This window comes from Hydractinia symbiolongicarpus, chromosome 10, assembly GCF_029227915.1.
Source record: "Hydractinia symbiolongicarpus strain clone_291-10 chromosome 10, HSymV2.1, whole genome shotgun sequence".
NCBI lineage: Eukaryota > Metazoa > Cnidaria > Hydrozoa > Anthoathecata > Hydractiniidae > Hydractinia > Hydractinia symbiolongicarpus.
The window spans coordinates 1,639,654-1,711,742 of record NC_079884.1 but is presented as its reverse complement, the minus strand read 5'-3'; the positions used below and the strand labels follow the sequence as shown (position 1 = coordinate 1,711,742).

The 72,089-nt window shown below is 35.0% G+C and overlaps 7 protein-coding genes across 7 annotated transcripts; 4 read left to right on the top strand and 3 right to left on the bottom strand.

The window, feature by feature from the left end:
• Positions 1-6,084: 6,084 nt before the first annotated feature.
• LOC130612792 (basic proline-rich protein-like) lies at positions 6,085-7,046 on the top strand. Its single transcript, XM_057434147.1, has 3 exons — positions 6,085-6,608; positions 6,802-6,838; positions 6,948-7,046. Exons 1-3 carry the CDS (start codon positions 6,085-6,087, stop codon positions 7,044-7,046), a joined length of 660 nt encoding a protein of 219 aa, XP_057290130.1.
• A 29,229-nt stretch (positions 7,047-36,275) lies between these two features.
• LOC130612596 (uncharacterized) lies at positions 36,276-37,930 on the bottom strand. The gene is made up of 2 exons (XM_057433935.1): positions 37,912-37,930; positions 36,276-37,583 (listed from the first exon to the last, which is right to left on the bottom strand). Exon 2 carries the CDS (start codon positions 37,564-37,566, stop codon positions 36,688-36,690), a length of 879 nt encoding a protein of 292 aa, XP_057289918.1. The 5' UTR covers positions 37,567-37,583; positions 37,912-37,930; the 3' UTR covers positions 36,276-36,687.
• Positions 37,931-43,860: 5,930 nt separating this feature from the next.
• LOC130612791 (uncharacterized) lies at positions 43,861-45,356 on the top strand. Its single transcript, XM_057434146.1, has 4 exons — positions 43,861-44,650; positions 44,717-44,824; positions 44,906-45,084; positions 45,173-45,356. Exons 1-4 carry the CDS (start codon positions 44,300-44,302, stop codon positions 45,354-45,356), a joined length of 822 nt encoding a protein of 273 aa, XP_057290129.1. The 5' UTR covers positions 43,861-44,299.
• Positions 45,357-45,692: 336 nt separating this feature from the next.
• On the top strand, positions 45,693-46,290 carry LOC130612353 (uncharacterized). Its single transcript, XM_057433659.1, has 2 exons — positions 45,693-45,750; positions 45,830-46,290. The coding sequence occupies exons 1-2, from the start codon at positions 45,718-45,720 to the stop codon at positions 46,226-46,228; spliced, it is 432 nt and encodes a 143-aa protein (XP_057289642.1). The 5' UTR covers positions 45,693-45,717; the 3' UTR covers positions 46,229-46,290.
• On the bottom strand, positions 46,261-47,355 carry LOC130612352 (P2X purinoceptor 7-like). Its single transcript, XM_057433658.1, has 3 exons — positions 46,764-47,355; positions 46,551-46,677; positions 46,261-46,474 (listed from the first exon to the last, which is right to left on the bottom strand). Exons 1-3 carry the CDS (start codon positions 47,050-47,052, stop codon positions 46,261-46,263), a joined length of 630 nt encoding a protein of 209 aa, XP_057289641.1. The 5' UTR covers positions 47,053-47,355.
• A 4,760-nt stretch (positions 47,356-52,115) lies between these two features.
• Positions 52,116-54,021, top strand: LOC130612790 (uncharacterized). Its single transcript, XM_057434145.1, has 3 exons — positions 52,116-53,804; positions 53,895-53,902; positions 54,006-54,021. Exons 1-3 carry the CDS (start codon positions 52,116-52,118, stop codon positions 54,019-54,021), a joined length of 1,713 nt encoding a protein of 570 aa, XP_057290128.1.
• A 5,478-nt stretch (positions 54,022-59,499) lies between these two features.
• On the bottom strand, positions 59,500-67,274 carry LOC130662618 (ubiquitin carboxyl-terminal hydrolase 8-like). The gene is made up of 2 exons (XM_057461513.1): positions 67,228-67,274; positions 59,500-61,329 (listed from the first exon to the last, which is right to left on the bottom strand). Exon 2 carries the CDS (start codon positions 60,787-60,789, stop codon positions 60,118-60,120), a length of 672 nt encoding a protein of 223 aa, XP_057317496.1. The 5' UTR covers positions 60,790-61,329; positions 67,228-67,274; the 3' UTR covers positions 59,500-60,117.
• Positions 67,275-72,089: the final 4,815 nt, after the last annotated feature.

Sequence of the window (72,089 nt, the reverse complement as noted above, 5' to 3'; positions counted from 1 at the left end):
TAACTCGACTAATAGTTTATTTTTTTGAGCACCTTAGTTTAGCATTTTTTAACGGCATTACGAACGAAGATCAATTTCAATCTCTTAGCAAATCGGTACGCGCTTCTCAATATTGCGAAATATTTATTAGGGATTTTTGTCGCTTTGACGAGTGATCGCGCAGAATACGTGTTGCTTTGTGATTGAAGTGGGCTTTCGCATTTACAGACGAAAAGACATTGCGTCATGATTCACCAAAAATGAAAGATATTGATGTTAAAGTAGTGTTGTTGACGTCGTGCTGTTACGTCAAAAAATTTAACATTTGAGTCATATCTTTTTCGACGACATCAAAGAAAATGGAGATATCCACTTTGCTTGTTGCAGACAGACAGACACACTCTAATAAATATTTACATCTGATTAAGATTACGTGTCAAAAAAAGGCTAGCAACAGCAAGCACAAATGACTTTAAATAAGTTCTTTATGCATTGTATTTTCCCTAAAGGTTTTTACAAAAGCTTATACAAAAAAGGCTTAGTTTTGCAATTTAGAAAAATTGTTTATTCAGTTGCATACCATTCTTTCCCCTATAAATATACACAATCAAAATATAAAAATTAACCGGATCCGTACTGCCCTATGCCAACAATTTTCAAATCTAAATATCACAAAACAATGAGCAAGGAGAAAATGCGGAATCACCAAAATCATTATTTTAGAAACATTGTATACGGTCCGTCGTCATAAAAGTTTACAGAAATGTAAAATAGACCTGTTTTTGAGGAGCACATCCAAATCAACAAAAATCATTTCATTTAGCGTGTTGTATATTACCACTACCCATAAATCTTCAAAAGTTTACACAAAATTTCAATGGATACCTTTTCTAAACTTGCAGTATATATGATCACGTTGTAAATCATGCCACTTGTTGAAATACATTTACTGTACAGTTAAATATACTTAAGCTGGAAAAATTGGCTAGCTATGGATTCTTAGTATAACAAATAAGAGAATAATATCACAGTAAGTTCAACAAACCAATGTTCCGTTTGGCCAGCAAATTTGTTTGTTAGCCAGCTATCAGCTTTATGTAGCGTTTTGAATTTTGGTACAAATACATTCGTTACGCAGCAGGAAAGACAATTATGCAAAAAAAAATGCAAAATATGCTAGCCAGCTTTTTTATAAAAAGCGCGGTAAAATACAACAGTTAAGAATTTGAGGCTTTTAAGTGACTTCTTTCTGCGAAATCCGAGTCAGCCTGACAACTTTAAGTGTGCTACATAAGAAAGTAACACGGAGTAGCTGTAAAGATATAAAAACCAAACGTCTTAAAATATCAAAGTTCTTACTATTTGTGAATTTAAATCTCCTTTAAACTCTTATTTTCTACTTCTAACTTCACTTTACCGCTTCTAGCTCCATCTTCACTTCTACAGTAAATGATCGTAGCTTCCAAATTCATTTTTCTACTTTTAACTCTTTACTTAAATTTTCTTTTTTCGATTTCAAAAAAAACTTTTACGTTTTGCACTTTTTTTAAGATCGTTCTTTTGTTGTGTTTTTTGTATCGGGGGTAACCATTTTCCGAAAGTTAGCCGTTAAGTTTATTTTAGCAAATCAAATTAAGTCGTTTACATCACGTGACGTACACAATATAAATCCGCTGACACAATAGACATACTTGTTTCGACGACTTCAAAGAAAATTTTACAAAGGTAAATTAAAGGAAAATGAACTGATCCACTTTGTCTGTTACAGACACACGCACAGTCGTTGTGTTATGATAGAGATGTTTTGTTGTCTTATAATACATACTTTTTTGTAGAATAACGAACAACAAGTTCAACAAGATCAACAAGATCGACAAGATCGACATCATCAACAACAACAGCAACAACAACAACCACAACAATACAAGCGCGAAGGCACTTACTGGGACATAATGTGTGATGTGTTTTTCAAACACATAGCGCGACACATTTTCTATTGGAGATATCTTAAATAACTCGTTCCTCGTTTTATTCCAGGTTTCGTCTTTAAAAAGTAAAGAGTTGCATGTTATACCTTATTAAATCCTCGATAATAATACTAAATTTTCGATTATAACACTAATTGACTTTCGACGACTACTACGGAAGGCGGAATTATTGAAATCGCCTAGAGGGAGATAGACAGAGACAGCGCAGTAAGGCTGACATACGGGGCTGTGACATATAGGCAAAAGCGGTTGTAAGGAACCTGGCCATTTTTATTACTTTTTTTTGATTTTTTCGTTATTACCTGACTAGCCAATATAGATACAGGTTTTAAATAATCTGATCTTCACGACCTTCTAGTAATCTCCTTTCCTTGACCAAATCATAGTCCCTTTGGACTATGACAAAAAGCACTTTGAATTATGGCTGAATTGAATCGTCCTTTTGCTGTGCCTGTCGGAAATGTCTTTTGGGGTTAGCTTGCTGGTGTTTATATTATAGTATACTTGATATGGTGTTAGCTGTTAAAAATGGTTACTTTGAATGAAAATTATCAGGCAAGAATTATTGTATTTTGATTAGCTAGCTGGCGTTTTTTCGCTGATCTGCACATGTCTTTGTCTAGTTACCAAGCTATAGAATAGTTAGAGTTACCAGCAAAGTTAGGTTAGTTGGGTTAATAGTTGGCCAACTGGACGTAGGTAGCTACCCCCTTTTTATTTTGTTTTACAAGTGTTTTAATTATCCATTTGGGCACTTTGTCAAACCTGCTTGCCAAATTTCTAAATCACCTGTCCCTGGCTACACTTAACCTCATCATATAGTAGCTACTAGACATATTTCATCATGACATGGTGCTGTTTATATTTCCAGACCTCAAACACAAATTGGCTGGTTAAAAATTCAGGTGGTAAACCATAGTACACTAGTCCGTTTTAAACTTTATTTCTAAGATTTGTGATTGGCCACTTTTATACTATGTTGTAATGTTATAATGGCTAAGGTTAGTCTTTCTAATTCACGTAGACACTCTGCAATTGGCCGCGGCTAATGCCGAGGTGTTAACAAAAATTCTTGATTCACGTCGATATGTATTCGCCATTTATTATTTATTGCAGTTGGATGTGACTTAAATCTACGAAAGTTTTATTTTTAATTTCTAATAAATTTGTCTTTGAATTTATCTGGTATTCGTGTATAGAGTAGCATATTATCACAGACATGATATAAATTGCCGACGTGAAACACAAGTTTGCCATTTTTTCGGCGGCAGAAATAGAATTGAATTAGAAAGATTGACGTTTGACTTTATATATTTAGGGTTTGTTTTGGTACACGTTTTTTTATAAGAACCCAGTTTAAAAGAACGTTTAGGCTGAGATTTTGCCAAAAATTAAGAGCATATTACGTACTCAACCTGAATACCTTCATAAACTATAAGAACAAAATAATGAGTCTACAATTGCTAAATATATTACAATTAAGGAAAACTTGACGCCGAAAAAGCGTAAAAATAAGAACATAAGCATCTGCTGAAATTTAGACGTTCTTATAAAAAACGTGACCCTATTAAAATAAAAGCAGGTTTATACTTGGAAAAAATATATTTAAAGGAATATAAGTAAAAAATCAAATATTTTCTGAAGTAATCATAATTTTTGTATTAGTCTTTCTTGCTTGTGAAATATGTTGTAAACACTATATACTTTTCTGTCTTGATGGTTTTAAATTGGATGGAGGGATGAATGAGGGATAAATATGCTGTGTATGGACAAACTTACCAGGCAAAAATACACTTATTGCCCTTTAGAGTTTCAATAATATTGATTCATGTGAACAGGGGGCTTCTCCAACCACCGTCCCTGGCAAAGACTCTTGAAAATATGTCCATTGTCAACTTTCACAGATATAAAAAAAGTATTAGAACAAAAGAGTGTGGAATAAAAAAGGGTGGAAATTATGTGTGAATCGCATTAATTATTTCGCACAAACATCCCAAAATGGCAATTTGTATTAATAAGTTTCACGCTACGCAAAAGATTGACACTAACGCAAATTGAATTATACATGCTTAAATACTGTAGAATATCCTCTTAAAACCAAATTTTACTATTCCTATCAATGTACTCAAAATGATAACATAATTATGTCTGGTACATAATTACTTTATCTTATAATTATCTTGTTAAATAAAGAATTATATACGTTCTACATCCACATAAAGTATTGTTTTGTCTCTTTTTCATGAATGCTCTCTTTAAATCATTAAAGAGACAACGATTGAATATCCTGGTGTTAACTCAGTTTGTGCTACTGTATTATTGTTACTCATTTTTTGAATGTTTTTTTCTTTTTAAGATCAGCCTTTATCAAAACATTCACTGTCGGCATTTTCAACAAATTGAGCGAAAAAGTACGAATAACGCCTACATACTGAAACATTCAATAATCTTTTTCAGAAGTTCAATTTTAAATAAAAAGATTTGTATATATCATAGAATTTCCAAATTATGTAGATCAATCGACTTAAAGCTTTTTTCTTTTAAGAAAACAAATTTAAAATGTTTTTATTTTTTACTTTAGACATTCTTGTTATACGAACATTGAAATGGAAGAAAGGTTTGTAATGTTTTTACCGTTTTCAAAATGCAGCCTATAAATGTTGTTGAGACGTTCTTAATTTATCATAAATGACGAATAAGCGGGCAGAGAGCTTATTTAATTCCGGCCATTAAAGGGGGCGCTTAATTACACAGGGGTGCTTATTTAGCAGGAGGCGAGGTTTCTGTAATTCAGGGTATTACCGTAATTCGGTGATAATTGCTACATAGGTGTAGTACTTGGATTTACATTGTGGTTACATTTTTATTAAAAAATAATTGTAGTCGAGCATAAAGCCTTATAATAATCTTATTATGTTCTTAAATTTGGGCACTTATGTTCTTATATACTTTGTCTTTGGTAGCCTAAAAAACAATTTTTGTAGAATAACGAACAACCAGAAGATCAACAAGATCTACAACAAGCACAACAACTACAACAACAACAACAACAACAACCACAGCAGCAGCAGCAAGAACAAGTGTGGAGGAATGGGCAACGATACCTTGTGTATCACAACGTCTGAAGGGTAAGTAATATTAAATTATTTTCTTCTTACTTTTATACCATTAACTAAGTTATTATCAGCATTTTTATCAAAGTAGAATCCGAGAGGAACCGTCAAGAGAGTGGCGTAAGTATTTTTCTTGCTATATTTTTTTATATGTTAGCCACTCCTCCGCCGATGCATGCTTTATATAAAGTATCCAACTTTCTCACCTCAGAAATCGTAAGCAAGCAATCGCTTATCAATATTCAAAAGCAGTAAAATAGGATAGTACAAGCTTTTTCAGGAACAACTTTTCTTGAAACAATTGTACAAAATTAAGCTGTTCTTGAGTTTGTAGTGATTTTTGTGAATGGATTAAAGACAGTTGGTTTAGTGTGACATTTCTTAGTAGGTTCGTTACACCTCAAAAATCATTTCGTAACCAATTAATGTGTTATTAACTTTCGTTAGAAAATACTCTGAAAAGATTGTGAGAGCTTTTCACACCACTTACATGGTTGTGTATCACAGGGATTCTGAACAGCTTTACACAAAATTTCTGGAAAGTATTACAATGAGCAGCATTTAGTTCATATAAAACAATATGCACTCAATAACGAAAGAAAGAATATTATGTATTATAATCATTATTTCTTCTTTGTAGACCGAATGATGGTCAACAAGTATACGTAAGAGAGCGACGGAGGAGGAGGGTAAACCAAAATCCACCAGCTGCACCAGCAGACCACCATCACTACCCCCACAACCAGCTGCACTGGAGCCACCACAACCACCGGAGCAACCACCACAACCACCGGAGCAAGCACCACCACCTCTACCACCACCACTAGCCGAACCCTTAAAGCTGCACCACCGCAACTGTCACCACCAGCAGCTCCTACTGCGCCCGCAGCAGCTGAGCAGTCCATGTTCACAAAAGTTATGGTTATCTATCTTCTAAACATCTTCACATAAAATTACCAAAAAGTAGTAAAATCAGCAACATTTAGTTCAAATGAAAAACTGAAATGTTTCCTTTATACAAGGCACCATTGCAAAGTAACTTTCACTCATTCTATTATTTCGTAAACGCACCGCACTCCATAAGAAAAGGAAGATATCATTTATATATCTTATTTCTACTTTGTAGACAAAATGATGGCCAGTCAGTCCATGTGAGAGAGCGTCGGAGGAGGAGAGTAAATCCGCCACCACTACCACCGCAGCCACCACCCGCAGCAGCACCACCACAAGACGCTGTACCAGATGCACCACCACCCCCACCACCACCAGGCGCTCTACCAGCTGCACCAGCACCACAACCGCAAACTGTACCAGCAGCACCAGCACCACAACCAGAAGCTGTACCAGCAGCAGCGCAAGCACCAGCACCATCACCACCAGAAGTTGTACCAGCCCCACCAGCACCACAATTGGAAGCCGCACCAACTGCACCAGTACTACAAGATGCACCGGAAGCAATACCGGCCGCAGCTCCAGCTGCACCAGCGCTACCACAACCCGCAGCAGCTGAGCAGTTTCATGTTACTCAGTATGTATAACGTTTTTTCCCTGCGAATTTACTAAAATTATTAATACCTTTTTGCGCGTTTATTTGATGCAGCTCGTCTTGATAACTTGACTATGAAAACATACTCGTTCGGTTTTTAATAGATAATTCAGGCCTCAAATTACTCTTACAGAGCTCCTGTTTTATGATTGACAATTTTCCTCTCTTTATCTAGGGTGGATACACTGAAAGACTTTCAGGCTTGGATTGAAGTAAGTTTAATTTATATATTTTGTCAATGCCTTAGACATCCTCTTTAGTCTAAACTTTTGGCAATAAAATTTGTACAGTATTTAATAGTACTTATCTTTTATTATTTAGCGCACCCCGTTATGGTTCAAAAGGTACCTGGATGCACGGGAGGATCGGATTCACGCATTGAGACTCGTGTTGAGACTAAGAATGTTTTGTGAGGATTAGTACAAATTAGAAAAATCGCTATCTTCATTCACTTTTCAACTTCAAATAGAACTTTTAAACCCAATATTTGCATACTTTGAAACTACTTCGCATGACGTAATAAAATTCACTTAAGCGAGGGTTAGTACTATGATTAAAAGCGTATGATGACGTAATAGCTGCAAATAACAGGTCCTATGCATGCAAGTTAGAAGTTACTTACATGACAATTACATGTTCTAGAAAGTAAAAACACTTCTTGGAAGACTAGGGAAAAAAAGAAATATCCACAAGGGGGTATTAGAGACAATAAAGTATTTATTTAAACAACTTTTGAAATCAATAAAACATCTTGTATATTTAAGGCAGGACATTTCTTTTGCCGAATAAAAAATTGCTTTAAACTGATATTGCTTTATGCTGAAAGCCTTTTCGGCACGATTCGAAATTTAAGTCTAAATGAATCCTTTTTAACTTAAGCAATAGAGCAGGACTTTTAACACAGGGATCAGACCAGGGCACGCTAACGTTCTGTTTTTAACTTATCTTTTCCCTCCTCGTTCTCCTCCTCTTCAACCTCTTTGTCTTCCTCTTCACCTTCCTTATCATCTCCTTTATCCTCATGTTTACCTCCTTTGCATGTCTCACTTCCTCAAACGCCTCTATCCACTTCTTCATCTTTCCTGTCTTCCTCTGCCTCTTCTTCATCACCACTTGTTTCGTTAACTCATCGTGCTGTATCATTGTTGTCTCCACCGTCTGTGTTGTTGTCGTCCTTGTCTTTGTCTACGTTGGGTCAGTCATCTTACTGATCCTTACGGCCACCCACAATTCCTCCACAACATTCCACCCACAACTTCCTAAGCTTCATATTCGTCAATTTTTATTTCAAACCATTTTACACCGTGGTGGTGATTCAGTAGCGACATCAATATCGATACTGCCACCACCACCACACATCCTTCAAGTTCTTTATCGTCTCTTGTTATTCCTCGCCGTTCCATGCACACACACACATTGTACCCCGCCCACACCAATACTACCGTCCCATTATTATTGCTACAAATCCATTTCCTCCTCCATGTCGGGATCCCCGTAATAATGTGTTGTCGGCTGGTCAAGCATTAAGGGACCTGCGTTAATCGTCAATGAATTTTGGAGGCGGTAAATCATTTATAAATTAGGATAGTAAGAAATGGTGGTTTATATTTTTTTCTTGTTTTACTTTGAGTGCTATTGGACGTTTTATATTGTAGTGCATTTGTTCAAGAGATGTAGCCCAAACGTTGCATTACATCAGTCGGTGTCATCGTTGCACCACAATATGGCACAAGTTGATGGGTTAAGTAAAAAATTACAATAAAAATATTTAAAACCAATTTGTAGGAATATAGAACGTGTGGAAGAGGCATTAAATAGCGGATTCAAAATTTAAAGGACCAAAAATCGACATAGTTCCCAGCAATGATCGCTATGTTGTAGAATATGGAAAGATATTGGGCAAGCTGGGTTTTGTTTGTAAAGTTTGAGCACTTATTACACCGTGAGGAGATTTGCTTTTACTCTTCCTCAATGGACAATTTATTCAATTCCATTCAATTAGATGAATCTGGCACATCCTCTGAGGGTAAAAATACGTAGGCATATGTTCCAAGAATGTGATTTTACTGTGAAGGGTTGTAGCATAACTTCTAACCAGGAGGTTTCTCAATATCCATGTAAAATATAAAGAAAAAGAAAAGTAATATTTGTTTTTTAGGATATTCTTGAAATGCGTCTCACCAATTTAAACATTTCATTGTCAATTTAATGTCATAGAGAAATTAAAGTACCTAGTAGTGAATTGGATTCGATCCGCTGTACACAAAATTTTTTTTTATACCAACTATTTTCGTAAAATCGCAAGATTTTTTGTTAACAGACCTATTTGACTGTATATTCATTAAACAAAGGTATTTATCACCGCCTATGTGCATTGGATGTCTCTAATCTCCTGTTTCATCCTTTAAACGTCAAGTATATGCAACCAAAAAATATTGTCATTTTTTAAAAAAAACAACTGGCTTTTTGTAAAGCCTCTCTCTTCAGGAATAGACATTACCAGAATATCTAGAGACTGTGTCTGTCTGTAACAGGCAAAGTGGATTAAATTCTTTGCAATTCTTTTAAAAGTGTGTAATACATCCCCTATAAAAATGTTCTGTATTTTATAGGGGATTTGTTTACGATTATAATTGGCTAAAAAGAATCATGTGATAAAACAAAATGATTTTATTAGTTAAGAATTTCATTGACTGCTAAATTTACCTTAACGAATGCTTGGTTATAAATTATTTTAGATACGGGCAACGTTGTTATTATTGTTGTCTAATGGTCTTGAGTGGATTCCTCCAGGGTTTATTCATTTAAAAGATTTTTTAGCCTTCTTAATGACTTTATCAACAATCCATTTGTAAAAAGAAGCAGAATAAATTTTTAAAAAGAACTAGTACAATATTAAATATGCGTAGTTACCATTAAACAACAAATCTGAAGTGGACAAACTAGAAACGCGGAATCAAAAAACCGGAAACGAAGTAATGAGTGAAGAAGAACGAAAAGGATGAGAAATAATTTTACACATAAAGGTAAGCTATGTATATATTTGATGGCCCTTCAGCTAAAGGTCGCTGCATACGTACAATTTAGTTTAGAGGTTGTGGAAACATGTGGAGGGATGGACAAGACTGAATTTTCATAATTTACATCTCAACTTAAATTCTTTAAAATTATCTCGTATTACAGAAACATTGATGTTTAAACTTTCCCTTTATGTCGTATTAACCAATTTACTTAATTTAAAATCTCCACATATCTCCTGCTCTATGTAGCACACTTTGCACAGCCTAATGCTATTTTATCATTATTTTCGTGAAACTTTTTACCTAAGCCTTCTCAAAAGTAGGTTCTTGGCTAAAATTTGTTCGCTGGCAAACAAAGTATCAAATTAAACTAAAGTTTTTACTTGGAGAAAAAGTACAATAAAAAGAATTGCAAAAGTATCGACAGAAAGCCGCAGAATGTTCTAATTAGCAGAGAGGAGCGATTTAAATTTGTCATAAACTGCAACGAAAAATAACGCCTATTCTAGACTCTCGACTTGTTTAGCATTAAATATATTGAGCGTTTTCTTCCATTTGTATGGCATCACTCTAATACTCGGACTATTTCGTTTAACATCATGATTTCAATTGAAAATAAATTACACATTTTTCATCACCTGTCTTCAATTACTACCTTTCCCTTTACACCGTTACCGCAGAAACATTTATATTTTACAAAAGTGCAAATAAAATGCAACTTATTATTTTCCTTCATACCGTATTACCCAATTTACATCAGCCTTCTGAAATATATGTTCTCTGCTAAAATTTGTTTGCTGCCAAACAAAGTATCTATATGTTATTACAGTGCAGCATTACGATTAATTTTTTTGACACTTTATTGCCTTGTATTTACTCCCTCACAACCAAAACAGGTCACGAAACATAGTGCGGCAGCAAAAACTTTTTACTTCATCCTATTTAACAGAAACGTGCCATTTGCTTAGATTACCTTTTAAATCCGCCCAGAAATCCGGGTTTTTCGATTTTCGGGTAAAATCCGAAAAAATCGGGATCACGTGAATATCATGAATGTGTCTAATAGATAAATATTTAAAGTCAGTAAGTATCGTAAGGTATCGTGAGAACAACGTTTAAACCTTTGTATTTTCTTAACCGTTTGTCAAACGCAATCCTACTTTGATCAGCGTTTATGTAAAACATCTTGATGCACTGACAGGTTTTTGCTGACGTCATCAAAATGCAAGTTACGTTCTTTTCCATATTTTTTCTTCCTATGTAGATTTTTCCACGAAACTGACGGACAGTTTGACTTATAATTTTTTTGTAATAATATTTTATTAAGTAAAATACTATCGGGAGAAAGTACAACAGTATACTGAAAAAACGATCATAACCGATAACGCAGTGGGCTATCGTTTGATGTTCGTCTGTTTGGCTGTATATCAGGTGGCAGTATCCCTATTTTTACAGTGGTAAAATTTTTACATATTCAACTAACAAAATAGTAAAATGGATTGTAAATTTGTAACTCGTTTTCCCGCTTTTTACTTTATGTTTGTGAATTGCAGTCCGCGCATCAAGCAACTTCGCTACATTATTTACCGCAAAAACATACACGAACTAGCTCTTATCAGATTGCGGTTGTTCCTGTTCATGGATGCTATTCTCAAGCACATCAATAAAAATATTTCCTAAATGTTATAAACTAAGTAATGTCACGTGGAAAAATTCTCTTATATAATAACTCATTTAAGCATGGTAGAACAACACGAAGTACTCTAATCTAATAAAGAATTATAGTAATATTAAGTTTCGTTTGAGATAAAAAACGAAATGCCTTAAGTTATACATCGCTTCAAAATAATCTCTGCTTTCAAAATAATATCTTTTTTGAAAAATATGCACATTCCTTTTTTTACCTAGACAGACACAGATTTTTATTTTGTGTAGAACCACTTCGTTTGTTGTTCATGTTTATTACAAAACGTGGCGTGTAGCAACCATTTGTTAACAGTAAATTGTTGTGAATAACTGAGAATTGATCATCTAACACCAAAACACTAGACAAATATCGTAATGCCAGATAGGATGTAAGCGAGGCAATAGTGACTTGAGGAAATCTGAATTATTTCGCGATATTATCATTCGGCAAACAGAACTTAAAATCACCTCTGATAAACGTGTGTGTAGCAAACAACACAGAACACCCACATCAAATCATTTTATTGTCAAACAACAAAGGCTCTGCTATGGGTAGCTGTAAACATGATATATTGATTTCACGGGAATTTGAAAACTCTGTCGTCATGTAACGCTTGCACGAATTTCCGGGTTGGACGGCAATCTATTTGCTTGTGCCATAAGTCTTGATATCTTTATAAAATAGTAATTGTAAATTTTATACTTGCAAATACACGAACTCACACTATGATCATGTCAGAGATATTTCATTTCTTTTATATTTTTATCTAAATACAATACAAAATAAATAAATAAAGTTTGCAGATTAAGAATTGCATTATACAAAGACAAAAAAAACACAAGTTTTACAAACAGTAACTTTTTCTCACCTAAAAAATTCTTTAAAAAAGTAAAGCATCCATGAATGGAAAACGAATCTGTCCAATGTCGTGGAAATTTGTGTGTTGAAACAAAAACAAGACGTGCAAACTGCAATTCAAAAACTTTTTTCGTACATGTTGTATACTATTTTCTTTTGTGTAACTTCTCAGAAAATTACAACTTTTTGCCCGGGTGAAACGACGAAAGTATACCAAACAATTATTTGGATAACAAGACAATTAAAACAAGAGAATTAAAACGTGAAAAACAGGCCTGGATCGAATTTTTCTGTACTATTACTTTTCTAGTCACTAAAGAATCTAATTTGTAATCCATCCATTGTTTGAATATTTGTGCCCAAAATTTGGATGCTCCGAAATTTGTTTATCCGTTGCCTATATAGAGCCTGAATCAATGATGCAGAAAATGCATAAAATCGCGTGTTTTTGAAAAATAGTAAGGATATACAAGGCTTTAAAAATTTTGCTGACGTTAGCAGAACCTGTCAAGGTACTTGTATAGCCGTCGCCACTGTTGTATAGAGCGTGAAACGCAGATTCAAAATGTATAGGATCACTTTTGAATAACGGTTACAGATATATTGGGATTTTAAAGGTATTTTGCTGATGTCATCAATCCGTCTGTTTCGAAAGGAATGAATTGGTCTCACTTTGGTCCGAGGTGATCCTTAGTTACCAACGCAGGAGATGACGTTATTTATTAGCCTCAAACTGAGGTGCACAGTGAATTTGCGCATTCTTTAGGAGCAAAAACATCTCTTTTGGAAAGCCGAATTTTAGCCTGACAAGTTTTTGTTATAGTTTCTCAGTTGTACTTAGGTAGAAGGAGTGACACCAAAACGATTGTAAAAAAAAATTGTGCTCATCGAAATTTTTCGAACGAAGGTGAAATAGTATAAAACCCGATTAGTTCAGTGCCAACCCCTGCTGCTTTTTAAATATTTTTATGTATGCTTATGATTACAGGTGATTTACCAGTTTTCTGCCTTTTTACGGACAAGTTCTCGTTTTACAAGAAAATAAAAATATGACATATATTTTGTGTAAATTAACCAATAAAAATGCGAGAACTCAATCATATGATAAGTGAATAAAGTTGTACTGGTAGATTGCGAATGCATGCGCACGATTATTTTACCTGTCCTTCTTTGTTATTATTTCTGCGTAAGTGAAACTGGGCGCTCCGTTCAAACGTCAGTGAGTATGAAGTCAAGCACTTTGTGATAAAACATTATGTTCTCTCACAAATCAGTAGCTAGTAGCTTTCAAAGTGATCGGACGTGCTTAGAGAAAGAACATTTGGCGCAGAAAAAAGGGCGTTAACAGGCAAGAAGCCAATTGTTAAGATTTGCATCTAATATCTGCAAATATCCATATATTTTCATACTACCCTTCCCGCACATTACATCCACTACATCTCAGCGCATCTTATCTTCTGGTCGCCACACGGAAAAAAAAACTACGAAGATATGGAAGATTCACAAAGTCAACCTGTCGCTCTGGATTTTTTACTCTATGAAATTTAAGTCTAAAAACATCTATCCTGACCTCAAAAGCTGACTCAAAAGTTATAACGGACATAGAACGCGATGTAACCGAACTGCAACAATATGTACGAAGGAACAATATTGAAATTGCAGGTATTCCTAATACAATATCTGGAAAAAGTTATAGAAATTGGTGAAGTACTAGATATTAAATTAGAAGTTTTGACATTGAAGCCTGCCACCGGCTTCCTTCCAATAAATCTAGAAGAAATCATACGGAGCTTCTAAAAACCATCGCACGATTCTGTAATCGTAAAATCGCTGAACAATTTTATCGAAAAAAGAAAAATCTAAAAAATAAGAATCGTTTAATGACATTGGTCTGGGTCAACGTAGAATTTATGTTAACAATAACTTGTGTCCGTATTACAGAATGTTGTGAGGTAAATGAAAGCCCCTTTACAATGAACAGAAAATAACGAGTTTTTGGGCGCATAACGGTATAAAAAACATCAAAGAGACCGAAAATGCGAAGTCTTTCAAAATAACACATCTTGATGATATTGATCATCTGTTTGAAGGTAAAGAACCCGATCTTGAGTAACATTTATTTTCTTTAGTTTATCTTTACAGTTTTCTGTGCCAGCTCAATTTATTTAACTTCAAAATGATAGCTAATGCTACATGCGTTAATTTTGCGAACCATCGTGTGCAGGTTATTTTCTCTGTATATTTATTTTGTTTTTGTGTTTGTCATCTAATCTATTTTTTCTTACTGTTTTGGCTTCAATTTCAAAACAATTTCCTTTGCACCTGATTAGTTGTTTGATTTTCTTTGTTTTTCTAAATCAATTTTGAGAGCTTTTGTGTTTGTTTGTTTTTTGTGTTATAGCTAGCTAGCTGCTAGCTATAGCTAGGTTTTCAAATATGATAAATTATCCTTGTGGGATTTGCCATGGATCGGTCAATTCTAATCACCGGGCCGTTTTGTGAAATAAATAATGATCGGTGCTCTTTTTTTTGTTGAGATATCTACACCATTATCACATAGTTGTTTAACATCTTCTGTCGAAAGGAAAAAGTCCTCTCGCAACTTAACAGTCTTGTCACCTAACACTCCAATGACATCTTTGGAGGAGGAGTTAACTGTAAGTACTATAGCTCTTGTAATTTCATTTCTCATAATTTCAATTCGATGTGTTTTTCCATATTTCATCTATAAACATAACTTCTCTTTTAAAACATTTTAATGAACTTAATAGACTCTTTTGTGAGCTTGGGCATAATTTCAGTGTAATAGAGAACACATTAACTGGTTTTAAATCCACTACTCCTATTATAAACTGTAACCTTGAAGGATTCACATTTAATCATACCCTTACCGAAAGCAGTAAATGTGGTGCTCTTATATTTCTCAAATAAGCATAATTATATTGCACAGCCAGACCTAGATCTCCTCGGATATAAATCCTCCGAGTTGAAATCAGTTTTTGTTGAGATAGTCCAACCCAAGATTAAAAATTTTATAGTTGGATGTATGTACAGACATCCTTATATGGATTTACAAGGTTTTAATAACAAATTTTCTGATTTCTATTATTAACATAACCTCTTCAGAAAATAAAAAAATCTTCCTTTTAGGTGATTTTAATGCCAATCTTAAATCATATGATTCTGATACAAATAAATCAAATTTTTTAGATGCAATTTTTTCATTCTCCCTTTTTCCTTCTGTTACTTTATCCACTAGAGTCACCGAGAACACTAGCACTTTAATTGATAATATATTCCATGATTCTAATGAATATCTATATCTGGTAACCTCATTTCATCAATTTCAGACCACTTCCCTCATTTTTTAACTCTTAACAAAAACAATTTTGCTTCAGGTCCACCAAATGATAAACCACCTGCTCCTGATTGGAAAAAATTTGACCATAACAAATTTATTTTGAAAACTTCTTATGTTGATTGGGATAACTTACTATGCCTTGATGACAATAACCCATCTAAATCTTTTGATATTTTCTATTATTTTATAGATTCTACTTTAAAAGACTGTGTTCCTTTTAAAAAACCTTTCAACACATATAAAAAAAATTTTAATCATAAAAAATGGATGACGAATGGTATCCCATCAGCTTGGGGTGTATTTATTGATTTGCAAAAAGCTTTTGATACAGTTGATCATGAAATCTTACTGAAAAAATTATTATCTCTTCTTAGAAATTTATCAATCATGGTGTAACACAGGGGTCTGTACTTGGTCCACTTTTATTTTTAGTGTACATAAATGATCTTCATTTTGCTATTAATTATTCTTTAGTTCACCTTTTTGCTGACGACACCAACATGCTGCACATCAGTAAATCGCGTAAACAATTCGCCAAGCATTTAAATATAGATCTTAAACTCCTATGTCATTTGCTTTTAATGCCAATAAGATTTCTCTCAACAAAACAAAGACCAAATATGTTATTTTCAAAAGTCCTTTTAAGCCACTTCATTTCAACTTTAAATTAAATGTTAATGGTACTAAAATCTATCCCAGTGATCAAGTCAAATATCTTGGAATCATTCTAGACTCTGACCTAAGCTGGAAATCAAAAATTAATAATACCATTATTAGTCTTATAAAAACCTAATGGAGCTCTAGCCAAAATCTGTCACCTTGTCCCTCAAAATATACTCCTGCTGATTTACTATGCCATCTTTTATTCACGTAATTTATACTGTTCACAAGTTTTGGGGCAAAAAAGTTATCGAACACATCGTATTGACTCATTTCTTTTGGAACTTCCTACCCACCAATCAGTTCACTCTACTCCAATCTCAGACTTCTCAAGTTTCCCGACATGACCTCTATGCAAAATATTATTTTTCTGTACAACTTAGCTCATAATAGCCTTCCTGACACTATCAAAAATACTTTGTCCATTAACTTTTCTCATGATCAACACACTCGTGCTGATCAACAAGGGCTTTTAAAATTACCTTTTGTTTTTTCAACATCATTTGGGAAAAAGTCTATCAGATTTCACTCTTTAAAATCGTGGAATGAGGTACAAAAATGTAGATCAAACCTATTCTATTTGAGCATTTCTTAAAGAGCTACTAAATTTTATTACATTTTATAACTGTATCAGCCTCCGTATTTTTTGCATCATGCCTTGTGTCTTCCTACCTTTGTGTTTTGTATTAGTCCCAGTCCTGTCTTTGTACTTTGTCTTATTTGTGATGTCCTGTTTCTTTGGTCACTATTTTCATTTAAGCTATTTTGCTTTGTGGTGATCTCCTTTCAATAGGCAATTTACAACAATACTTATAAAATAATTTTTCTATAAAATCATGTACTTTTTGTCTATTGATGAATAAATTATTACTATTACTATAAAGCCAAGTCACTTTGTGATAAAAAATTGTTCATGTCCTCCTACAAGTTGCTAGGGGGGGGATCTGCTGTAATCATCAATTGGAGATGGAAACATATCCTTGATGTTGAAAGCAAGTTTATGATCTTTTTTATACAGACCAAGCGAATGTTGTTATTCCTTGCCGTTCCATGCACACACACACATTGTACCCCGCCCACACCAACACTACCGTCCCATTATTATTGCTACAAATCCATTTCCTCCTCCATGTCGGGATCCCCGTAATAATGTGTTGTCGGCTGGCCAAGCATTAAGGGACCTGCGTTAATGGTCAATGAATTTTGGAGGCGGTAAATCATTTATAAATTAGGATAGTAAGAAATGGTGGTTTATATTTTTTTCTTGTTTTACTTTGAGTGCTATTGGACGTTTTATATTGTAGTGCATTTGTTCAAGAGATGTAGCCCAAACGTTGCATTACATCAGTCGGTGTCATCGTTGCACCACAATATGGCACAAGTTGATGGGTTAAGTAAAAAATTACAATAAAAATATTTAAAACCAATTTGTAGGTATATAGAACGTGTGGAAGAGGGATTAAATAGCGGATTCAAAATTTAAAGGACCAAAGATCGACATAGTTCCCACCAATGATCGCTATGTTGTACAATATGGAAAGATATTGGGCAAGCTGGGTTTTGTTTGTAAAGTTTGAGCACTTATTACACCGTGAGGAGATTTGCTTTTACTCTTCCTCAATGAACAATTTATTCAATTCCATTCAATTAGATGAATCTGGCACATCCTCTGCGGGTAAAAATACGTAGGCATATGTTCCAAGAATGTGATTTTACTGTGAAGGGTTGTAGCATAACTTCTAACCGGGAGGTTTCTCAATATCCGTGTAAAATATAAAGAAAAAGAAAAGTAATATTTGTTTTTTAGGATATTCTTGAAATGCGTCTCACCAATTTAAACATTTCATTGTCAATTTAATTTCATAGAGAAATTAAAGTACCTAGTAGTGAATTGGATTCGATCCGCTGTACACAAAATTTTTTTTTATACCAACTATTTTCGTAAAATCGCAAGATTTTTTGTTAACAGACCTATTTGACTGTATATTCATTAAACAAAGGTATTTATCACCGCCTATGTGCATTGGATGTCTCTAATCTCCTGTTTCATCCTTTAAACGTCAAGTATATGCAACCAAAAAATATTGTCATTTTTTAAAAAAAACAACTGGCTTTTTCTAAAGCCTCTCTCTTCAGGAATAGACATTACCAGAATATCGAGACTGTGTCTGTCTGTAACAGGCAAAGTGGATTGAATTCTTTGCAATTCTTTTAAAAGTGTGTAATACATCCCCTATAAAAATGTTCTGTATTTTATAGGCGATTTGTTTACGATTATAATTGGCTAAAAAGAATCATGTGATAAAACAAAATGATTTTATTAGTTAAGAATTTCATTGACTGCTAAATTTACCGTAACGAATGCTTGGTTATAAATACGGGCAACGTTGTTATTATTCTTGTCTAATGGTCTTGAGTGGATTCCTAAGATTTTTCAGCCTTCTTAATGACTTTATCAACAATCCATTTGTAAAAAGAAGCAAAATAAATTTTTTTTTAAAAAAAATTTTTTTAAAAAGAACTAGTATAATATTAAATATGCGTAGTTACCACTAAACAACAAATCTGAAGTAGACAAACTAGAAACGCGGAATCAAAAAACCGGAAACGAAGTAATGAGTGAAGAAGAACGAAAAGGATGAGAAATAATTTTACACATAAAGGTAAGCTATGTATATATTTGATGGCCCTTCAGCTAAAGGTCGCTGCATACGTACAATTTAGTTTAGAGGTTGTGGAAACATGTGGAGGGATGGACAAGACCGAATTTTCATAATTTACATCTCAACTTAAATTCTTTAAAATTATCTCGTATTACAGAAACATTGATGTTTAAACTTTCCCTTTATGTCGTATTAACCAATTTACAACTTAATTTAAAATCTCCACATATCTCCTGCTCTATGTAGCACACTTTGCACAGCCTAATGCTATTTTATCATTATTTTCGTGAAACTTCTTACCTAAGCCTTCTCAAAAGTAGGTTCTTGGCTAAAATTTGTTCGCTGGCAAACAAAGTATCAAATTAAACTAAAGTTTTTACTTGGAGAAAAAGTACAATAAAAAGAATTGCAAAAGTATCGACAGAAAGCCGCAGAATGTTCTAATTAGCAGAGAGGAGCGATTTAAATTTGTCATAAACTGCAACGAAAAATAACGCCTATTCTTGACTTGTTTAGCATTAAATATATTGAGCGTTTTCTTCCATTTTTATGGCATCACTCTAATACTCGGACTATTTCGTTTAATATCATGATTTCAATTGAAAATGAATTACACATTTTTCATCACCTGTCTTCCCTTTACACCGTTACCGCAGAAACATTTATATTTTACAAAAGTGCAAATAAAATGCAACTCATTATTTTCCTTCATACCGTATTACCCAATTTACATCAGCCTTCTGAAATATATGTTCTCTGCTAAAATTTGTTTGCTGCCAAACAAAGTATCTATATGTTATTACAGTGCAGCATTACGATTAATTTTTTTGACACTTTATTGCCCTGTATTTACTCCCTCACAACCAAAACAGGTTACCTTTTAAATCCGCCCAGAAATCCGGGTTTTTCGATTTTCGGGTAAAATCCGAAAAAATCGGGATATCGGACTATTCACGTGAATATCATGAATGTGTCTAATAGATAAATATTTAAAGTCAGTAGGTATCGTAAGGTATCGTGAGAACAACGTTTAAACCTTTGTATTTTCTTAACCGTTTGTCAAACGCAATCCTATTTTGATCAGCGTTTATGTAAAACATCTTGATGCACTGACAGGTTTTTGCTGACGTCATCAAAATGCAAATTACGTTCTTTTCCATATTTTTTCTTCCTATGTAGATTTTTCCACGAAACTGACGGACAGTTTGACTTATAATTTTTTTGTAATAATATTTTATTAAGTAAAATACTATCGGGAGAAAGTACAACAGTATACTGAAAAAACGATCATAACCGATAACGCAGTGGGCTATCGTTTGATGTTCGTCATCTATGCCATTCTATACCTTGAAGAAGCAACAACATGTAAACGGAGATAAGATTTGTATTGCTACTGATGTATGGCTGTATATCAGATGGCAGGATCCCTATTTTTACAGTGGTAAAATTTTTACATATTCAACTAACAAAATAGTAAAATGGATTTTAAATGTGTAACTCGTTTTCCCGCTTTTTACTTTATGTTTGTGAATTGCAGTCCGCGCATCAAGCAACTTTGCTACATTATTTACCGCAAAAACATACACGAACTAGCTCTTATCAGATTGCGGTTATTCCAGTTCATGGATGCTATTCTCAAGCACATCAATAAAAATATTCCCAAATGTTATAAACTAAGTAATGTCACGTGGACAAATTCTCTTAGAGCTTATTAGATATAATAACTCATTTAAGCATGGTAGAACAACACGAAGTACTCTAATCTAATAAAGAATTGTAGTAATACTAAGTTTCGTTTGAGATAAAAAACGAAATGCCTTAAGTTATACATCGCTTCAAAATTATCTCTGCTTTCAAAATAATATCTTTTTTGAAAAATATGCACATTCCTTTTTTCACCTAGACAGACACAGATTTTTATTTTGTGTAGAACCACTTCGTTTGTTGTTCATGTTTATTACAAAACGTGGCGTGTAGCAACCATTTGTTAACAGTAAATTGTTGTGAATAACTGAGAATTGATCATCTAACACCAAAACACTAGACAAATATTGTAATGCCAAATAGGATATAAGCGAGGCAATAGTGACTTGAGGAAATCTGAATTATTTCGCGAAATCATCATTCGGCAAACAGAACTTGAAATCGCCTCTGATAAACGTGCGTGTAGCAAACAACACAGAACACCCACATCAAATCATTTTATTGTTAAACAACAAAGGCTCTGGTATTGGTAGCTGTAAACATGATTTCACGTGAATTTGAAAACTCTGTCGTCATGTAACGCTTGTACGAATTTTCGGATTGGACGGCAATCTATTTGCTTGTACCATAAGTCTTTATATCTTTATAAAATAGTAATCGTAAATTTTATACTTGCAAATACACGAACTGACACTATGATCATGTCACAGATATTTCATTTCTTTTATATTTTTATCTAAATACAATACAAAATAAATAAATAAAGTTTGCAGATTAAGAATTGCACAATGTTATACAAAGACAAAAAAAACACAAATTTTACAAACAGTAATTTTTCTCACCTTAAAAATTCTTTAAAAAAGTAAGGCATCCATGAATGGAAAACGAATCTGTCCAATGTTGTGGAAATTTGTGTGTTGAAACAAAAACAAGACGTGCGAACTGCAACTCAAAAACTTTTTTCGTACATGTTGTATACTATTTTCTTTTGTGTAACTTCTCAGAAAATTACAACTTCTTGCCCGGGTGAACCGAAGAAAGTATACCAAACAATTATTTGCATAACAAGACAATTAAAACAAGAGAAGTAAAACGTGAAAAACAGGCCTGGATCGAATTTTTCTGTACTATTACTTTTCTAGTCACTAAAGAATCTAATTTGTAATCCATCCATTGTTTGAATATTTGTGCCCAAAATTTGGATGCTCCGAAATTTGTTTATCCGTTGCCTATATAGAGCCTGAATCAATGATGCAGAAAATGCATAGAATCGCCATTGTTGTATAGAGCGTGAAACGCAGATTCAAAATGTATAGGATCACTTTTGAATAACGGTTACAGATATATTGGGATTTTAAAGGTATTTTGCTGATGTCATCAATCCGTCTGTTTCGAAAGGAATGAATTGGTCTTACTTTGGTCCGAGGTGGTCCTTAGTTACCAACGCAGGAGATGACGTTATTTATTAGCCTCAAACTGAGGTGCACAGTGAATTTGCGCATTCTTTAGGAGCAAAAACATCTCTTTTGGAGAGCCGAATTTTAGCCTGACAAGTTATAGTTTCTCAGTTGTACTTAGGTAGAAAGAGTGACACCAAAACGATTGTAAAAAAAAATTGTGCTCATCGAAATTTTTCGAACGAAGGTGAAATAGTATAAAACCCGATTAGTTCAGTGCCAACCCCTGCTGCTTTTTAAATATTTTTATGTATGCTTATGATTACAGGTGATTTACCAGTTTTCTGCTTTTTTACGGACAACTTCGCGTTTTACAAGAAAATAAAAATATGACATATATTTCGTGTAAATTAACCAATAAAAACGCGAGAACTCAATCATATGATAAGTGAATAAAGTTGTACGTAGCTGAAGTTTTAAAACCAGTACAAAAATCTTTGTGAAAAAAAAGTTTATAAGAATAGAAATTCCAAATCAAGAAAAAAGTCTGTATCGAAATTCCTATCTGACGCCATAAAATCTGGTAGACTGCGAATGCATGCGCACGATTATTTTACCTGTCCTTCTTTGTTATTATTTCTGCGTAAGTGAAACTGGGCGCTCCGTTCAAACGTCAGTGAGTATGAAGTCAAGCACTTTGTGATAAAACATTATGTTCTCTTACATATCAGTAGCTAGTAGCTTTCAAAGTGATCGGACGTGCTTAGAAAAAGAACATTTGGCGCGGAAAAAAAGGACGTTGACAGGCAAGAAGCCAATTGTTAAGATTTGCATCTAATATCTGCAAATATCCATTTATTTTCATACTACCCTTCCTGCACATTACATCCACTACATCTCAGCGATCTTATCTTATGGTCGCCACACGGAAAAAAAACTACGAAGATATGGAAGATTTACAAAGTTCGCCTGTCGCTCTGGATTTTTTACTCTATGAAATTTAAAGTCTAAAAACATCCATCCTGACCTCAAAAGCTGACTCAAAAGTTATAACGGACATAAAACGCGATGTAACCGAACTGCAACAATATGTACGAAGGAACAATATTGAAATTGCAGGTATTCCTAATACGATATCTGGAAAGTTATATAAATTGGTGAAGTACTAGATATTAAAATCAGAAGTTTTGACATTGAAGCCTGACACCGGCTTCCTTCCAATAAATCTAGAAGAAATCATACGGAGCCTCTAAGAACCATCGTACGATTCTGTAATCGTAAAATCGCTGAACAATTTTATCGAAAAAAGAGAAATCTAAAAAATAAGAATCGTTTAATGACATTGGTCTGGGTCAACGTAGAATTTATGGTAACAATAACTTGTGTCCGTATCACTGAATATTGTGAAGTAAATGAAAGCCCCTTTACAATGAACAGAAAATAACTAGTTTTGGGGAGCATAACGGTATAATAAACATCAAAAAAGACCGAAAATGCGAAGTCTTTAAAAATAACACATCTTTATGATATTGATCATCTGTTTGAAGGTGTTTTGTGTTTGTTTGTTTTTTGTGTTATAGCTAGTTAGCTGCTAGCTATAGTCTATAGTAGGTTTTAAAATATGATAAATTATCCTTGTGGAAATTACCATGGATCGGTCAACTCTAATCACCGAGCCGTTTTGTGTGATATATGTGATCGGTGCTCTTTCTTTTGTTGATATATCTACACCATTATCACATAGTTGTTTAACATCTTCTGTCAAAAAGAAAAAGTCCTCTCGCAACTTAACAGTCTTGTCACCAAAAACTCCAATGACATCATACGAGGAGGAGTTAGCTGTAAATACTATAGCTCTTGTAATTTCATTTCTCATAATTTCAATTCGATGTGTTTTTCCATATTTCATCTATAAACATAACTTCTCTTTTAAAACATTTTAATGAACTTAATAGACTCTTTTGTGAGCTTGGGCATAATTTCAGTGTAATAGAGAACACATTAACTGGTTTTAAATCCACTACTCCTATTATAAACTGTAACCTTGAAGGATTCACATTTAATCATACCCTTACCGAAAGCAGTAAATGTGGTGCTCTTTTATATTTCTCAAATAAGCATAATTATTTTGCACGGCCAGACCTAGATCTCCTCGGATATAAATCCTCCGAGTTGAAATCAGTTTTTGTTGAGATAGTCCAACCCAAGATTAAAAATTTTATAGTTGGATGTATGTACAGACATCCTTATATGGATTTACAAGGTTTTAATAACAAATTTTCTGATTTCTATTATTAACATAACCTCTTCAGAAAATAAAAAAATCTTCCTTTTAGGTGATTTTAATGCCAATCTTAAATCATATGATTCTGATACAAATAAATCAAATTTTTTAGATGCAATTTTTTCATTCTCCTTTTTCCTTCTGTTACTTTATCCACTAGAGTCACCGAGAACACTAGCACTTTAATTGATAATATATTCCATGATTCTAATGAATATCTATATCTGGTAACCTCATTTCATCAATTTCAGATCACTTCCCTCATTTTTTAACTCTTAACAAAAACAATTTTGCTTCAGGTCCACCAAATGATAAACCACCTGCTCCTGATTGGAAAAAATTTGACCATAACAAATTTATTTTGAAAACTTCTTATGTTGATTGGGATAACTTACTATGCCTTGATGACAATAACCTTGGTCCACTTTTATTTTTAGTGTATATAAATGATCTTCATTTTGCTATTAATTATTCTTTAGTTCACCTTTTTGCTGACGACACCAACATGCTGCACATCAGTAAATCGCCTAAACAATTCGCCAAGCATTTAAATATAGATCTTAAACTCCTATGTCATTTGCTTTTAATGCCAATAAGATTTCTCTCAACAAAACAAAGACCAAATATGTTATTTTCAAAAGTCCTTTTAAGCCACTTCATTTCAACTTTAAATTAAATGTTAATGGTACTAAAATCTATCCCAGTGATCAAGTCAAATATCTTGGAATCATTCTAGACTCTGACCTAAGCTGGAAATCAAAAATTAATAATACCATTATTAGTCTTATAAAAACCTAATGGAGCTCTAGCCAAAATCTGTCACCTTGTCCCTCAAAATATACTCCTGCTGATTTACTATGCCATCTTTTATTCACGTAATTTATACTGTTCACAAGTTTTGGGGCAAAAAAGTTATTGAACACATCGTATTGACTCATTTCTTTTGGAACTTCCTACCCACCAATCAGTTCACTCTACTCCAATCTCAGACTTCTCAAGTTTCCCGACATGACCTCTATGCAAAATATTATTTTTCTGTACAACTTAGCTCATAATAGCCTTCCTGACACTATCAAAAATACTTTGTCCATTAACTTTTCTCATGATCAACACACTCGTGCTGATCAACAAGGGCTTTTAAAATTACCTTTTGTTTTTTCAACATCATTTGGGAAAAAGTCTATCAGATTTCACTCTTTAAAATCGTGGAATGAGGTACAAAAATGTAGATCAAACCTATTCTATTTGAGCATTTCTTAAAGAGCTACTAAATTTTATTACATTTTATAACTGTATCAGCCTCCGTATTTTTTGCATCATGCCTTGTGTCTTCCTACCTTTGTGTTTTGTATTAGTCCCAGTCCTGTCTTTGTACTTTGTCTTATTTGTGATGTCCTGTTTCTTTGGTCACTATTTTCATTTAAGCTATTTTGCTTTGTGGTGATCTCCTTTCAATAGGCAATTTACAACAATACTTATAAAATAATTTTTCTATAAAATCATGTACTTTTTGTCTATTGATGAATAAATTATTACTATTACTATAAAGCCAAGTCACTTTGTGATAAAAAATTGTTCATGTCCTCCTACAAGTTGCTAGGGGGGGGGGATCTGCTGTAATCATCAATTGGAGATGGAAACATATCCTTGATGTTGAAAGCAAGTTTATGATCTTTTTTATACAGACCAAGCGAATGTGAATTTTATATTTTAGCAATTCGAGTTTCAGAATGGGCCGACTCAACACATTCACATGTTGATTTGAGTAAAAAATTTTAAATCGTTATCACGCCTGATCACATGGATTGAATGTAAAGTTGTGTATCATTCTGCGTTTTACGACACCTTACAAAAAACACATTGGAGATGAAGACACTACATTACTTTGTTTGTGTTTCCTTTTTTCACCTAACTGCAAGATTCATAGTGCATTTGGTGACAAAACGGGTTTTATAAAGAAGACACATTGAATATTGTTAAACGAAGACTGGCTGTTGTAAAATAAGTACTGCTCCGTTTGAGTTCTGGCATTTTTTTTATCTCCTTAACGTATTTTCTTTTCCAAGAACAAAATAGTTTTAATAAATAAAGCCAAAAGTGGAAGACACATAGAAACTCGTTGAACAAATTACTTCAAGAACGGAATTCAGCGACAAATTGCTTGAAAATGTAATTAAAGATGTCTTCGTTTTTGTTTTAGCTTTTGTAACTAGCTGCAACATTTCCTATAGCACCTAGCGAGAACAAGATGTGAGTCAGGTAAATACTTGATTTGTAGAAATTTAAAACCCACGCAGAGATTAAAATGGTAAATTGGTTCATTCAACATTGTTTGTCGTAACACGAAAGCAAGAATGTGTTGTTCTTGTTAACAAATGTTTCAATAGTGAATTAGGATGTGAAATTTTTAACACAAATTTTGATATTACAGCTCATTCTATAAATACAAGAAAAAATTTTTCTACCATCAAATTACCTTCAGTAAAGATGGAAGTCGCTAGGCGTACCTTGCAGGTGGTGCTTTGTACAATAGTTTACCTTTATATGTACGTCATATTACCAATACCTTAGATTTTAAAAAGTCTGTTTTAACATTTTAATTTTATTGACCACTGTGTTTTTCTTTTTTTCACGAAGTGGAAATTGCAATTTATCTTCTTATTTTTTTTATTTACCTTCTCACTCCCCTTTAATTTCATCGTCACTTATACATTCTCAGTTTGCTTTTAACTAATTTTACTAATTTTTTTTACCATATATTTTTCACAATTTTTATACCAACAGGACGAACGTTAATAGGAATTTTACTGTACATAGTGTTTGTGTATATATGACTGAAGTTCCCATTCTGTATAAATATTGATGAAATAAGAAAAGAAAAAACAGAAAGAAAAAAATCTGTCACAGCGGAAAGTTTAAGAAAAATTTGTTTTATTTTCCAAGTCGAGGTCAAGTATTGATAATGCTCAAATATTTCTTATGTAAAACGTCTGAATATTTAGGCCTCGGCGTGTACGGGTTCATTGCACACGATACGTATTATATTAAAAAGTAAAAAAAATTCATACAGCAAACCAGTATTCTCGATTCCAACCTGTACTGGGCTCCCACGATTGATCCTTTCACCTCTCCATAAAATACTTGTCAGTCTATAAATAAATTAAAAACAAATGCAGCGTTCTTTGAATCAGGTAAATAAAAGAATGTTAATAATTAGTAAAAAAAACGCAACTTACCATCAGCTACTACAAACTTTTACCCAGCCAACGTTAATAATTTTTCTTATTTTTTACTTCAGAAACTTTTCTGTTTAGGTCAACGTGGCTTATCGATATGGCGTAGAAATTAATCGTTCTGGTTAATTAATTTCTTTTCTTAAAATCTCGTGGGATCTCAGTAAACGTGGTATGAAATTCCCACATGCATAAGATACAATGTCATTATTAATTCCTTACTGGGTAGTTATAATAAATGCGAAAAGTCATTAAACTAAAAATGTACGCTTGGGTTTTAACATAAAAAATATGAATTTTATAATTGGAGAAATACTTATCTTTAGTTCACCTGGACTGTTATGGAGTGTACGTTAGTTCACAGTACCCTGCGAAAATATTAAAGCGATTTCACACAAAGGTAAAAATAAAGTAAACACGCACATTATGTAAAAGGAAAGAGACAAGTTTTAATTGTAAATTTATTTGTCGTGGTTAAACAAAACCAAAAAATAAAAAATGCATTAAAGTGCAAAAGAATATTAATTCCCAAAACACAAATCGGGGTAAAACAAGACAAAAAAAATTAAAATTAATTCCCAAATACAGTATTTAATCTATTATTTCCGCTTTTCTGTTATTCCGCCGCATATTTCAACCTCTCAGTTATTCTACCGTTAATGCCTACAAATTTAAAGTATTAGTTAAGAAACCATAAATCACGTTCGTAGATCTGAAAGCATTTCGCGCTTAAATATTTGGAAGGGAGGGGGGATTTGCTTGAGGTAAAATAGTATTTTAGTGTTAGTGTTATTTATTTTAGTTTTAGAAATCGTAAACATTGGATCTAAAGAATATCCGGAAAAAACATAACCAGTGAAGACTAGGTTGCTGCAAAAATTTCTACACGAGTTTAAGAAAGTGGGTGTATTAGACAATACCCAAAGGTATCAGATATGAATTATAAGGTCGTGTGTTCAGTCAATTGTTGACTAAAAGTCTCTCTACTGGCTGAATCATTCAGTTTTCTAAAAAATTTATGCAAATCATTCTTTTTTGATATAAACATTACTTAAACGAGCTTTAAGTTTTTTTTTATAGAAAAGAAGGCATTGTATTTCCAAAAATATACTAGCGTACCTTGGTTACTGTTTTAACGTAATTTGGTGAAGCGATAAATTTTAGCAGAGGCTAGATGTGCTTTTTTAAAAATATTTTTTAGCTTAAAGTTCTTATTTGTGTTCCTCGGAAAATAGGGATAGATGACAAAATTTAGAAGTTTAAAAAAATAAAAGATGGTAGAGTTAAGCTATTCCTAGTCAATATAAGTGTCCAAAACGCACTCGAATGTCATAGAAACCAAGCCCTGCGTGTCAGTAGTACAAATAAGTTGAAAACAGTCCATTGTTAACACTGAGCTTAGCACTTAGTACAGGTAAAATGTGTCGCACATGCCTATAAGCTTAACCCTATTCGGTCCGGGGTTTTTTGAACATACTATGACCCCCCTCAATAACTTTTTATAGGGTTGTTCAAATTGAATCAAACTTGGCACACTTATAGTACGTCATAAAAGGAACAAAATGGCGCCAAAAAAAATTTGCTTGCGTCAGCACATTTTCTGTGACGTCATCAAAAGCTTAAAAATTGTTAAAAATGCCACTATCTGCTTAAAATATAATTACTTTTGTTCTAGAGCAAGTTTTTACATTCTGTTTAAAGTTTCTGAAAGCTAAATAAAAGTTATTTAACATATCTTCCAGTTTTTACATGGATCGGATGAAAAATTGCCAAAAATTGCCCGAAAATCCGTTTTTTTCCGATTTTCGGGTAAAATCCGACAAAATCAGGAAATCGGATTAGTCACGTGTTCAAATTATTCAAAATGATTCTTCTTGATGAAACAAAGTTGTGTTGCAAGTTTCAAGTTCTAAGGATAATCCTAACAGGAGTTATTATATTTTCCCCATTATAAGGATTTCATAGAGATTTTTAGGGGTAGTTTCGAGTAATGGCCAATATCAAAGCCTCTGAAAGGTATGGGACCTAAAAAATTAGCATGCAGGTGTCTAATAGATAAATGTTGAAACTCAGTAAGTATCATAGCCATATAACAAAGCAATCAGGAGTTATTAAAAAAAAACCGTCAGGGGGGGCGGAATCCGCTCCCCCCCCCGGACCGAATAGGGTTAATAGCCTTTTCCAAAATACTTCAGTTTAAATAAAAACACAGGAAACAGACCGTCGTTTAACAACACGGGATAGGCACATAGCACAGGTACTCTGTGTCTCATTAATAAACTTTTGACTTTTGCTAATTTTGTATTACAGTAATTTTTTTCATACTAAATGCAATTACGTAGTTAGCTAACTACTTATTGCATTTAGTATGAAAAAGATTACTTAAAAATTCTGTTGCAGCCAACTGCATTTGGTTACTTTTACATTTTAGCTAGAAGTAGCTAACCCCAGTTCACAACCAAGTAAAAATCAAATTGGCAAAGTTAACACAAAAATCAGAAATGTTAGCTAACATCTACGTTGGTAGCCAGAATCTTAAAATTGGTTTTGTTTAACATTAATATATGGCTAGAGAACGTGACAGTAGGAAGCAAATAAAACTAATACAAATCTTTAGGTGGCTGAATAGGTAGCTTAGCTAGTAGCTAGCTAGCTAACTAAAAAATATAGGTAAATAAGAAAATAATTTACAAAGAGGTGGCAAGCCACCGCAATGATGAACTCAATCCGTTAGGTCTTTGGAAACAAGCTAGAGGTTGTAAAAAACCCGAAAGTAAAAGAAACTGCAATCTTGTTAGAATACAAATAGAAGTATCAGGAAAAAAAAATAAAGCAAACAGTTAAGAAACTTTTCTTTCTCCAGCAATGAGTTGGTTCAATCTGCATGCCAAATTTCGGACCGATAACGTAAAAATCGTTGCTAAGAAATATAAAGAGCTTTAATTTCTGATTGGTCATTTATATAAATCTCCGCTCCTGATTGGACCTTTATTTTAGCGGCAATTGTCCTGTGTGGGTGGGGGCCCGACGGGTTTCTCGTCCCTGCGTATTGTGTATTTCGTGCGTGGTTAACACAAGTCGCTTTTGACGCACGAACAGACACACGGAATACGGCTATTATTATAGAGAAGTCGTTAACCCGTGGAAAAATCCACGGCGTCGCATTTGGTATTGATGTGCATTTTATAAATTTCGTGTTTCCTTTACGGGACACGGCTTTCGCGGACACACAGACAGACGACGGCTATTATTAAAGATTGTAGCACCTGCCTACTAATTTCATATTCTTTCGTTATTTCTCAAACATATACACGGAAATTATTACAGTCAAAGTGCAATTATGGATAACTTCGAGGAAGAAGCTGCTCTTTTCATTAAAATCATTACAAGTTCGTGAGCTTGTATTAAAACGCAAATGTGTCCTAAAAGAATGGAATTTTTTGCCTCTCTGAGCACCGACACGGGAGTAATCGTGTGTTCGAATCTCACCTTGGTAACTATTTTCACTTTTTTTTCCATCTCGCCTGCGAGGATAGGTTTCCAACTAGTAACTAACTATGTCCCAAATGGTGATTGCAACGTCACAGATTTAAACTTGATACCTAAACTCTCTGAGTATTTGGAAGTTATCTAAATGACGTTTCAGGCCAACATTGGTATTTGTTTTCGACAAATTTGGCACAGTTAACAAAAAAAGTCTGCTGAACGAGGTTACATAGTGGGTTTCAAGAGCATTCATCCAGACAGGGGATAAAATGAGATAAAATTTGCTATGCCATACCTCTATCTATGCTATAACTAACAGAAATTTTCACCCTCTTCTAGAAACTTGTGAAATTGGAGGCCCGAAATTGGTCAAGCAAACAACAATCATGAGAACGCCTATTTCCCCTGAAGAAAAATAAGCTATTACTCTTCGTTGCTTGGCCACTGGCGAGTCGCATGAAATACTAATGTATCAATTTCGGATCCATAAAACAATTATTTCACAGTTCATATTTATTCCACGTAAATAATTTTGAAAAGAGTTTGGATTTCGATTGCTCGTCATTTTTTAAAAAAAACGCTGTGTTTACTACGGCTTTACTTAACATTAACTGAAGTTTCTTCTACAGGTTTTCATTTCATGTGGGTAAGGCGTAGTTTCGACAGAAAAACTGTCGATGACGTCATCTCTTATAATAATACAGAGACTGTGTCTGTTTGTAACAGGCAAAGTGGATATCGTCATTTTCCTTTGATGTCGCCGAAAAACTTATCTCTATTATGTTAAATTTTTTGGCGTTACGGCGCGACGTCAATAACACTACTTTAACGTCAATATCCTATATTAAATTAATGAAGCCATTACAGTGCACCTAAACCTTTAAGGTCAAATAACTTGGAAACGAGGTGGTGACGTCAATGATTTTTCACCGCGTGGGTGACTAAGGACCACCTAGGACCAATTTGGGTAAGTTTCCCAAACCTGGGTCCCCGAATCCGTTTTGGAATGGACGGGTTAATGACGTCATCAAAAAGCCTTTAAACCCCACGTTCATTCAGAATGTGAAATTTTTGTATTTTTTTAAAGATGGTAGACGTCGTCGCATGCCTGACAAACATTGTTTTACAAATTGGATGCGCTACTGATTTTGAATAAAAGCTGACTTTCATGACTACAAAGCGTTTGTTTTAATTGTATAATGTCTGATAACATGTTGGCGAAGAAAAAAAAATGTTGGTGGCTATGGCAAAAAGCAAGAAAACGAAGGAAGAACATTTCATTGTCAAAAACGTATTTTTTTCCGACAGGGGAAAAAGGAGCATATAAAAATGCCTAAAACTAACATTCTAAAGTTTTCCAAGCCTATTCTTAGTTATTTTTATTAATTTCAAACATTGTATTACCAGAAAAAATCAACTTTCTTATGCTTCCATTTTTTGCTTTGAAAAATTTGCCTTTAAAGTCAAGATATTTTGGTGACCTGTAGCTAGCTATAAATGGCACCTGAATGATGATGTTATGAGTAGTATAATGAATTGTAAGTAGAATTTTGTTATTTCTGACTAACAAAGCTTACTGATTTGAATGTTTTTTCTTAGTGAACTGTATTTTTTTTTTATCTTTTCAACGCTGGGCCTCTGCTGTAGTAACGTATTATTATTATGACTAAAGTACTGTGTATACCTCGACAACTTTGTGCATATACATGGTAGCCTTAAAGTAAAATACCTTAGGGTAGTCAATAAGAAGTGTATAGTGTTGTTTAAAAAATATAGTGTGAATAGAACTATTTTATTGCGTTTAAAATTGCTTATCACCTATTATGACGTGTTATTCTATTCTTACCTAAATTTCGGATTTTCGGATTTACAATTCCTAGAAATTGCTAAAACCTCTCTCCCCTTTCTTTTAGTGTCGAAAAGATGCTAATACACGAGTTCACAGTTTCACAGTCTTTCTTTTATTACCATATCTTATTGAGAGTTAAAAAAAAAACTAATTATTTCTTCAGAAAATGAGAAATATTCATAATGCCTATGGTTAAAGCCTTTTTTATGGTGGTAATTATTAATAAGTTTGAATGAATAATTTTTATTATTATTATTGTATTCATACTGTCTGATGGAAAAATAATAAATAAATAAATAAATAAATAAATAAATAAATAAATAAATAAATAAATAAATAAATAAATAAATAAATAAATAAATAAATAAATAAATAAATAAATAAATAAATAAATAAATAAATAAACAAACAAATAAATAAATAATTATTAAATTCACTCTGTTTACTTCCTTTTTTTAGTACAGAACATCATCATCATTCTCGGCTTAACGTCCGTTTTCCATGCTAGCATGGGTTTGACGGGGTATATTAATAACCCTCTTCCAATCTGATCTAGGCTGTGTTAGATCTAAACTGAACTTCCTCTGTATCAAGTCTGTCCTGAAGTGAACGACTTAAACTGTGAAGGGATGTATTGTGGAAAAAATGATTTTTGGAACCTCTTGACCTCTTTTGTGGCAAAAAATTATTGCATTTCATTAATAAGTATTATTATAATAATTATATTATCATAAGTATATTTTATACAAAAGCTAATGATTTTCACAGAAAATATTCGCAGAAAAATTAATTTGTTTTTTGCCAAAACCCCTTGAACAAGAACTTAAAAAAGAAATGTACACATGAAAAATACTTATTGTCAGAGAGTTTTGTGTAAAAATATGTTAGAATCGAACAGTGAATTTTACAAAAAAAGTATATATGTATACACCTTTTTTTATACATAAAATTATTTTTTGACTTCTAAATGTTCTTAGCAAGGTGACTGAATTATGCTGAAATTTCCTTAATTTTTATTTCTCTATTTTATGTATTTTGTTTAAAACATTTTTATTTTTATTGTTATTTTTAGGATAAGGCCTTGTTAGGATGTTTATTTGACTGGAAAACTATTTCTTATAAAAAAGAATGTGTATATACTCTTTACAGGGAGAAAGTTTCACGGGGAAAAAGTTCCGCGAAGAAAAAAATAGCGAAATAATGAGGATTTACATTCGCGAATAATTGATTAAATATATATCGCTTAAAATAACTTAATTTTACTTTTATATTTGCTCCTATACAATTTTTATGCACCCCTTTTTTTTTTACCTGCACAAGCTTAAAATTCCAATCATTATGAAATCTATTTCATAATTTATCCTGTTAAGGTAATGTAAATATTAAAAATCCACTGTCATATTTCTTTAGTTTCCATGTGGCATCAACAACCTGTTAAAGTGTTTATGGATTACTCCTTGTATGGTTTCAATCGTTTGGGATACTTTTTGTTGCAAACACAACTATGCACATTATATGGTTCTTATTGGAAGACTTATTAAAAGTATTATATATGTTAATGTACAGTTTTTGTTTTTATGTTTGCTAAATGACATACACAAGTTATATTGTAACTTAGATTATTTTGTCTTTGTTTGAGACTTTTCTACATGAGTTCTAAGGTACATGTTCATAGGGGAAATATTTCCTCGGAAACCGGGTAAATGTTTAAGCACGATATCAAGTCAAGATCTCGGGTTGTTAAAAAACTCTTAACAAAATTCAGTTGCGTTCACATGAGAAAAAACATTTACCCGCCTACCAAAATCTCGGGGTGCGTATGATCGAGATCTCGGTAAGTGGGTAATGCATTTTCCCAAAAAACAGAAGTTTCCTCGGCAGGCGAGATAAATTTATGTCGATTGGGCATAATTTTTAAAAATAAACAACAAATTCTTATCTTAATAAACAATAGAAACTTATCACATGGTATTTTCTCACCTGAGGAAAAATTTTGTCCCCCATGCCATATGAACAGAAAGTAAAAATTACATCATGCTGAAATATTTCTCTGCTATCCGGGGAAATATTTGATATAAGTAGCCCCTACATATGACCTTTTGCACTTAACAGCAAAAGCGTGGCATTAATTATTGTTCAAAGCATTCAAGGCTTTATTTGGTTTATTTTTTTACAGTTTAATTAACAGCCAGCTAGCTAAATATAAAACTGACACTGCCACTTAAGTTCTTGGGGCGCTCTTAAAACATGCTATTATTTCATCCAAATTTAAGACTTGTATTCTTTGACCAAAACTTAACCCATATGCTATTAAATTGAAGACAATGCAATTGTGTGGCCACCTATATGAATCTGCTATATCTTAGGGTTTTTCTGCATTTTTTCCCTGTCCTAGCATTTATGGCTAGCTACCCAATGGCCTTATAGACTGTATCTAGGTGGTCTTGATCTAACACACTTTCATACTTAGGTTTGTGCAAATCACAGTGAAATCAAAAGAACTGTTAAATGTAATAATGAGATTAATTTAACCTTTTTTGATTATCTAAGACTTATAGAACTTTTTGGAAGTTGATCTGTTGGCCATGTTTGTTGATATTAAAGGAGGCTAGCAAGCCAAACATCCTTGCCGTGGAAAATGCTTAAAAACTTTTAGTAAAAAAATGTAAGCAAAATAAGGTTTTTTGCAGCTGAAAGACAAATCCTGTAGCTTTTTAAAATATATATACTTTACTGGGTAAAAAACTTTAGTTCTTTCTTAAATTTTGGTAGAATATTGGAATTCTGCAAATTTGTCGGATAAAAAAGCCCTTTCGTTTACGTTGCCACAACAAAAGCAAACCCGTCGTTTTTAGTGTTTATACGGAGCCTTGGCCACACTTATTATAATGAAATACAAAGTAAACAATATTTTAGCACCATGGCTTGTAATTTAGCATGTTAAGTCAGGTATGTCAAGATTATGACGTCATCATCATCACGGAATTTTTGCGTTTTAAGATTTCAAAAGTTAGCGCATGCGCAGACTAAATTTCCCGTGTACAGGGGGAACTAAATGACTGTGACCTAATATCTCTGCAACCGTTTGTCAAAAGTACACGATCAGCAAAATTTTTAAAACCTTTATATATCCTTAGGCGTTTGTCGAAAACATAAGATCCTGTACATTATTTTGATCAGCGTTTTAACCTTTACACATTACAGGCATAGAATAAACTAAACCTCGCCAATTTTTTTATATCTGCAATGCTGATGTCAGCAAAAAATCCACAACAACCTCTTTTTTCATTGTCCTTATGCCTAAGTGGATTTTTCCACGGGCTTTATCGACTAGTATTTCAATAGAAGTATGCTAATGCTGTACACAACTCATTGTTTGAATATTATTTTTCCGTTGAATATAATCAAATTGATTTGATTATATTCAGTTTGTTTTTTATTCGAAGAATAACGATAAAATATTCCGGAATTTTTATTCTTGGACAAGATACACGGGGAAATAATGGAAGAATAATAATATACTCAAGTTATTCTTCTAATTTTTCTTCTGTGTATATTGGCCTTTACACTTTTTTGCTAAAAAAATGGCTGCTTTTTTGCAGCTGTACTTCGGGGCGAACGCGTTTGTAATTTCGTTTTTGTTTTTCTATAGTTTACGCATGCCCTTTATGCTCTAGTTGTTGTTGTCATTTATTGTTATCATATACAGTCCTCTAGTAGAAAAACGTATTTCTCATGGTTTGTTTCTTGTTGTTCAAAAACTTAATAGGAGAAAAACAGATTTTAAAAAGTCTCTACTTTTGAATGTTTTGTTAATAAAATCATCTGAGAATTAATCAACCATTAATGTCTCTCCTTTTTATTCTTCGCTAAGCAAAACTTCGACATCGACTGTTTCACTGTTACTAGTGTTTACGCCAACTTTCTCTGCTGACGCTGGTAAAGCCAGTTCTTCGTATTCATCATTTTCATCCTCATGTTCTGGCTCCACTTGAAAATAGTGATGTTCTTTTTCCGTATCTTTCTCGGCATTACTATTTAAACCATCATTGATCTCCGGTATTTTTTCATGCATTTTCCTTTTGTCCTTTATGTCATTGCTGTTTTTATTTTTAAGACGTCGACTTTCTGATAACACTGGCGAAGAGCGTTTTAAAACAGGGGGTATAATAGTAACATATTCGTGGGTAGTGTTCGTTAAAACAACATTGTCCTTATTTTGATTTCTCCCCCGTTGCATTGAGGTGCGTTGTTGTTTTATACGTATACTACTATTTAGTTTACACGTTGAAACATTAGGCCTATTTTCTACTGCTTGTGAGCAAGGATTTTTTGCCTCTGGAGTGATGCTTACATTTTTTCCAGGCGTGGTTTTAACAATTTTAATATCTTTCTCAGCAAATTTATCATCACGATAACTACAAAAGTTGGTCTTACAACCTATAATTTCATACGGACCGTCTTGAACTAACGCAGGTGAAAAAAATCGAAAATCGACTTTACTATAACTATCTGTATTCACAAAATTCCTTTCATACTGATCTATAGAGGAATTTTCTTTAACTTCGTAAACGCCTTCAATTAATGCACCAATCTCGTCATAATTCGACCAGTTCCCAGACTCTCTTGGTGTAGCGAATGTCTTTAAAATCTGCTTCTTCCTTCTTTTTACGGGGAGGGTGTATAAAGCGTTGACGTCAGCAGTTGGGTGGAATACGTTATGATCTAACAGTGTCATAGCTGGAAATAATGAATCTAAATTAAAAATGGCAGCCATGTTTTTTACTTTAAATAAAACAAAACGTACCTTTTGAATAAGCATGTAACATAATTTCTGGAATAAAAAAAAACTTTGCTCCTAGATTTTTTTTGATATTTGCTTAAATAAAAAACGTGCACATATTTAGCATACGAGTTCAGGCAAACTGAATTCAGATTATTTTTAAAAAATGTGTTTTGGTGGTACTCAAGGCTATACCGTTTTGTAGTAATGAAAAAATAAAAAACAGAAGAATTGCTCTTCAACACTTCTTATTAATTATTTTCAGCGCAAACAGAAAACAGAAAATTTTTTTATTCTTACCTTGCTTCTTTCTTGTCGTTCTACTATAAGAGAAGAAAAAAAACTGAGACAATTTATATAGCTTTAAAATGGTAGTCACGGCAACGTAAAAAAAACTTAATGTTCACAGGCGTTTACTTATATACGCGCATAATCAAATTACGTCCATCTTATTACTTAATTCGTTGCCATAGCAACTTTTGATCTAAAAGTTAATGTGCCCATTTGAATCGTTTCAGAGTCGTTTTAACGTGATTTCCTGAACGTGTTGTCATGCCTTCTTTTTGAATTACAAAACTATCGAATTTATCTGTCCACTTTAATGGCTTATAAATGAGATACCGTGTGGCGTGATGTTAATAACGTAATGGGCAGAAAATGCAAACAGCAGGCCGCTGCGAATAAGATTATACGGTTAACAAAGCAATTTACGCTTTTGTATTCCGACAAAAACTATTAATTAAATTAATAAGCAGATGCAATCCTATGTGGTCTTGCTTTTTCTACCTTTACGCATGCGCCTACATTACGGAATTTTGCTGAATAACAAACAAGTTCCCTGTGACCACTTTAATTTGGCATATATTCCTGCTAGTTAAAGATATATAATTTAAAAATACATTTTTACTTTGTCTTTCATATATTTTGTTAGCTCTTTATAAAATCAAATCAACAAATCATTTTTACCTTCTTTTTTTTAATGTGTGCTGTGAAACGATTTTTTCGAAAATAAATGAAAATGCTTCTCTTTGACGCATATCAAAAAGTATAGAAGTTAAAATAATCCAAACATGTCATTTTGTCATCATACAATTACTAGTTCACAGTCATAAATGACGTCACAAGTCATTTGGTTTTAGTTTATTGTTTCATGGTGTCATGTAGGCATATTTATTTCTATCTCTATAATAATACGCCAGTTCCGTGTGTCTGTAGCAGGCAAAGTTGATGTGCTTATTTTTCTTTGATATCCCTGAAAAAAATCTTTGATGTTGCCGAAAAAAAATATGTCTTCTTTGTCGAGAAAAGCCGCGAGTTTTGTTTGTTTACAAGGTTTGCGTTTGCGTTTTGAATGTTTGATGAATCTAACCACGTGATCAAAATAAAGCAATTTTATTTGCTGAAAATTTAAAGTTTCCCCTGACGATCAAAACAAACGTAAAAAGTTTTTTGAAGTTCAGCACACGAACGAAGTAGGTTTCTTGCTATATACAAATATTGGAAAAATCATTTATTTTGTGTGCTGTAACATGTCTTTTATTTTTGTTTAAGTAAATTTTAAGTAGAGAAGAAAAGGAAATCTTATAAGTTGGAAAAGCGAAGTTGAGGTGGATTTGCTGAGATCGTGTGGTAGACTACTACACTATAATAATAGCTAGAAAAAAAAAGGTTTAAAAAATCAGTTGTTAGTAAGTAACCTAAGCTTAGCAAGTTATCTTTTACTTTTTTATCTTAACTTTTATTTGTTAAGAATAGTGAGCTACTTAAACAGGACAGTGCTACAAAGTAAGAAATTTCAAATTTATCTTTGTAAAACGTAAGGATTATCATACTTTATGCACTAAAAATCGTTCTTTTCACTAAACAAAACTATTTTCCACGTTATTTTACGTTAGCTACATCCCTTGGCTTAGGTTGCAGTGTTTTTTACATTCTTTAGCAGGTGGCCTGTCAAACGTTCTTGCATTCAAGCCTTCATGTTTCTCATAAATTTTATAGAAATTATTCTAAAAGATCTTCGGCCCAATTTTATAATCTTAAAAATGTTTCTTATAAAGGAAAAGCATGTAGCCATATTAAGATCTGAGAAGAAGAAAAAGGAGATCAATTATGACTTGCATTTATTTAATAAGCAAGGCAAATCCCTGATAAACAAAATAAAATATTCTTGCCTAATGTTTGGTTTGGTTGCTTGCAGAGTTAAAATCTCTCTTTCTATTATGCCTTAATTTACTAAAATTTATTCCAGAGGAAAAGTTTGCCAATTTACACTACTGTATTAGCTAATAAACTAGTCAATAAGGCCCGTGGAAAAATCCACTTAGGCAGGATAACAGAGAAAAATAACCGTCATTTAAATTTTGATGACGTCAGCAGAGACATGTCAGAACACAAAACTTTTTTTTTCAGAAATGTGTATGCCTGTTGCCTTCATCGTATAGATCTTGAAACGCTGATCAAGAAAATGTATAGGATCGTGTATTTTTGACAAACGGTTGCAGAGATATTAGGGTTTAAAGGTTTTTTGATGACGTCATCAACCCGTCCATTCCCGAAACGGATTCAGGGACCCAGGTTTGGGAAACTTACCCAAATTGGTCAAAGGTGGTCCCTAGTTACCTACGCAGGAGATGACGTCAGTTATTTCCACCCGTTTCCAAGTTATTTAGCCTTAAATTTAAAAGTGCAATGCAATGGCTTCACTAATCTTAATATACTTTCCTTTGACGTCAATATTGCTTTAACGTCAACGTTTGGTCATTTACAGAACAAATTTATAGACGATGTTTTATAGACTTTATCAAAGAAATTTTATCCACTTTGCAAAAGTCACAGACAGACAGAACTGGCGTATTATTATATAGACTAGCCGGGAAACCCGGCGTTGAAACGCCGGGGTAAGCCACAAGTCAAGGTGTGACCCGCCATTGAACACTATGTGGAGTGCTTAATAAGAGCCGTAAACTATACTACACGGTCAGGTGGAGCGCTTTAGTACAGGTACGCAGCATGTCGTTAATCGAGTAAAGCGCACACAACACTATAGTGTTTCGGCTGTAGTGTATTTTTGAAAATATAACTCTACTGTAACTTTAGCCAAAATAAAAACACAATTTACAACCATTTGTTACCCCGTCATAGGAAAAACAATTGGTCAATTTTATTTTATTTTGCGAAATAAGTTTCAGTAAAGGTTAACAAATTAATTGTGACATTGGACTGAGCACTTAGTACAGGTAAATCGTGCGACACATGCGTTTAGGCTTAAAGACCTTAAGCTTTGGTTTACAAAACACAGAAAACACTCTGTTGAAACGCCAGGTTAAGCCACAAGTAGCTGTGTTACCCAGCGTTAAACACCAGATTGAGTGATTAATAAGAACCGTCAACTGTGCCACACATTCAGGTAAAGCACTTTAGTACAGCCATATAGTGTGTAGAAAATCAAGTGAAGTGCACACAACTTTATGGTGTTTCCGGTGTAATATACTATTCAAAAAATAACTTTCGACAACTTAGGTAAAATAAAAACCCAGATTACAATTCAATGTTACCCCGTCATAGCGAAAGCAGCTGGCCAACCTTCTTTACTTTTCAGGGAATGTTCCCGGGAAAAGTTCAAAAAAATGTTAAGCTGAGCGCTTAGTATAGGTAAACAGTGTGTACTTTTTTTCTGTAAAAAACGTTATCACAACTTCGGTTAAACAGAAACACAGGAAACAGCCCGTTGTTACCACCGAACTAAGCGCTTAGTACAGCTAGACTGTGTCGCACATGAGTATAGGCATAACACCATTTTTAAAAAAACTTTATCGCGACTTCAGTTTAAAAAAAATCAGGAAACTGCCTGTCGATATCAAGTTCAGTTAAAAAAATATATACTCAGCAATTTTATTTTTCAGCATAAGCTTTCATAGCAGTAATAAAATTGGTAGCTGCCTATAACTGCATTTAGCTACTTTCACTTTTTAGCCAGAGGTAGAGCTAAAAGGAGCTAGATAGGTAGACCCAACTTCAACATAAAAATAAAGAACAACATACCAAACTGAATAAAAACTTTAAAAGAATATGAATAAATAAAGATAGCTATAGCTAGCTGCCTCAAAATGTACGTTGTGTAGCTAGCCAAAAACTTAAAATTGGTTTGTTTAAGATTAAGAAAATGTGATGAAATATTCACCTTAACATGTGAAAACAAACTAAATAATCCTATAGGATAAAAAGTACTCAGAAGAAATAAGGAGGATTGAAAGGAAACCTACAAACTTCACACCATCACTTCCAAACCAAAATGGCCTTAGGGGTAGCATGTTTCCTCCCGTCGGCATGTTGAGGCCGCGAAGCACTTGGATTGGTTATTAGTGAAAATGGAGCCTCGTGATTGGTTTATTACAATGAGCGGCAAAGCAAGGCCGGTAAAAAAACGGGGTCTGCCGGGGATTCGAAATAAAGCTGCAGGGCCGCGGGGATTTTCGGCGGGTCTCGCTACTTGCTCCGCCATGTTGCGCAGAAACAGACAAAATACGGCTATTATAATAGAGACTAGCCGAATTCCCGTGGAAGAATCCACTGTATTTCTCATTTAATTTACAGAACAGATATACCATCAAAAAGCAAAGAATACAGCAGTGCGAATTTTACAATCTGCATGATTATATAAATGACCAAAAAATTAAAGGTGTCCAACAACTGCAGTATATATGTGAAATTTAAAATCTAAATCTACTAAAATACTTGCTCTGACCCTCTGACAATGCGAAAATTATTCGGAAAGAAGTTTACCAAAGCATTTCAAAATACATCTCACTAAATATCGACATGAAATGCGTGTAATGGACGGACGGACGGACGGACGTATACGGGCATTATAATATAGATACTCGTTGAAGTCAAACCGTTGAAAATATAAGCAGGTGAAACAAAAAGAAAAGCAAAATGCAAAATAACAAAATCAAAGGCGTTTAACCACCGTTACTTAGAAAGCAAAATCTGCTTAAAATTATACTTGCTTTGTCAACCAGGGAAAAAAGTATATCAGACATTTAAAAACCGACATATTTTGCCAAGTTATACAAAAAAAGTTATCACAAAATTTCCACACTGTACAAATCAGCTATTCAGTCTATTGCATACGGTAAACCTTTCAAAGCTATACTCAAAATATAAGAAATTAATAGTTGAAAACTCATAAAAGAGATATATAAAAACTTGAATCATTTGGTACATTGTATATCTACCGAAACATTTCAATCCAAAGTATTAAAAGTACAGTTTGCCTTACAGACCAAAACTTTTAATCAAGAAAATCACGCATAAAATCAAAGATAACAATGTAGCGTTTTCGAATTTAAGAATCGAATATATTTCAAACGATCGTAACGTAACAGATGTTAACATTGATTTAAATGTTTTAAGTCCAGGTTTTTTATAACGACATCAACACTGTATTACACTGTTGAAAACAGTAACAGAAAAGTTACTTTTTACAGTTTATGTAAATTCTTCACACGCTGTTTTTATAAGAATAGTGTGTTTTAGTTTCAGCCTCGATGTTCTTAACTTTTTTGACAAATGCTATCCTAATTATTCTCAATATGTTCTTAGCATGATTATGGCCTCAAAATATATAATGCCTTAATAAAATAAAGCATGCTATAAGTTACTATAGCTAGCTAATGGCAATTTCTACTACTAAGTACTCTGGATGTCTAACTGGGTCACCTGGAAGAGATCCGCGGACAGTCATCAGCAGAAACTAGACATCCATATCTTCCTAAAGTAAATTTTGACCATTTTCTGTCGAACTGTGCTATTCTTTGTTTTTAACTCAGGTAATAACTGGAGTCGTTACTCTCCAAAGACAAGATCATGTGTGATCATACCCCCCCCTGCTAACTTCATTTGTATTTGATTTTATTTTATTTTTTATTGGGGTAATAAACAAGAGAGTTACAGTCATCTTTTAAAAATTTGTTAACATAACCATCAAGGTTATGGAATATGTGAACAAGAGATAAATAACTTATCCTAAGATTACTAAAATGAGCATTGTATCATAAGCCAAAAAGCATATCAAACCTTAAAGGGATTCCTGCATACAAAATGATACTATGCCAATAAACTGTAAGCAAGAATAGAAAATCAAATATTCATACCCTACTCAACGGTTTCACTTTATTCGTCAGAAATGTGAAAAATAATTTCAAAAAAAATGGCCGCCGCTATGATCTGGAAGCACAGTGTGCTTCGTCCACTAAGTAAATTCGGTCCAGTCCTCAAAGTACTTGTGATGTCATAAGAAAGTACCTAACTTTGCCGTTTAATACAAAACAAGAGAGAAAATATAAGAATCTCAACTTGCCTAACTAATAAAAGCCTTTCTAAAAGAATTAACAACTTCCTTGCAACAAGAACTTCCTCTTTTTTTTCGTAGTAATGTTTTTCTCGGAAAATCGAGGCAATTTGATTATTGCATCAGTCATAACATTAGCGCTCTACCACGGATGTCCAATATAAACAATTATTTCCAGCTTATATTTAGCATTTTTATTAACACAACGGTAGAGTTCCTTAAATAGCTAATCCAAGTTAGCCTCGAAATGATAAATCTTCTTATCTTCCGTGGCGGGACCCTTGAGCGAGACGAAGAAACGGCGGGAAAATTCCATAAACAAGACTGCCAGTCGCTATGCCGTTTTGTGTGGCTTTTGGTTGTTCAAATCAAACAGAAAACAACAAAAATGTTTCTTTCCACACCATGCCTAAAAAGCAATCATTATTTAAAAAGTGGGAAGTGGCTATTGGGAGAACAGATTTACCTCCAAGTGGAAGATTATGTTCTGATCATTTTGAACAGTCGTGTTATGTCTCGACAACAACATTAAAACAGGAACTTTGTGGTGACTTGTATTCAGCACGTAAAGCTACCCGTCGCCGATTGACACCTGATGCCGTGCCAACCTTGTTTAAACATAAGGAAAATAAAAATAAGGAGAGAAGCACTTCTGTTGGCCGATCTACACGTGCTGAACATGTTAGGGTAAGATTACATTGGTAATTAATTGTAAAGTCATCTGCGTTATTATCTTGATACTTTTTAATTTAGATTGTTACAGAGGCAATGGCTTCATTCGAATGTGAAACAGATGCTCCTGTAGTTTATCACGACGATACATCTGAGATAGAGCCTATAACATCAGAGGACCATTTTCAGGTATTCAGTTACTATCCATGGCTGTAGCTGTGCATGTATTGCTACAGACTTCATATAAGTTACGTCGCATATTATTTTCAGAATGCTGAAGTTCAAACTGATAGAATTTACAACGTCCACGCTCAGACAGATACAACAAACCTGAGACGAGTAACAACTACAGATTTCGGTTGCAATTTCAAGGAAATCATTTGCGAAGCAAACGTTTCAACACAAACTGACTTTGATAATAATATTAATACACAGTTAGAACAATCCAGGTAAGCACCAACAGTTAGCAATATTAATTGAAAGAAGGCATTTTCGTTGGGGTGTTTTTTTTACTCATGATAATATATTTTATCGTAGATTGTTGCAGTTTTGCACATCGACGCCCAATCGCCGTGATTATTCTTTTAGAGATACAGAAAGTGGTTGCAGTGACGATGATATGTCATCCTCGACCTTTGGTTTTTCTTCAAGTCAGTTTAAAATTATTTATGGGTGTGTGGTGTATCTTGTTGACAGTATCTACTTACGCGTGTATTTTTAAATTTTGTAGCGAATTCTAGCATTTTGATAGATGAAGATAATTCGCTGAACGTTACTTCAGATGTTGCTGATGACAATGTTGTACCTGCATCGAATGCGGGAGAAACCGATGAAAAAAAAGATGAACGTAAAACAGATGATGGATGGAAAGAAAAAAGTGTTGAAGGTATGTACAACTCGTTCTCTGGGGACGAGAGTGAGTTTTGTATTCACTTATAATTATTTGAGTACACTGGTCTCATTCAGGTACTTCACAACTGAAGGAAAGTTTTTTATCTGAAACAAGTGAAGTTGGCAATGATACAAATGATTCCGATTTTGACCCAACAGTGCATTCTAATGTCAGGAAAGATTTACACCAAATGACAGGTGGAATTCATACTACTTTGTTAGAAGTAAGTTTACAAGATTCTAAAATTTACTTGTAAATCAAATGTATGGTTGTCTTTAATATAATGTAATTTTCATACATAGGTTTATCACAACGTAATAGCCAAGTATTTGCCAAAAATATATCATTTCGGTTTTGATCACATGGAGATCGGAACTATGCTGGCTTCGCTCGATAACAATAATAATACAGGTAGAGAACAAAAACGAACAATTGTTAAAAAAGAAGCTCTGAAAATTTCGTTTAAAAGTCATTACAGAATAGCTTATCGTAAACCATCAAAGCGTTTTAGTGCTCGCAAGTTCTACGAAAATAAAACATATGATTATCTGAAAGAAATGCTTCGTGAGATCCGTGAAAATGCTGCTCTTGGTATAAAAAACGTAAGCGCAACAAAAAGAAAGTCGATGGCTCCTATTGAAAGGGAAGCAAGGGAGAAAATGATTGCGGATAGTGTGAAATACAAACGATTTAAATATTAAAATAAAAGTGTAAATATTTTTTTTTTTACTGTTCAGTTACCACCATCTCTCACCCATTCCATTGCATTTACAATCTCACTAGCCTTATCGTCGTGTCCTCTAAAAAAAGTGTAGTTGCCGTCTTTTTCTTCGAATTCGGCCCTTATACGGCTAACAGCGCAAGATGGTATAACCCGTCTAACATGGCGACCTAACTTATCATGTATCCACCAGGTAAACTGTCTATATGCTGCATATCTATACGATCTAAAAGTAAAAATAAATGAACCTATCTTTAATCCATAACGAAATACAGTTTCATATGTGCAAAAAGTTACCCTACTTGTTTGGAACGTTATTCTTGCGCGGCAAATAAGCTCCTTCTCTATCTGCCAAGTTCACCAGCGATGTCCACAAAACCTCGACGTTAAGGCACACTGGACTAAAACCTGGATGATCAATTATACAGCCTAACAATAAGAATATTTTTATTGTTACTATTTCTAATATGTGAAATTGTTAGATGTTTTATCCGCCGAAAAAGAAATTGACTCACCAATATTCTCCTTTTCAATCATCCGTTTTGTTTCTTCGACCTCTACACAACAAATGCATTCAATAGGAAAATACTTTTTTTGGCAATGTCCACATTTGCACCACGTTTCACTATCCACGTCGCATCTTCCCTGTTTTCCCATCTCTCTTTCTACATCACTCTCATTTGCCTCGCTATTGCAGTCAGTCCATTCATCTTCCCCACCCTCTGATATAACGACTGGCTCAAAAAGGTATGGTAAAATATCCTCTGCCGTTTTTACAGTTGAAGATTCCGCCATTATTGACATGTGAAATGAGCTCGTTTACCACACGAACTTATTTACGCATTTTTCTGGTACAAGAATTATCGGCCAGCTTGGTTCATACTTTCTTAAGACATCATAACAAAAATATAGACTGGCGCGAGTTTGAACATCGAGACGGAAAGGAAAGCAGAAGTGGAGAAGGAGGACCAGGGAAGCTGTAGAAGAATTTGAAGGGTATGACTGTTTTCCATATCTTTCGAAGCAAAAGAATGCGACTTTCGTTATTATTGGCATGATAGGAATGTATCACTAAAATATCATTTTCAATGCAGGAATCCCTTTAACATTACACAAACCCTACAACACTTTGTGCACTTGTGTGGAGCGCCACTTACTACACCAACAAACATTGGCGGAGCTCTGGTTAAAATATTTTTACCTCAGCTCTTCTAAAAAGAAAACATAGGACTCGTGACTGTTAATAAGGCGGTCATCACAGAAGATTACTGCTCTATCGTTGCAATGTATCCACCTGTGAACCATTTGGTCGAAGGCTATGGTTGTGTAGTGACCATTACTTAAGTTGCCGCAATGGTTGATAATAGCCCTTAATTGAAAATTTTTACGAAATTTCACTTCTCCATCTACGGTAAAAGGTATGGAAAGGGTACCAGGGCAAGCAGTAATACGAGAGGCAATTTTTGACACCAGGCCGTTGGCACTGGCAAAACGTTTTAGCTGTAAAATGAGATGGGAACCGCACGACACTACCTCTTTTTCAACTAGAGCAGCTTGATGAGCGTTGCAAACATGGCAGAAGTAGGCATTGGTGTCTGACAACTCCTCGCTTTCAAAGAAATTATCTAAGGAAGATTGTAACGTAGGGTGGTTGGGTGCATGGTGCTATAACTTCTGAGGAGCTGGTAATATAACATGAATTGGAAGTGGTTGATGTCATGATGCCAATACTAAAAAGACTTCCAAGAAATGGAAAGTCTAATGACAGACCAGGTAGGAGATATTTAAGAACCTCGGGGACGTCGTGCTGAGCAAAGATATTAGGTGGTAGGAAACACTTCTTGGCGTAAATTTTAGCGAGAAATTTTATTGACTTGTTTTATTCAAAGTTTATCATAGATTTAAAATATATATAGATTTAATACCATAAATATTGTAAAAGTAGCAATAAATAGGATTTTACAGGCCATGGTATTAGGATTAAAAAAATAAACTCCTTAAAAAAGTATTTTATACCCTCTCTTCTTTGCGTCATTTGGGGGTTTTAACAAGTAAACAAGTGTGTATAGGCCTAATAGAAAGACATAGTGTAGACTGGCCCTTATGCAAACGGCAATCTGGAAGTCACAGCTTAAAAACACTAGGATTTTCGCTTTTTCAACCGAAAGATGTGTGTTATGAGAGGGACTAAAAGGCAACCACAGATCCTAAAGAAAGTTGATTTATTGCATCAGAAACGTTTAGTTAACAAGTAAAAGGTTTATTATTGGATGTATAACATTATCATCTGCCTTTTTGCTGGATAAAACTAATATAAGATGCCTAGAGATAGAGCAAGAAAAAAACCCCGAAAGTTCCAAGGCAACAAAAAATTATGTGAATCTGCTTCAGCGAAAAAGTCCGGCTTGTTATGTGCTAGTGCAAACAAAATCAACATCCCTGAAACCTCTTGTGGCAATGACAATGACAACTATAATGTAATTTTAAACTTTGGAATTTTGAAACAGCTGTTAGAATTGTTTTTACAAGGAATCAATCCATTGAATTGTTTTCAGCGCTGATGAACATGTCACCGGCTTTTTCTATACCAACTTACACCAACCTAAATGACATTTTACACACCATTTACAAGAAAGTTGCTGACAAATCAACTGCCTCTGCTGCTGAATGTCTTAGAAAAAAAGCAGGCGATGTAAATGAAATTCAAAATTGTCAAGTTTCGTTTGATGGCACGTGGCAGAAAAGAGATCACGCATCTATAAACGGTGTCGTGACTGTAATTTCTACTGACAGTTTAAACGGTAAATGTTTAGATGCTCATGTGATGTCTAAAAACTGTTTTGGGTGTAAAATGTGGCACAAAAAGAAAAATTCACAAGGGTATAATGATTGGAAGGCAAACCATGTGTGTCAGGCAAATCATATTGGCAGTTCAGGTTCAATGGAAGCTGCTGGCGCTAAGGAGATTTTCCATCGCTCTGTTGATAGAAACTTACTCTGATATACTGAGTATATAGGTGACGGAGACACTTCATCGTGCTCTGTAGTGTCAGAGTGAAAGCCCCACGCCGATTACATCGTAACAAAATTGGAGTGTGTCGGTCATGTGCAAAAACGACTTGGGACACGTTGTCGTAATCTGTGCCAAAAATTGAAGGGAAAAATACTTTCAGATGGTAAACGTATCAATGGGAAAGCTAGATTAACGGAAGAAGCCATTAACACCTTGCAAAACTATTACGGTATGGCAATTAGGCAAAATGTTAATAACCTATATAAAATGAAAAAGTGTGTATATGCTGTGTTATATCACAACAGTAACATAGCAGATTTGATTACTCGTCATCAATTTTGTCCTAGAGATGTCAACTCTTGGTGTTTGTGGCAATCTGATCAAATTACTGGTAAAAGTACATACAAACCCAAACTTAGTCTCCCATTAGCGTTGAAAACTGAACTGACTGGCATATTTAGAGATTTCTCGAGTGAAGAATTGCTTTCAAAATGCACGCATGAAAAGACACAGAACAATAATGAGTCGCTGAATGGAGTAATTTGGAAAAAATGTCCAAAGTCAGTATATGTGTTAAAGAAGATACTTGAATTAGGTGTCTACTCTGCAATAATCGAGTTCAATGATGGTTCCTGTGATCTAAAGCCTGTTTTTGATTTACTTGGTTTCAACAATTTGTACTTTCTACAAAATCGGTTGGCGAAACGCGACACCAGTAGAATTAACGCCATGAAGAGGAAATCAAGTGAAGCCGGGATTTCTCAAAGAAAACACCTAAGAGCTGTTCGGAAAGGATTCATAGACACAGAGAAAGAAAATGAACCCAAACCATCATACTCTACAGGAGATTACTAGCTTTTTAGGTCCAGTTTTGTAATTTTTTATTTGTATTTATTTTTAAAGTGTGATTATCTCGCTTTTAAAATTTGCTTGTATTTCGCTTAGTTTTTACGTCATTTCTCTTCGTAGCTTTGACCAAATTGCTTCAAATTTTCAGGATAGGTTCAGTAGATATATGGCTAGGAGACATAGTAAAAAGAGGTTGATTCAACTGAACAAAGCAGAATAAAATATCTCTGCTTATCATATATTATTAGTAAAAAATAAAAAAATAAAAAAATATGTTTTTTTAATATAAATGTATTTTTCCAGTTCTAAGCTATCTTTAAATTGCAGAGAGATAACCAATATATTAATATTTTAAAATTTGGTTTTAAAGGTTTACTACCACCTTAAATGCACTTCCCTTCGCAGCTGAGATGTGATGTTTTATAGCACGCAAAAAATGGGAGGGATCAACTGGACTTCTAGAAACAGCCAAATTTTGAAGAACACCTACAAATGCTTCGCCTAACTTTGAGGTTGTTTTGCTGATAGAAATGGCATCTTTAACTTTTGGAAGGTTATAAAGACATTGTAAGATTGAGTTTGCATAACATGTGTTTCCCAAGTTTTTTAGACCGCTATTCCTAAAATCAGGGTAAGATGGCAATGCGACTGTTGTTTTGGAAGACCTTGTAGCAAGTTTTTCGGGTTTTTTGATTTTACAAGATTTTGTGTGACTTGCGGACGATATCTGAGGGGTTTTTGATTTCACACATTCCATATTTGTAACAGAAGAAACTTCAGGAATGATTGGGGCCTTTTCAGGCTCAACCCAAGTGATAGAATTTCGAGACATCCAAATGTGAAAAGAAGCACTCATGGAGGTAAAAGTTAGGAATTTTATTAGGGAACGTAAAGGCTTGTTAGGGAAACCAAGGCGACGAAAACAGGTCCTTACTGATTCTGAACAGAAACCCCTTGCACCCACCTCAATGGCAAAGAAATGCACGATCCATCCATTTTTTTTATAGCATAACAAAGTGAAGAATATTTGTTAAGTTTTCGTCAAATTGTTAAAAACTGCAGAGAAGGAAAGATCAGGTATTTGGCATACCCTTATTTAACCACACTTAATTTTGTTATCGTCCTTATTTTTATACACAACATTATTATTTAGAGCATAATAACAGCCAGCACAAACATTTCATATACTTCACACCCATGATCACACAAACACAAAGAAAGTATCCATTTTTAAGATAGAAACATTGTGGCTTCACGATAAAATACCAATATTAGGACCAACAATGAGTATGTTTATTATTTTTTATTGACAATATATTTCGGATAAACATTATCCATCCTCAGGTCTAAAAGCAAATAAATAATGTTAAAAACAGTTAAAAACAAGTATAAAATTATTCAACATATCATACATAAACTACACCTCACACTACAACAAATCAAATTTACAAGAAAATCTAAAAACAAAACGAGTTTAGAAGAGAGTAAGGTAATTAAATTTTTATTACCAATGCTCTGCTTCTATATTCGTCTTTTGTATTTAAAACCGGTTTGATGTAATTGATCATTAACGCCTCAAGAGTCATTAAATGATAAACGTTCCGTGTTGATGAACATAAAATTGATACATTTTCCATTGTTAAAAGATTATTGCAATCGTCGAAATGCTTTCCCACCGGACCAGTTCTTTTATGTTCCTTAAGTCGTTTGATTAAATGTCGGCTCGTCTGTCCGACATAGCACGAGTTGCATCGTGGACATTCTATTTTGTATACCAAACAACTTTTGAAACATTTTTCAATTACAGGTTTCAATGGAGGCAGAGAACTTTTCAACTTTTTCAATGTGAAAAAATAATCCGCCAAAATACGTTTTGGACACGTTAGCCCTGGGTCCGAGAAATGCTGTACTTAGAAAGTTTAATAAGAATGACGTTCTTACAGAGCTTGATGATCTGATTAGATTTTGCAGAGGACAAAAGGTGGAAGAAGATGTCATTACTGATATGAATATTAAAACACTAGCATATATCAAAAGATGCAGTAAACAAAAAGGATCCAGAAATTTGCAATTGACGAATAGATACCTTAAAGAGAATAACCTCGTTGCGCTACCTTTCGATAAGGGCATCGGAATTTACATCATGAAAGTAGAAACGTACAATAATAAAATGAGTGAAATCACCGATTTACCTCAATTTGAAAAACTCGTCGGGAGAAGGAAGAATAAGAAGCACCCAATGCTTAAAGAAGAAGAAAGAGTTTTATCCATGTTAAAGTTGTTGAAAGAAGATAATAAAATCTCGGACGCATTGTACGATAAGATGAAACCAGTAGGAAGCCAACCGCCACGTCTATATGGCCTAGCGAAGGTACATAAGAAAGATACACCAGTTCGACCAGTACTTTCCATGCCTGGCTCAGCCTACTATAAAATTGGTAATCAAGTTTCAAAATGGTTATCTGTTGTAAAGGAGTGCAATATCAATTCCTCAACAAAGGAAATTTCTGATCTGTTATCTCAAATTCAACTTAATACGAACGAAGAACTAGTTAGTTTTGATATAAAGTCTTTGTATACAAACGTTCCGCTTGATGAAGCCATAAATGATTGCACCGAGCTTTTATTTTCTGATAAATACGAACAGCCTCCTGTAGATAAAGAAACCTTTAAAACCTTAGTCTCTTTGTGCAGTCGTGATGTAGTTTTATTATCACACGATGGTTATTACAAGCAAATCGATGGCTTAGCTATGGGCAGCCCACCAGCTCCACTTCTCGCTAATGGTTGGCTAAGCAAGTTTGACTCTATCCTCAAAGACGATGCTGTACTGTATTCAAGGCATATGGATGATGTTTTGAGAAACATAGAACGTAATAGAATTGACGAAAAACTTCTACAAATTAACGACCTGCATCCGTCACTCAAATTTACCATTGAAAAAGAAGGGAAGAATACGTCTATACCTTTCCTGGATATGTTAATTATTCGTTCAAATAACAATTTATCATCGACATGGTACACGAAAGCTACCGATACAGGCCTGACGATGAACTTTCATTCACTGGCACCACGGAAATATAAACGGTCAGTCGTATCCGGCCTAGTTCATCGAATACATCGAGCGTGTAGCACATGGTCGAATTTTCACCAAAGTCTAGAAAAAGGTAAAACTGTTCTTGAGAAAAATCAATATCCGAAAGCTTTCTATGACCCGATAATTAAAAGTACGATATCTAAGATTATGGAAAATAATGATAACGAGAATCCTGATGAAGAAAACGAGAAAGAAGAGTCTGAAGAGAAGATGATTTTCATTCAATATCGTGGGCGAGTTTCGGAGAAATTTGAAACTTCAATGAGAAAGTTGAATATTCCGTGTAAAATTATTTTCACATTGAAAAAGTTGAAAAGTTCTCTGCCTCCATTGAAACCTGTAATTGAAAAATGTTTAAAAAGTTGTTTGGTATACAAAATAAAATGTCCACGATGCAACTCATGCTATGTCGGGCAGACGAGCCGACATTTAATCAAACGACTTAAGGAACATAAAAGAACTGGTCCGGTGGGAAAGCATTTCGACGATTGCAATAATCTTTTAACAATGGAAAATGTATCAATTTTATGTTCATCAACACGGAACGTTTATCATTTAATGACTCTTGAGGCGTTAATAATCAATTACATCAAACCGGTTTTAAATACAAAAGACGAATATAGAAGCAGAGCATTGGTAATAAAAATTTAATTACTTTACTCTCTTCTAAACTCGTTTTGTTTTTAGATTTTCTTGTAAATTTGATTTGTTGTAGTGTGAGGTGTAGTTTATGTATGATATGTTGAATAATTTTATACTTGTTTTTAACTGTTTTTAACATTATTTATTTGCTTTTAGATCTGAGGATGGATAATGTTTATCCAAAATATATTGTCAATAAAAAATAATAAACATACTCATTGTTGTATCCATTTTTTATTGTGATTAGTAAGAGTTTTTCCAATTTTTTAAAAGGTCAAGTTGAAAACAGACAGGGTATTCTTATTTTTTTACATCTTAATATTTTCTTTGTACAGCATGAGGAAAACATTGGGATTAATAGTTCTTATTGTCGTGTATTTTTGTTTTTTAGAGAGTAGCGGACGAGTTGCAGAAAAGCAGGGTATTCTTATATTTTACATTTTAATATTTTCTTATACTCCAGGCTACAGCATAAGTTAAATAATGGGATTAATGGTCAGACGAATAATGGGATGAATGGTCAGACGAAGAAGACGAACCCTGTGCAAGACAATCCTTGTTGTTTTGCGGTGATTGAGACGTTGATCAACTCATAAACACAGAAACTGAGGTGGGTTCTTGCTCGTGTTTTTTTGGCGTGGTTTGGCATCTGCTATAATACCCAAGAAACCTTTCTATCAATAATGCTCTTCTTACCCAGGTTGATGACATTCCTTCCTTCATTCCAAATGATTTGGGCGAAATCAACAGCGTTGTTGATGAAAATGATGACTGAGACCATGCTAGCGATCACTCTGTCAATGACAACATAAATCCAATTGATGATACGTTTATTACTTCGTCAGATGATGAATCATCAGATGATGAACCATCAGATACTGAACCATCAGATGATAAATTATCAGATGATGAATCATCAGATGATGAATCATCAAATAATGAACCACTTGCAAACCTCCTAGAACCCCCCGAGGATGATGGTGGGCGTAGACGTGGTTGCGATCACAGAATTGGTCGCAGAGCTGGACGTGGTCGCAGAGCTGGACGTGGTCGCAGAGCTGGACGTGGTCGCAGAGCTGGACGTGGTCGCGATCCTGGAGTGCAAAATATATGGAAAGAGGACATAAATAACTTTGACAATCCTAAGTCACAGATAGGTTTTCATGAGACAGAAAGACCTGACAGAATGGCGATGCGTGCGGAAACTCCATTAGATTGTTTACAATTGTTTTTCAAGGATGTGATACTCGCAGCCGTATTGAACAAAGTAACCTTTATCACCAACAACAAAATAATGGGAATGATGGTAGCAAATGGAACGACATTACAATTGAAGAAATGAAAGATTTCCTAGCTATCTTACTTGCAATGGGGCTAGTAGAACTGCCTAAGTTCCATGACTACTGGGCTCAAGGAAATTTTATTCTGTTCAATGGTTTGGAAGTGTTATTATAAGCTTTACAAACTGGGAAATTTGCCATCTGTTATAAATAAATTGTTTTCGAATGGGTACCAGTCAAACAAATATCTTGCCGTTGATGAACAAATAATAGGCACATGTTGTCGCATCGCCTTAATTCAATATATGCCAAAGAAACCTGTAAGGTTTGGGATTAAAGTTTTAGTTATTTGCGAGGCTAATACTGGTTATTGTTTAAAATTCTAGACTTCACCGGTAAACTTGATGAGGGTCAAGAACGTGGACTTGCTTACAGGGTTGTGTTTGACCTTATGGAGGATTAATTGGATAAAAATCATCATCTTTTTTCACAATTTTTACAGCACTGTGAAACTGTTTAAGATCTAGAAGTAGAGATACATATTCATGTGGAACAATCAGGAGTGATAGAGGAAGGTTTCCAGATACTTTCAAGTTCGCTGGATTACAACGCGGCGAATCCATATTTATGCGTTGTGGTAACCTTGTTGCGGTCCATTGGAAAGGCAAAAGGGATGTCTTTGTTCTCTATACCATCAAAGGAACAGGTGTGGAAATGGTTGAAAGAAGAAATGGCGACCCTATAACAAAACCGGAGACGGTTATTGGTTATAACAGCCATATGAACGGAGTAGATAAATGTGACCAATACTTAGCATCCTACACATTCTGTCGGAAAACGGTGAAATTGTGGAAAAAAGTATTCGTTAGGATTTTTGAATTGCCTGTCATCAACAGTATTATAATTTATTTCAAACAAAATACAGACCAAAAAAGCACTTATCAAAGCCTCAAGAAATTCAGGGAAGATTTGATACACCAGCTTGTGCAACCACTACTAGACAAAATAACTTCTGGTGGAATTGTCGGTAAAAGGGAAGGTGATAATCCAAGTGCTCGATTGCAAGGAAAGCACTTTCCCAAAATCCAACACCCAATCAGAAAGTGTTGCACAGCCTGTGGGTATAAGAAAGTTGACGGAAATTATATCCGCAAGAAAACATCAAACTATCGTCCGAAATGTGGCAAGGGTTCTTTTGAAGTTTATCACACCAAAAGCCGACCAAAAAAGTGATTTTTATCATTTTCATCAGATGAAGAACTATTATGTATTTTTTGTGCGGTTTTGAGTTAACTGTATCATGTTCAGGTTATATATTATGTTTATGTTCTTGAGGGTCCAAGGCTTACTTCTATTTGAAATGTGTTGCGGTTCATCATGCTTTGAAAGAAAAATGGCCAAAAAGAAAAATTAGAAAGTTTAAGTAAATTTGACGCTTTTTGAAGACTACAGGTCAGTTTGAATTCAAATTTTACTAATATTTTTTTTAAACGAAATTAAATTTTTTACTGACATCAGCACTATAAATTTTTTTTTTTGTCGAATTACATTCCACTTTCTATTAGCTTTCCAGAAATATCTACTTATATAGGGTTTACTTAGTGTTTTGATGTATATTTTTCAATCTTCTGGTGTACACTGTTTTTTTGACAATTTTGAAATCTTCGCTCGTACCTAAAGAAAAAACAATTTAAGCAAATTTTGTTTTCGTTTCATTTTTAGTAACATACGTTACATTTTATTTACACTAGTCATCGTATTCTTCAACAAATAAAAATTAACGCAAGAATGGTTCCATTTCAGTTTCAATGTATCGTAAACCAACACACACTGACCAGTACCTTAACTTCGAATCAAACCATCAGAAATCTTGCAAAGAAAGTGTCATATCTTCATTACTGAATCATGCCAACAGCGTAGTCAGTAACAAACAAGAGAGGAAAGAAGAAATTCGACGTGTGAGAAATGCATTAATCGCAAATGGATACAGTCATAAAGTCATCACGCAAGTAGAAATTAAAATGAAGAGAAGATGCAACGGAGACAACAAGAAAACATCAGAGGATTTCATCGCATCAGCATTCCTACCCTTTGTACCAGGTACTAGCGAGACCCTTCGTCGAGTTTTAAGACAACACAAGATCAAATGCATTCTTACCTCTAAAGACACCCTAAGAAGCACTTTGTCTAAACCAAAAGACAAAATAAACCTAGAAGAACAATGCAATGTTGTTTACGAAATCCCGTGTAAAGATCGATGCAGTGTGCATAGGCGAAACAAAAAGAAAGTTTAAGCAACGAGTACAAGAACATATGCGCGCAGTGAGAAACGGAGATGTGAAGAAAAACGAAATTGCAGACCACAGCTGGAGCAGAAGTCATCAGTTTAATTGGGATGAGAAGAAAATCATTGGCAGAGAATCCAGAACAACAGCCAGGAAGATTAAAGAAACCATCAACAGTGTAGCACGTAACAAACACATAAACAGCATCTCGTATCAACTTCCTGAGATTTGGTTACCAGCCTTACAGAAAATTAACTGTAATTATCAGCCCGTTTCTGATTGGTTAATTTTTATGAATTTCGATCCTCTGCAATTATATAAATACATGCTCAACACCATTTTACTTTGCCCGATGATGGGAGAAGGATCTCCCGAAAAGTCGCCTACTAAACTATTATGTTCAAGAAATGATAAACTTTCCACAGTAATAAATATGAAATATTTTGGAAAAATTAGCAATGCAAAAATTTCTTATATTACCTACAATTACAAAGTGAAATTATTTTTTTAAAAAGCAATTTTAAACTTTATAATTAGTTAAATATTTTAGGATTGCAAACGAACTAAATAATTCATAATTAATATTCAAATTAGTGCAATTATGCAACAATTTTCAGTTTGTACGTATGTTTCACTTGTGTTTTGGTGTGTTTTTAATAAAATATTTACGATAAAAAAATTGGTTTTTTGTACAGCTGCTGTGAATTTTCTTACAACTAAGGTTGATTGTGGAATAACAAAACAGCAAGTTGTAATGATGGAACTAGTCTACTGACTCTTTTGTTTTCGAAGTGTAGAGGTTACACCCTCTAGAGATCTATATTCAGTGCAAGATCTCCCTTTTTACAAGGATAGTCTGCAGAATTAAAGTAATTGAACTAATGACTCTCTATAAACATTTCATCACAAACCATTACTGACAGTTACAAATTGCTATACAACACTGAAAGAAACAAATAAATATAATATAAATATAAAACAATAAATAAGAGCAGACAACAACCATGCGCCAGGACTTGTGAAACTGGCCGTAGCTTTCCACATGTGTTACGGGATCCCAACACTCAGCCTTACACAGGTGATTGACGCTTGGGACCAGCTCTATGTCAGGATCAGCCTGAAGTTACTGAGGTAAAATGCTAGAGCGTAAATCCACGAAGACCAGAAAATAAATTTCAACTCCCCCCTGTAAAGCTTCTTAGAACAATAACTGTGGGTACACCAGGATCGTTAACCCTGTAGATAAAGTGAGCAAACGTGGCCTCCCTAATGGACTGGGGTTAAAAGTGGGGCCGTCACGCCAAGAGACAAGACAGATTGTCAACCCCCCTTGCTTAGCTTCTTTTAATTACTCTGTAAGAGAGTGGAGAGTGAGCAAACTCCTGAATTACGGTAGGCTTGCGGTGAAAATAACAGCCGGGGTAATAAAACCGCTAGGAAGAGAAATCCTCCCCCTTTTCCAAAGCAAAACTTGCGTTTTCACAGCTTGAGAAAGAACAAGATATACACTGTTGAGTTATTTATATCAGAAGGCTTAATCTTAACTACTGCCCTGTCATCGCATTTCAACCACTCGTCTACATTCCGATCTTAATAAATGCCGAATAATGACCTGCTGCTAGTGTGCTTGAATGATTTATAGTTGCCACTAGTTTGTATTAGTTGGTAAAAGATACATCATCTGCAAGATGTGAAGGTACCTCCAATATGTTGCCAGATTGAGAGATACAATTAACAAATTGGTTGTTTTTTACTGATCTTTCCTCGACACAGGTAAATCTTTTTAGTTGGAGAATCAACAAATCTCCACACTGAATAAAAGCCGTCTCTCTTGTACTATCATGGAGGAAAGAACACTGTCGACAAAGCCATATGTCATTGCCAGTCAGCTCTTCGGGTAGGAAAAACAATTGACAGGAGTTTACAACGCTACTTGAGGTAGCAAGTGGCACAATAGTCATCCTCTCATCCCTACTAGATGAAAAGAGTCACGAATTGCATGACATGGTAGTTGTTAAAATATTAGTAATGCTATTGTTTGCAATAACGGTACTTGTTAATTCATCCAAGATGTGTAAAAGTATCTCTGGAACGTTGGGTGTTAATATTAAATGGAACGCCCCTAATCCTTGAAAATAAGAAAATAATTTACAAAGAGGCGGCAAGCCACCGCAATGATGAACTCAACCTGTTAGGTCTTTGGAAATAAGCTAGAGGTTGTACTCCTCTAGAGAACATGCCTCTAAAAGCACAATTCTCCCTTTTTACAAGGAATTAATTATAAAAATATAAAAAAATAAATAAAAAGGACACAACACATTTGAAAAGATGAACAGAACTTTAATCAAGGGCAGGTAGGTTTCGACCCATATTTCTGAAACTAAGTACCCTAGATGTCTAGCTGGGTCACCTCGAAGAGGTCCGCGGACGGTCATCAGCAGAAACTAGACATCCCTATCTTCCTAAAATAAACTTTGACCACTTTGTGTTCAACTTTGCTATTCTTTGTTTTTAACTCAGGTAATAAGTGGAGTCGTTACTCTCCAAAGACAAGATCATGTGTGATCAAACCCCTCTGCTAACTTAATTTTTATTTGATTTTGTTTTATTTTTGACTGGGGTAATAAGTGGAGTCGTCACTCTCCAAAGACAACACTGAGTGTAGTCAAGCCCCCTTGCTGACTCAATCCGGTTAAAATATTCTTATCTCAGCTCTTCTAAAAAGAAAACATATGACTCGTCACTGTTAAAAAGGCGGTCATTACAGAAAATTACTGCTCTATCGTTGCAATGTATCCACCTGTGTACCATTTGGTCGAAGGCTATGGTTGTGTAGTGACCATCATTTAAGTTTCCGCAATGGTTGATAAAAGCCCTTAATTGAAAATTTTTACGAAATTTCACTTCTCCATTTACAGTAAAAGGTATGGAAAGGGTACCAGGGTAAGCAGTAATACGAGAGGCAATTTTTGACACAAGGCCGTTGGCACTGGCAAAACGTTTTAGCTGTAAAATGAGATGGGAACCGCACGACACTACCTCTTTTTTAACCAGAGGAGTTTGATGAGCGTTGCAAACATGGCAGAAGTAGGCATTGGTGTCTGACAACTCCTCGCTTTTGAAGAAATTATCTAAGGAAGATTGTAACGTAGGGTGCAGAGAAAGTTGGATGCATGGTGCTATAAGTTCTGAGGAGATGGTAATATGACATGAATTGCAAGTGGTTGATGTCATGATGCCAATACTAAAAAGACTTCCAAGAAATGGAAAGTCTAATGACAGACCAGGTAGGAGATATTCAAGAACCTCGGGGACGTCGTGCTGAGCAAAGATAATAAATGCACTTCCCTTCGCAGCTGAGACATGATGTTTCATAGCACGCAAAAAATGGGAGGGATCAACTGGACTTCTAGAAACAGCCAAACTTTGAACAACACCTACAAATGCTTCGCCTAACTTTGAGGTTGTTTTGCTGACAGAAATGGCTTCTTTAACTTTTGGAAGGTTATAAAAGCATTGTAAGATTGAGTTTGCATAACATGTGTTTCCCAAGTTTTTTAGACCGCTATTCCTAAAATCAGGGTTAGATGGCAATGCGACTGTTGTTTTGGAAGACCTTGTAGCAAGTTTTTCGGGTTTTTTGATTTTACAAGATTTTGTGTGACTTGCAGAAGATTTCTAAAGGGTTTTTGATTTCTTACATTCTATATTTTTAACAGAAGAAACTTCAGGAATGATTGGGGCCTTTTCAGGCTCAACCCGAGTGGTAGAATTTCGAGACATCCAGATGTAAAAAGAAGCACTCATGGAGGTAAAAGTTAGGGATTTTAATAGGGAACGTAGAGGCTTGTTAGAGAAACCAAGGCGACGAAAACAGGTCCTTACTGATTCTGAACAGAAACCCCTTGCACCCACCTCCATGGCAAAGAAATGCACGATCTATCCATTGTTTTCATAGCATAACAAAGTGAAGAATATTTGTTAAGCTTTCGTTTGTGCCAATATTCCTAATTTCAACTAAGGGTGAATACCTCGAAAGCTTCTTTGAATGCCAGATTTCCAATTTTCCTCACATGGACAGGTAAGCTCTATCAAAATTACACGTTCACTGTTGTTAGAGTACATGACAAAATCTGGTCTAAGCGATGTTATTGCGATATGACCAGGTAAAACGAATCCATCTTTTAAGTCAGAAAGAAGCAACCAATCGGAGGCAAGATGTAATAGACCTATGGGTTTAGACCTTTTACTAGGAGGACGAGCACCTGCTTTAAAAAATTTTGTTGTTATTTAGTTGCTTTACCGGGAAAGAGATAGAAGTAGTAAACTCAGTAAGAAGCTCTAAAAGTAGACGCAAAACAGAATCGTGGCGAAATGTAAACCAACCCTGTGTAAGGGCAGTTTTGCAGTCACCTAAGACGTGGGCTGTGGTGCACACTTGTTTACCGCATAAGAAACAGGAGGATTCAGGGCACAAACGCCACCTCTTTAAATTACTTAGTAAGTGGAGCCTAAACAAAAAGCAAGCAAGTTTGGGGGCATGGCCAGCAAGGATTTCCAGGAGAGATCGTTTTTAATGTAATCTGGTCCAGTACCATTGCACTTGTAACTGAATAGCCTTATTTTTATGGTCTTCTAATCGATGTCTCTAGCCGTTTCTGTTACCGATCTTCTGTAAGGGTAACCTGCCTTGAATGTGGGTACTTTAGGGTTGGGATGCATACCTAGGCCACTTTTACTATTTAACCTTCATTTCAGCTTCAGCCGTCCTAACTATAACCAATATACTCCATATATTCGCCTTTAATATTGGCAAGCCTGCTGAAACCAATGGGTCCTTCGAATCCCTTAGGAGCAAGTGTCCACTGATTTTAGATGACTTTAGTATGGAAGTTAAGCTTTTTATCGGTAACGCACAGGGTGTACATGACGCGCATAAACACAAATTGGTGGTGGAATGATGTAGATGAAGCCACTTTCTTATAAAAGATGACACCTTTGGCTCAAGAAAACCGGCGCACGACATTGAGACTTCATAAATCAGCAAAGGCCATTAGATACGCGGGATTAGAAGATGTTGTAAAATCGAAAAAATCTCAGTGCTAAATTTATTAACTTTTAGATTTTACGAATTGGGGAATTTTAAACACTTCATAGGCCACAGTTGACTCGGAATGTCTCTGGACAGAGGATCACAATATTGTGAAAGTGTTACTTGTACACGTGTTTGAGGAGGTTTTCCACAGCTCATTGGGACTGAAAAAACCGCAATTCTGAGGCACCAATGCTTTGATATTCGGTGCAGCGCGTACATTTTGCATATCCCACGCAGCCTAATATTGAAGATTGTTGAATCTTTCTCCAAAGATGTTAAGCTGGAGTCGGAAAAGAGGTATACATGGCATCAAATACTGCCTGTGCCATAAACCCTCTTAGTGATATGCGGAATGAAACCATTCGACAGTCCCTGGAGTGGTTTTTTACTGCCATGAAGCATATGTTTGGAGATAATTGAAGGTCTATGAAAAGCATGTTTCTGCCAGCGAAAGTTCTAGCTTATAGATGTGGTGGTAACAACGTTAAACGAAAATAATTGAATACACGTCTAATTTCACTTTCACAGACCACTTAGATTCTGTTGGTGATGAATTCCATGCCGAAAAATTAGTGATGTGGAAAAATATATAATTTACTATCTAAAAGTGTTGATGATAAGGTGACAAAACAGCTAGCTGTAATGATATTTCTTGTCTAATGACAGCTGGTTCTACGATAGTTAGAGGTTGCAACCCTCTAGAGATTTTTTATTACCAACAACCGTATTGCAATAGAAATACCATATAACGTAAGAATGTTTACATTACTATATTCTTTCAGAAATTATAAGAAGGTATCCAGCCTGTTCATATGCCTAAACGACATTGTTTAGGCATATGAAAGCTGCGGTTGAGTTTAAAGACCGTCCCCATGAAAACAGGGGCAGACAAAGGAAAGTTATTAACGGGGATGAAAGATCCATACTACGCAATTTGACTCAACTACGTAAGACTGTCGGCGCTTTTTCATTACAGGACATTGTGACAGCTAGTGGGTCTACTCATTCTCACTTCACCAACGTACTGTTAGACGGGTGTAACACAAATATGGCTTTTATCAGCACCGGAAAAAAAGTATAGTTAATTTAACTTCAAAAACTTAAAATTTTATTGTGCGCACAATGATATACCCATGGGTAATTTTAGTTATAACTTTCTACGTTGATCGAACTGACTGTGTGCACAAAAGAAACCTGTGTTAAGCCACGAAAACAACAAGGGAACGAATGTGGCAGAAAAGAGGTGAAAGTTTAAGCAGAGAGTGCACAACGAAAGGAAGAAAAGGGGCAGTGGCGGTAAGGATCACGAAGTGCCTGCTAGCAATTCAGTATGGAAAAGGAGTAATAGATTGTCATCATTATGTAGGTGGCCTCAGTAGTGAAACGTGTGCGCAGTTTTTCAGGGATTGCTTTCCCGTAATGTTTGAATGTGGAAATAACCAGCGCGGGAGACTTTTTCTTCAAGATGAAGACCCTGAACAAAACTCTTGTTCGTTTTAGTTTTATCCAGCACTCACTTTACATTCCATTTGTGAAAATATGTTTTTGATCAAGTTGTACGTGGAGCGAATTTTACACAAATATTTGAGGGGATTGCATGTCTCCACCTTGTTTACTTTAAACACAAAAGTAATGTCCACATAACCAATGCCAAAATTTAATGATAATCAGATATTGGTTCCTCCGGCAAGGATAAGATTATGAACTAATTTTTAGAGCAAGTATCAAGGCGGAAAAAACAACTTATAAATCGACTGACCATGCATTTATTACAAATTGTTCAGTGATGCCTTTGCAGGTCAACATCACAAAAAGACATCACAAATTGGATGGAAATTTGGAAAGGCATTTGGAAAATTGGAAAGGCAAAACTTATTTAATGATGTAAAATTAATATATGTTGCGCTGAACGACACTTCTACCACCGTCATTTACTTTATGCTGATATAAAGTTATATCTCTTTCATGCTGCTGAGAGAATAACATACTAAATTTTAAAATAACCTCATTATTACTCCCTTATGAACGAAATCACTTACATGTTTCGATATAAAGATGACTTGGGGGCTGTTCGTACCGTGAAAACCCCTACCCTACTGAAACAGTGGAAAATATTAAAAAAATTAAGAAGCAGTGCATTGAAAAATCAATTAAAGTTTATAACGAATTAGAAAAATTGTCTGATCATGCAGTAAAATGTTGTCTCCCTGGAATTGCCCCTGGAGAAGGAACAGAAGCAAATAAAGCCATTCATCGATTACTAAACCACAGCTTACTCAGAGGTGCCACATTTATGTCTACTTAGCTTGCAAAAGCTGCGTTGAATGTAACTTTTCATAATTATAAGAAAATAATTTACAAAGAGGTGGCAAGCCACCGCAATGATGAACTCAGAAGAATGGAAGTTACAAAGTGCACGCACAATGATAAGTCTTAAAATTTAAATTTTAGAGGTTTTGCTCCTCTAAAGAATATGCTCATATAAAAGTGCACAATTCTTCCTTTTCCAAGGAGATAATTGGCACAAAATTGAACCAACAAACAGACACAGAGAGTAGGACAGGACTTCTGTAAATGGTACAAGGCTTTCGATTTATATTTCTGAACCAAGGTACCCAAAATTTCTAGCTGAGGCAAAAGAGGCCTGCGAACAGTCTTCAGCAGGAACTACGCATTTCTTTCATCCATAACTTTTTAGCTGTCCTACTCTGTACAGTCTTGTGTGACTGGGGTAAGAAGTGGAGTCGTCACTCTCCAAAGATAGGACCTGGTACAGTCAACCCCCCCCCCCCCTTGCTGACGTAATTTATATTTTGTTTTTCGCATTTAATTTGACTGGGGTAATAAATTGAGTCGTCACTCTTCAGAGAGAAGACTACAAAAAAAATTATAAAAAACAGAAAATTATTTACAAAGAGGTGGCAAGCCACCGCAATGATGAACTCAACCTGTTAGGTCTTTGGAAATAAGCTAGAGGTTGTACTCCTCTAGAGAAAATACCTCTAAAAGCACAATTCTCCTTTTTTACAAGGAATTAATTAAAAAAAATCTAAAAAAATAAAAAGGACAAAACACATTTGAAAAGATGAACAGAACTTTAACCAAGGGCAGGTAGGTTTCGACCCATATTTCTGAACCTAAGTACCCTGGATGTCTAGCTGACATCCCTATCTTCCTAAAGTAAACTTTGACCATTTTCTGTTCAACTGTGCTATTCTTTGTTTTTAACTCAGGTAATAAGTGGAGCCGTTACTCTCCGAAGACAAGATCATGTGTGCTCAAACCCCCCTGGTAATGCTTTTATTTATTTTTTTTTTAACTGGGGTAATAAGTGGAGTCGTCACTCTCCAAAGACAAGACCTAGTATGATCAAACCCCCTTGCTAACTTAATTTTTATTTGATTTTGTTTTATTTTTGACTGGGGTAATAAGTGGAGTCGTCACTCTCCAAAGACAACACTGAGTGTAGTCAAGCCCCCTTGCTGACTCAATCCGGTTAAAATATTCTTATCTCAGCTCTTCTAAAAAGAAAACATATGACTCGTCACTGTTAATAAGGCGGTCATCACAGAAAATTACTGCTCTATCGTTGCAATGTATCCACCTGTGTACCATTTGGTCGAAGGCTATGGTTGTGTAGTGACCATCATTTAAGTTTCAGCAATGGTTGATAATAGCCCTTAATTGAAAATTTTTACGAAATTTCACTTCTCCATCTACAGTAAAAGGTATGGAAAGGGTACCAGGGTAAGCAGTAATACGAGAGGCAATTTTTGACACAAGGCCGTTGGCACTGGCAAAACGTTTTAGCTGTAAAATGAGATGGGAACCGCACGACACTACCTCTTTTTCAACTAGAGCAGTTTGATGAGCGTTGCAAACATGGCAGAAGTAGCCATTGGTGTCTGACAACTCCTCGCTTTCGAAGAAATTATCTAAGGAAGATTGTAACGTAGGGTGCAGAGTAAGTTGGATGTATGGTGCTATAAATTCTGAGGAGCTGGTAATATGACATGAATTGCAAGTGGTTGATGTCATAATGCCAATACTAAAAAGACGTCCAAGAAATGGAAAGTCTAATGACAGACCAGGTAGGAGATATTCAAGAACCTCGGGGACGTCGTGCTGAGCAAAGATATTAAATGCACTTCCCTTCGCAGCTGAGATATGATGTTTCATAGCACGCAAAAAATGGGAGGGATCAACTGGACTTCTAGAAACAGCCAAACTTTGAAGAACACCTACAAATGCTTCGCCTAACTTTGAGGTTGTTTTGCTGACAGAAATGGCTTCTTTAACTTTTAGAAGGTTATAAAAACATTGTAAGATTGAGTTTGCATAACATGTGTTTCCAATTTCTTTAGACCGCTATTCCTAAAATCAGGGTAAGATGGCAATGCGACTGTTGTTTTGGAAGACCTTGTAGCAAGTTTTTCGGGTTTTTTGATTTTACAAGATTTTGTGTGACTTGCGGAAGATTTCTCAGGGGTTTTTGATTTCTTACATTCCATATTTGTAACAGAAGAAACTTCAGGAATGATTGGGGCCTTTTCAGGCTCAACCCAAGTGGTGGAATTTCGAGACATCCAGATGTAAAAAGAGGCACTCATGGAGGTGAAAGTTAGTGATTTTAATAGGGAAAGCAAAGGCTTGTTAGGGAAGCCAAGGCGACGAAAACAGGTCCTTACTGATTCTGAACAGAAACCCCTTGCTCCCACCTCAATGGCAAAGAAATGCACGATCCATCCATTGTTTTTCATAGCATAACAAAGTGAAGAATATTTGTTAAGCTTTCGTTTGTGCCAATATTCGGTGTTCTCTTCACATGGACAAGTCAGTTCTACCATATTAAGTTTTGGAAGAACTGGATATTAATAACACGTCTGGGCGTAGTTGTGTTATTGCAATGAATAGTGGAACAAATAAAACGGAATCTAAATCTGAAAGTATTTTCCAATCGGCAGCAAGGTGAAGAAGGCCTGGACACTTTGTATGCCTCTTCTTAGATGTTGATTGACCAGCCGGAATGAAATTAATTTTGTTGCACTTGGAAACCTTAAGAGGTTCATATGATACCAAAAACTCCTTTAATGCCTTAACCAAAACTATTAAAACCGAGTCATGACGGTATGTGTATCTACCCTGCGTAAGGGAGGTCCTACAGGCACCCAATATGTGAGTGACATTTCAGGATGGTTTCTTGCACAGAATGCAACTTTTGTCTTTCTCAATTCCCCATCTCACAAGATTGGTTGGAGAGGGAAGGGTGTCGTAGGTTGCCCCTATACAAAAGGAAGTTAGACATTGTGGCAGTGAATGAATTGTTCTCCAAGATAAAACATTCCTCACATAAGAGCACCATTTTGTCCAATTGCCTTGCACATGCAACTGTACAGCTCTGGCATGGTAAATACCTTCTTCATTTTCTTCAATGATATTGGAAGCAAGCTTTCGGTAAGCATAAGTGCCTTTTGGTAGTATATTTTTGTGGTCTAAGAGCCCTAAGCCAGCTCGACCAGTCTGATGCAAACCTAAAATTCTTTTGAAATTGAGCTGACTATCCGCCGAAAGAACTGCCTCACTAACTTTCCAATTTCCAGCTTTTAAATCTGGTACGCATTTAGACACAAGGGTCGACAGAATCTCTTAGTAACAGATGCCCACTGATTTTGGCAGATTTGAGAACAGATGAAGACTTTTCCAGGGGAAGAGGACAAGGCGATGTCGAGGAATATAAGGAAATGTTGGAAATTGAATGATGTAGTTTTAACCATTTCCTAATGAAAACAGAAAATCTTTGCTCTAGTTTTGTGATAGTAGATAGAGAAACTTCATAAATTAATAATGGCCAGCGGATTCTGGGAATTAACAGATGGTGTAAGAACCAAACCTTATGGACCCCTTTATGAAATGACCTGTCTATAGCCATAAGTTTGTCCTCGGCATCATTTAGAAATTCTTGTATTGCAGCAGAATCAGACGAGGATGAGTTTATTGTTCTGCCTAAAAACCTAATTGGATTAGAATGAATGGATGGAATTTTTTTGCTGCCAACTGTAAACGGTGAACTTTGAACGACTTTTCCCTTATCAATAACAATGCTGCGTGATTTAGAAGGCCTAAACGACATGCCTACCCAATCAAGAGCTGTTGTACACCTGTTTAATAAATTTTGAGTACTTGGAATTAACGTGGACATTAAGAACATATCATCCATAAAAGCTTTTATTGGGGGTTGGTCTGGGATTTTGTTTTTATTACCTTCAGTATCAATAAGGCCGGGGGGTAACACACACATACTCAATAATAACGTTTACAGCTGCAAGAAATAGTATAATGGAAAGTGTACAGCCGATAAAAATTCCCCTACAATGTTGATGCCAACTGGATGGAGCAGAAGCCGAAAAAGACTTACTCCACAGGCTGTCGTAGTATAGCTGTATGAGCCCTATCCAGGATTCTGGTACACCATAGCGTCTGAGAGCCATAAAAATCAGCTTGTGCGGAACTGAAGGGTACGCATTAGCAATATCAAGCCATATGGCTGAAAGTGAAGAATGTTGTGCCTTCCCTTCTTAAGTGTGGACCAAACAATAGACATGTGTTCCCAGCAAACCGGAACTTTTCCATACAACCTTTTTGAATGGAAGTATTAATGAAATTGTTTTTCTTTATAATATGCGATTCTAACCGCTTGGAAATCAAACTAAAAAAGAGCTTTCCTTCAACATTCAGAAGAGCTATGGGGCGAAAATCCTTTATGTTGGATGGACAAGGTGTGTTGTTGTTAGGTATGTAAACTTCTGATGCAATTCTCCATTGCACAGGAATAAAAGACTTCTTTAGACAAGCTTGAAAGATGTTAAACAGAAACGATGCAATATGAGGACAATTCTTATATACTGTGTAAGGAATTTGGTTCAGCCCAGGAGAAGAAGCATTTCTACGAGAATGTAGGACAGCTTGGGAATCCTTGAACTTTGGCTTGAAAGAATCGAAAGCTGAGACTAGATTTGGTGGTGAAGGCAATCCAGGGAGATCTAAAAGAGGTATATGGCGTGAAGGATCATTCAGGCTTGAATGTTTGTGTGAATCCATTTCGTCCTGGGCAACTTCAAGTTTTATTGAACATTTAGGATCTAAAATATTTTTTCCAGCCTGATAAGGATTCTTAGAGAAAGCCCGGCGTGCATCCGAGATTTTCCAACGTCGTTTCCTATTCCGCTCACCTCTGCGAAGTAACCTTAACTTGGCCATTATATCATCTAAAAGGTTTTGCATGTTGCTTTTCTCAACTGGGTCAGATGTGCTCTTAAGAGTTCGGAGTATATTGTTCTTCTCGTTCACCAGACTGATGCTGCGTAAAGCTCTCCTGTTCAAACCTGATAGGTTGTGCTGGGGAAGTGACCTTACACCAAACAGGTGAGACGCATGGTAATAAATTCTTGATTCCAACAGCTCCATTTTTTTGGACAATGGGTTAGAGCCTAGGAGATTGTGGAAAACTGCATCATCAAGGGAATTCCACAATTTTGTGTCAATTGACTTCGGCCAAGCAATAGGTTGTTTCCATTTCATAGTGCTAAGAGGGTCAGGTTCTGTTGATTGCTGAGAAAGAACACTGTGGGAGTTATCCGGGTTAGCAGCCGAGACTTTTCAGTGGAATCAACAGCTAGCACATCTTGCAAAACAACTTTACACGGTTTTAATGTCCAATGCTTAGTGGAAGGGAGTAACGAAAAATCACAGGTAGCAGGAAGGACAGAGGAGTTAGTAATAACGAAATCGATATCCGGAGGGGTAGTCCTAATACGGTCAGGGTCTATATCGTTGGGGGTATCATTGTTTAAAAAATGTAACTTTGTCGTAGACCATAAAAATCCCACGGGCTGGCCTAAGCTTGGTGGGAGCGACAGATAACAATTGGGTTGGGGCTGCCAACTTTTACGCGGGCTCAGCAGGCATGTTTTTCATGCCATCCCACGACTCTACCTATTGACCCCTTGCGTGACAGTACTATCTGTCTATTGCTGAATACTTCACTTATAAGTGGTGACTGACAGTAGAGAGTGTGATGTTACAGGTAACAGAAGAATAACAGAAAAACAACAGACATACATACACACACACAAAACAAAATAAACAAATAAATAAAAAGTAAGGGTCTAGTCTTTCCCAGTGTCAATCTGTCTTTCCAGATTGTCATTCGTTATCCTTTCGGACAGTAGCAATAAGAAAATAATTTACAAAGAGGTAGCAAGCCACCACAATGATGAACTCAACCTGTTAGGTCTTTGGAAAAATAAATAAAAATAAGAATCGTCAAACCCCACTTGCTGACATAAACTGGTGACTGCAATTTACCTAAGCTCTTCAAGGAAAATATTTTACGCCATTTAGCAAGTTTTGTTTGCAAGGGACCACTGCTCTGTCGTTGCAATGAAACCACTTACGATGCACTTGGTTATAAGCAACAGTAGCGTAATGGCCATTGCAAACTTCCAGAGTGGTTAATTACAGCCCTGAAGTTGTAGTGCTTGCGACAAGAGACTTCACAAGTCTAAAGTGATAGGTATAGAAAGGGTGTGCGGGTAAGATGTGACAGGAGAACAAACCTTAGACACAAGATCTTTGTTATAGGCAAAGCGCTTTAATTGCAGAACCAAAATAGAACTACACTCTGGGACCTCTTTTTTAACTGTTGCAGTTTGGTAACTATTGCAGTAGTGACAGAAGTACGTGTTGACACCTGACAATTCTTCACTCTCCAAAAACTTATCTATTGAAGATTGTACAGTCAAGGGCAGTTAAAGAAATGGACTCACTTGCTCAGAGGTGCTAATATTATTGCAAGCGCTGCAAGTAGTGCAGATTTTCACACGAGTGTTGAATAATCTACCAAAAAAAGGAAAGGCAGGACAACTCTGGTAGAAGATACTCAAGAATCCCTAAGGCATCTTGCTGAGAGATCGGATTAAAAGCAGCACCCCTTGCATAAGAAACATGGGTTTTTAATGCATTTAGAAATGAAGAAGGGTTCACTGGAGAGATAGGAAAATGTATGTTCTAGCACAGTCGACGGACGACAAGGGAAATTCCCTCAAATTTTCGAAATCCCAATTTCGATATAAGCCGAAAACAATTCCGATTCCGATAATTCCCGAGCATGCGCAATAGCGACTAACGGGAATAATGCCGACATTGCACAATTTAGTAGGGGAAAGTCCCTTACTCAAGGATCCCTTGCCGAAGTCGGAATAATAAAGATGAGTTGGAGGTAAGAAAGATGGAGAAAATTGATTGAAGAGAATCCCCTGGTGGTAAGGTATGTACCGGACCAATTCAAGACCCAGGAAATGTGCAACAAGGTTGTTCAAAGAACCCCTGGCTATTCAATTATATTCCCGACAGGTTCAAGACGCAGGAAATGTGTGCCATGGCGGTTCAGCAGAACCCATGGACGCTCGAGGATGTTCCGGATCATTTTAAAACCCGCTAAATGTGTACCAGAGCGGTTCAAGAGGTGCCAGAGATGCTCTGGTATGTTCCGGAATATTTCAAAACAGAGGGAATGTGCGCT

Coding starts and splice junctions, on each gene's coding strand:
- LOC130612792 (XM_057434147.1), top strand. CDS start 6,085: ATGTTTCCTTTATACAAGGCACCATTGCAAAGTAACTTTCACTCATTC. Junction 6,609..6,801: donor GAGCAGTTTCATGTTACTCA/GTATGTATAACG, acceptor CTCTTTATCTAG/GGTGGATACACTGAAAGACT. Junction 6,839..6,947: donor ACTTTCAGGCTTGGATTGAA/GTAAGTTTAATT, acceptor TTTATTATTTAG/CGCACCCCGTTATGGTTCAA.
- LOC130612596 (XM_057433935.1), bottom strand. CDS start 37,566: ATGACACTGTTAGATCATAACGTATTCCACCCAACTGCTGACGTCAAC.
- LOC130612791 (XM_057434146.1), top strand. CDS start 44,300: ATGCCGTTTTGTGTGGCTTTTGGTTGTTCAAATCAAACAGAAAACAAC. Junction 44,825..44,905: donor CATCAGAGGACCATTTTCAG/GTATTCAGTTAC, acceptor TATTATTTTCAG/AATGCTGAAGTTCAAACTGA. Junction 45,085..45,172: donor ACACAGTTAGAACAATCCAG/GTAAGCACCAAC, acceptor ATTTTATCGTAG/ATTGTTGCAGTTTTGCACAT.
- LOC130612353 (XM_057433659.1), top strand. CDS start 45,718: ATGACAGGTGGAATTCATACTACTTTGTTAGAA. Junction 45,751..45,829: donor TTCATACTACTTTGTTAGAA/GTAAGTTTACAA, acceptor TTTCATACATAG/GTTTATCACAACGTAATAGC.
- LOC130612352 (XM_057433658.1), bottom strand. CDS start 47,052: ATGTCAATAATGGCGGAATCTTCAACTGTAAAAACGGCAGAGGATATT. Junction 46,678..46,763: donor GATTGAAAAGGAGAATATTG/GTGAGTCAATTT, acceptor TCTTATTGTTAG/GCTGTATAATTGATCATCCA. Junction 46,475..46,550: donor AAGAATAACGTTCCAAACAA/GTAGGGTAACTT, acceptor TTTTACTTTTAG/ATCGTATAGATATGCAGCAT.
- LOC130612790 (XM_057434145.1), top strand. CDS start 52,116: ATGAATATTAAAACACTAGCATATATCAAAAGATGCAGTAAACAAAAA.
- LOC130662618 (XM_057461513.1), bottom strand. CDS start 60,789: ATGAAACATCATGTCTCAGCTGCGAAGGGAAGTGCATTTATTATCTTT.